Source organism: Heteronotia binoei, chromosome 6, assembly GCF_032191835.1.
Source record: "Heteronotia binoei isolate CCM8104 ecotype False Entrance Well chromosome 6, APGP_CSIRO_Hbin_v1, whole genome shotgun sequence".
NCBI classification, from domain to species: Eukaryota; Metazoa; Chordata; class Lepidosauria; order Squamata; family Gekkonidae; genus Heteronotia; species Heteronotia binoei.
Window position 1 is genome coordinate 14,190,914 of NC_083228.1, and position 72,089 is coordinate 14,263,002.

The 72,089-nt window shown below is 46.8% G+C and overlaps 1 protein-coding gene across 1 annotated transcript; it reads left to right on the top strand.

Annotated features, from left to right (window-relative positions):
• The first annotated feature begins 2,177 nt into the window (after positions 1–2,177).
• LOC132574265 (pro-neuregulin-3, membrane-bound isoform-like) lies at positions 2,178–23,095 on the top strand. Its single transcript, XM_060242613.1, has 2 exons — positions 2,178–2,239; positions 22,584–23,095. Exons 1-2 carry the CDS (start codon positions 2,178–2,180, stop codon positions 23,086–23,088), a joined length of 567 nt encoding a protein of 188 aa, XP_060098596.1. The 3' UTR covers positions 23,089–23,095.
• The last annotated feature ends 48,994 nt before the right edge of the window (positions 23,096–72,089 follow it).

Below are 72,089 nucleotides of genomic sequence, written 5' to 3' on the forward strand. Positions count from 1 at the left end.
TACACAGCTGCACTTTTGAAAGCAGCAGAAAAGCACAGAAATACCTTAGTGGAAGGTTATCTCTGCACTGCTGCTGTTACCTCCACCTCCTCTTTTTTTCTTGCCAGTGCAGAGCCTGCTGATGATGCCAACCAGATGCATACAAAAAGGGGCACTGCCTTACAGGACAGATAGGAGGAAAATGAGCTTCCTCACTAATACACTCCTGAATATTGTAACAGGGAAATGGGAAACTGGAAAGGAGAATGAATCTAGTGCTCAGCTCCAATGGGGGGTGGGGGGGAATTATATGTAGTTTACATCCTCAATCCAGCCACTGCCATTTATATTACCCCAAATTAAGTGTGTGGATGGGGGGGAGAGAGGCAAGGAAGAAGAGGTGAAGGAGAACGGACGATGTAGAGGCTTCTCTTTGAAAGGCAATCAGTAGAAAGGAACTGTGCACAAAGAGTGTGTCTTGCACAATAATTTCACATATAAAAATACCTCATGCAATGGCCTGACTAAACTGCTACAACAGTTGTCAATAGACTCAGGTAAGAAGAAACCCAAAGGAGGTCTTTTCAAGCCCCAGAGATTTAACCTTCTACCTAGAAGCCAGGCATTACCATGCACCCAGCCATGCATTATCATATCATGCTCCCCTTTATAGTTTCCCAAGCCAGACCCCTTCTCCATCACAGCGTATTTGCAACGTAATGTATGGAGACCTTTCACAGCAAATCAGACTACAGCCCAGCACTCTCAGGCAGAGAAAGGACTCTCCCAGATTTGTTAAACTAAATCTTTTAATCGGGCACAACGAGGGATTGAACCGGTGGCCTTCCGCACGCATACAGTGCGATATCAAGCACCAAAGACTGTCGGACAGCCGGCTCCCCACAGCCCATCAACATGCACCCCGTGGGAATTAGCCAGAGCAAAGCCCAGCGCCGTCCCTACCCGGCAGCGATTCTCTACCCAAGCTCACTTGGGACTAGGGTTGCCAAGTCCAATTAAAGAAAAATCTGGGACTTTGGGGGGCGGAGCCAGGAGACTTTGGGGGTGGAGCCAGGAGACATTGGGGTGGAGCCAGGAACAAGGATGTGACAAGTATAATTGAACTCCAAGGGAGTTCTGGCCATCACATTTAAAGGGACAGCACGCCTTTTTAAATGCCTTTCTTCCATAGGAAATAATGATAGGGGCACCATCTTTTGGGCTCATAGAATTGGACCTTCTGGTCCAATTGTTTTGAAACTTGGGGTGTATTTTAGGGAGAGGCACTAGATGCTAAACTAAAAATCTGGTGCCTCTACCTCAAAAAATAGCCCCCCCAGAGCCCCCAATACCCACGGATCAATTCCCTATTATTCCCTATGGGAATCGTTCTCCATAGGGAATAATAGAGTGCCTAGTAGATATTTCCCTCCCCTCCCCCCCGCTTTCTGATGACCCTGGGGATTGGCAACCCTAGGTCCACCAGCGGGGCCAGGATAACAGAGGCTGTGGAAGAGAGGGCCATCAGTAGCTGTGAGTTGACATGGGCAAATGGAACCTCTGTAGGTAGAGAGAGAGTACCCGCTGGAACACCAAACACCACGAAACCTAAGAAAACACACAGAACATTGCAGACTTATCGCATGGCCCTAGCTCAGTTTACTAAGTGGGACTTACTTGGGGAGGCGCTGGGTTGCCAGCTCCAGGTCAGGAAACCCCTGAAGCTTTGGAGGCGGAGCTTGTTAAGGACACGGACCGGGGGGGGGATGCAAGCCATGCCCTTGAGGGCGCCCACCCTCCTCCAAAGCTGCCGTCTTTTCCCGGTGGGGGCGGGGCTCCCTGCAGCCAGGAGCTCCGTGGCCATTCCGGGAGCTCTCCAGGCCCCACTTGGAGAAAGGTAGCTCTCCCGAGCGGGCCCCTGGCTGCGGGGAGGGTGTCTCTCAGGCCCAGAAGGAAAGGCCGGGGCGCTTTGCCTGTGGGCTCCCCGGAAAGGCAGGCACTTGCTGGAGGGCTGGCCGGGCTGCGGTCGGTGGCGCTGGGGCTGCCCGCCTCCTTCTCCTCGGGGCCGTGCGCAGGCAGGGCAGGGCGGAGAGGGCCATGGGGCAAGAGCAGCAGTGCAGGGCCCGCCTGGTGGGAGCCCCGCCGCTTTACCCTCCTTGACGCAGGGCAGCTTGGACTGGTCGATGCCGATTTCGGCCATGGCGGCGCCCGCAGCTCCTCGCCTGGCGTCGGGGCTCCTCTGGAGCAAGGAAGGCTGCAAGTGAGGCGGCCGCTTCCCGCGCCCCATCGCCCTCCTCGTGAGCAAGACGCCACTGCAGCCACGCCAGCTTCCCTCCCTCCCTCCGGGGACAGCCGGCGCTCCACCACCAGGACGCGGAAGAGCCCCCAGCCAGCCGGGCTGAGGTGGGAAGGAAGCTGCGCGGCCGCCACCCAAGAGAAAAGGACTCCGAGAGGGAGCGCGAGGTTGGTGGGTCGCTCCGTCCTCCCGCCTCGCCTTTCCCACCTTCAGAAAGAAAACAGCAGCAGCGGCGGCCCCACATGCGCAGAAGAACCACCCGGCTTCGTGAGTGACTGGAGAGCGCGGCCCCCTCCTCGGCTTCCGTACTTTGCTCCGCTTCCCTCCCCCGGTTCGTCATAGCCTGCCCCTCTCTTCCCGCTCGCTGCCCGAGATCAGCCTATGCATGACAGCAGTTGGGCGTAATCCCGCCGCCATCTCCTCACCATTGGATCCATTTTGGCGAACCCGGGATTTGAATGGTCCCGGGGACGCCAACCCGTGAGGTGGGAATTTGGGGGCAGGGGCGGGACTTTCCCGGGTGGTCGGGACGATCTGGCCACCCTATTACCATTAGATTCGACAAAAAATGTGTGACTTTTAAGCATTATCACAATATTCTACTGCTTCGGGCAAATGTTTAGCAATACAGTCCAAATTAGTATCTCTATTACACAGTCAGATCCATATATCCTTAATATCTATAAAACAAAAAAGAGAGAGGGAAGGGAAGGGAAAGAGAAGGAAGGGAAAGAACTGAAAAATCTTAGTCAGCAATACAGACTTGTTTACAACCAAATAAAATAAAAATAAAGGACTTCAGTATAATACAGACTCATCTAAATTCCCTTGTCCAAGTTGTCAGAAGAGGGTTTCACAATTACAAATAAAATGCAGGCATTTCAAGTTATAAAGTTCAAATCGAATGCATATACTCTGCAAATTGATAGGAGTTGATGTAAATAAAGTACATATTTTGAAGAAAGATCTCATAGATACAAGAATTTTAGGACCTACCTCTGTTACCTTTTGTATCCTCACCACTAACAAGAATGAGGGAAATAAATGTTCCTAACCCTCTTTCATAAGCAAAGGGAGAACTTTCTACCCAATAAAAACGTTACAGGATCTACATGATGGCTCTCCTAAAAGTTTTATGTTTAATATTATGAGTATTTTTGCCATTGAAACCAGTAAGCTTAAGCTCACCTAACTATGTTCTGGACCATGGCTAGTGTATACTGGATTTCATTTTATAACTAGTGATTCTTTGGATGTAAGTATTTAGAACAGTTGGCGTCAGGGGGAGCCAAACCCTCCTAAAACCAAGCGTAAGAGCATTTTCATTGCACAAATAACTCCTGTTTCTTGAAGAGGGACCAGAAAATGAAACAACGAACAACCAAAGGCTGCTTGTGAATGGTAATCACTCTGAATTCAATAGATACATTTAAATGGGCATTATAAACAGTCCCCGAATTAGGGTTGCCAAGTCCCAAGTTGGTAAACTTGGTGATTTGGGGGGAAGTGGGGAGGCTGGGATTGGCGGGATTTGATGAATGGAGAGACCCAGGGCTTTTTTTTTTTTAGCAGGAACTCCTTTGCATATTAGGCCACGCACCCCTGATGCAGCCCATCCTCCAAGAGCTTTCAGGGCTCTTCATACAGGACTTACTGTAAGCTCCAGGAGGATAGGCTACATCAGGGGTGTGTGGCCTAATATGCAAAGGAGTTCCTGCTACAAAAAAAAGAAGCCCTGGAAGGGCCTTATCGGGGCCTAGTATCATAGAGTCCACTGTTCAAAGCAGCCATTTTCTCTAGAGAAAAGGATTGTTTTTGCCTGGAGATTAATTGTAATTCTGGGAGAACTGGAGGTTTGCAACCTTAGCCCAGAACACTTTTTTTTTTTTTTTAGTCATCCTTTCTTCAGGAATTTAATGTACATTGCAATCTGAGAGCCAGTTTGGTGTAGTGGTTGTGTGTGGAGTCTTATCTGAGAGAACCGGGTTTGATTCCCCACTCTTGCACTTTTACTTGCTGAAATGGCCTTCGGTCAGCCATAGCTCTCGCAGAGTTGTCTTTGAAAGGGCAGCTGCTCTGAGCCCCACCTACCTCACAGGGTGTCTGTTGTGGGCAGGGAGGGGAGGTAAAGGAAATTGTAAACAGCTTCAGAGCATAGGGTGGAGTATAAATCCAATATCATAATCTTCTTTTTCATCATCATCTTCTTCTTCATCATCATCATCTTCTTCTCCTCCTCTTCCTCCTCCTCCTTCACCTGCAGCTGGTGGAATGGCCATGGAACAGCGATAGCTACCTCAGAGCTGTCCTTGAAAGGGCAGCTTCTGTGAAAGCTCTCTCAGCCTCACCCACCTCTCGAGGCGTCTCTTGTGGGGGAAGAAGGAGATTGTAAGCCGTTCTGGGACTCTGATTCAGAGAGAAAGATGGGGTATAAATCTATGGTCTTCTTCTTCTTCTTGTCCCCAGAAGTCTCTCTTCATGCTGCAGCCCAGGTCAGCGAACCGGGATGCTCCACAGGAATGCCTTTCGGAGGACTCCTCCCTTACCTCGGGGCAGGTTCAATGGAATTACGGGACCAGCATACCAACAGCTAGAAGAGTCTAGAATTACAGATCAGGACATGATACCTTGTCAAGGGTAAGTGCATGTTTGCAACAGAAGCCAGTAATTTTTTCTTCATTTTTAAGTTCCAAGCAAAATAAAATATGAAACGGTAAACGGATGAGCTGCGCTTTGTTCTCAGGCGCTTACAGGCGAGCCTGATCTTGTCAGATCTTGAAAAGTAAGCAGGGTCAGGCGCCTGGTTAGTATTTGGATGGGAGGCTGCCGGAGCTTTTTTTGTAACTGGAACTCCTTTGCATATTAGGCAGGGGTGGAATTCTAGCACGAGCTCCTTTGCATATTAGGCCACACACCCCTAATGTAGCCAATCCTCCAAGAGCTTACAAGGCTCTTTTTTGTAAGCTCTTGGAGGATTGGTTACATCAGGGAGGTGTGGCCTAATGTGCAAAGGAACTCCTGTTAGAATTCCACCGTGGATATTAGGCCACACCTTCCTGATGTAGCCACTCCTTCAAAAGCTTACAAGGCTTCTTTTTGTAATGCAAAGGAACTGCTGCTAGAATTCCATCCCTGATATTAAGCCACACCCCCTAATGTAGCCAATCCTCCAAGAGCTTACAAGGCTCTTTTTTATAAGCTCTTGGAGGATTGGTTACATCAGGGAGGTGTGGCCTAGTGTGCAAAGGAACTCCTGTTAGAATTCCACCGTGGATATTAGGCCACACCTCCCTGATGTAGCCACTCCTTCAAGAGCTTACAAGGCTTCTTTTTGTAATGCAAAGGAACTGCTGCTAGAATTCCATCCCTGATATTAAGCCACACCCCCTAATGTAGCCAGTCATCCAAGAGCTTACAAGGCTCTTTTTTGTAAGCTCTTGGAGGATTCGCTACATCAGGAAGGTGTGGCTTAATATGCAAAGCGGCTCCTGTTAGAATTTCACGCCTGATATTAGGCCACACCGCCTGGTGTAGCCAATCCTCCAAGAGCTTACGGGCCTCTTAGAACAGGGCCTATTGTAAACTCCAGGAGGACTAGTTACCTTGGGTGTGTGACCTGATATGCAAAGGAGTTCCTGCTACAAAAAAAAAGCCCTGGAAACCACCAAAGAAGTCCAGAGTTGCTGCAAAGAGGCAGGCAACGGCAAACCACCTCTGTTCCTCTGTGCTTTCCCCCCCCGCCCCCATTTACAAATATGGGTTATCTGCTTCAGCTAGGGTTTCTAATGTGTACAGAAACAGAAAGTCTATCAGTATGTTTCCATTGTGAATGGAATAGGCTTCCCAATCCCCAGGTCCCAGAGGGGGATCCCCCGGTTTTACAGGCTTCCCCCCTCCCCCAGCCAGCTGGCCGGCGGGGGAAGCCCCGCCCTCAGAGCCATCATACACCTCTATGAACGATTCCCATAGGGAATGATGGGGAAATGATCCGTGGATATCGGGGGCTCTGGGGGGGGCTGTTTTTTGAGATAGAGGCACCAAATTTTCAGTATCATCTAGTGCCTCTCCCCAAAATACCTCCCAAGTTTCAAAAAGATTGGACCAGGGGGTCCAATTCTATGAGCCCCAAAAGAAGGTGCCCCTATCCTTCATTATTTCCTATGGAAGGAAGGCATTTAAAAATTTGTGCAGTCCCTTTAAATGTGATGGCCAGAACTTCCTTGAAGTTCAATTATGCTTGTCACACCCTTGCTCTCGGCTCCGCCCCAAATGTCTCTTGGCTCCACCCCCAAAGACTCCTGGCTCCACCCCCAAAGTCCCCAGATATTTCTTAAATTGGACTTGGCAACCCTAGAACGGAACCTTCTCCAGATGGCCTGCGATGACAGATCGGTAACGCGGAAGAACTGGATTTCGTTCTTGTCAGATCAGCTGATGAGGGGGCTTACCGATTTTTGAAAGGATCTCCATGTGCATTGGCCTGTGCATCTGTGCTCATTTGGATTGGGACTAGCACCTTTTCTCGCAAACTATAAGGGAACATTTTGAAACAATCACAGTTGAACTCCCTTTTAAACTTACATGTGTAAAATTTATATGCCCTGGAGAGTTCCTTTAACTGTATCATTTCATGCTGTTAGAGTTTGGAGACAACAGTAGAAAAATGAATCTTCTCATAAAAATAGTGGAGCAAAACTTGGGAAGTAATATTTTGAAAGGTTGGTAGAACATGATCGTGGACTGATCGTTGGTTGAATTGATGTTACATATGTGCCTGCGTTCTACGCAAGCTGTTTGTAGGAGAGAAACCCCTTTGAAATTTTTATCAGTATCTTCCATAGCCTTCAAAGATGAACATAAATGTGCGAAAACTGATGATTAAGGGACAATTATTAAAAATATTATACACATAGTAGTTCAGTATCAAAACATAGGGCGTTTTCGCACTGACCTTCAAGTGGTGCGACCACCCTCCTCACGCCGGCGGATCTGCAGGGATTTCGCACCAGAAGCGCCGGCGCACCCAAAAGAGCCGGCGACTTCCGTCGTGAAACCAGCTCAAACGGAAACCGCCAAGAAGCAGGAAAACGTTTGAGCTGGTTTCGCGATGGAAGTCGCCGGCTCTTTTGGGTGCGCTGGAGCTTCTGGTGCGAAATCCCTGCAGATCCGCCGGCGTGAGGAGGGTGGTCGCACCACTTGAAGGTGAGTGCGAAAACGCCCATATATATTGAGGATAGAGCTCAGCAGAGGTTTTAAAACAAAGTTATGAATCACCCCAAATCCCAGCAAACATTATGTGAAATAACTCAGAACCCTGCTGGATCAAACCAGTGGTCCATCTAACCCAGCATCCTTTCTGACACCAGCTGACCAGCATCTGGGAGGCCAACAACAGGCATAGAGGCTGAGGCCTTCATAAGAACATCAGAAGAGCCCTGAGAGATCAGACCAATAGTCTATCTAGTACAGCATACTGTCTCACACACTGGCCAACCAGTTCTTTTGGACCAGGGGTGTCAAACTCATTTGTTATGAGGGCTGGATCTGACGTAAATGAGACCTTGTTGGGCTGGGCCACGTGTGTATTGCCAATTAGCGGAGATACAAACTTTATGGAGGACACAATCAAACACTATTAAAGATTTTGTATCTCTCCCTTGTGATTGAGGGAACTGGGCAAAGAAAGCTCTGGCTCTTTCCCACCCTTCCTTGGAGATGAGGAGGAGGCGGAGCCTCAGCCAGTACAAGGAAAACAGGCTTGGCTCAGTAGCTCTGAAATGCAACTGAGAGAGCCTGGCAAAGTAAGCTCTTCCTCCTCCCTTTCCTCCACAAGAGAGGAGCCTCAGCCAATGGAGAAAATAGAGGCTTTGCTCTGTAGCTCCTGTGTGATTGAGCAGGCCTGGCAAAGCAAGCTGTGACACAGAAGGCAGCAAGAGAGAGGTAGAAGAAAGCAGACTTGCTTGCGGTCCTAATAGGAACCCTCCAGGGGCCTGATTTGCCCCTGGGCTGCATGTTTGACACCCCTGTTCTGGACAGTCAACAACAGGGCATAGAGGCCAAGGCCTTCTTAGGAACATAAGAGCCCTGCTGGACCAGACCAGTAGTCGATCTAGTCCAGCAGCCTGTCTCACACACTGGCCAACGAGTTCCTCTGGATGACTAACAACAAGGCCCAGAGTCCTAGTGGTGGGGCGTGGGGGGGATGCTTGGCAAAAGCAGCCATGAGACGAGGGATTTGTTATTGAACTGTTTCCATCCCCGAGAAAACAAAGCTGCCTCAGATCTGGCCACCACATGACAACAGGGTTGTTTGACAACTCTCAGAGCACCCTAAGTCATATTTCCTCTTTTGTTTCTTAAAAAAAAGAGAGGAACAAATGCCTTAGTGGTGGTAGCAGCCCTTAAACTTAAAGCATTTATTTTCCCTGTGCTTACCAATTTCCAGCTGTTGGAGTGGATCAATTTGATCAGCTGAGTGGCCTTCTGATGGCTCATTTTAATGTGGAGCCTTCTGATCAGAAACTATTCTCTTCCTCCTGGCATAATTAATGGCTAGATGGCCAGCAAAAGAGTAGTCACTACTTGTTTCCAGGCTGTCTTTGTAAATCTGGAGGCTTCTGTGTTAATAAGACCATTGGTCTCAACCAGGGGTAGAATTCTAGCAAGAGCTCCTTTGCATATTAGGCCACACCCCCTGATGTGGTCAATCCTCCAAGAGCTTACAAGGCTCTTTTTTGTAAGCTCTTGGAGGACTGGCTTCATCAGGGGTGTGTGGCCTAATATGCAAAGGAGCTCCTGCTAGAATTCTACCCCAGTCTCAATATAGCAGAGCAGATAATTCATTCTCCTCAGTTTCAACAAGAAAGGGTTTCCCTTTAGCGTACCAGCCAGGGGTTCCCAACCTTGTGGAGCCTTGGAAACACCTTTGGAATTCTGACACTGCTTCAAAATGGCTGCCACAAAATGGCTGCTGGAGGTAAAGCTAGTCATAAAATGGCTGCCACAAATCTCCTTCAGCTGCACAGTGAAGATTGTGGTAGCGGCTGCAGCTGAAGCAATGCTTTAAAAAATCTGTACAACCATTCAAATATCCAGTGACCAATCGGAAGTCTCGCTGGGCAAACCAACCTGGCTTCAACCGTTTTCTAAAAACGTTTGGTGGGCACCAGGAAAGGCATTTGTCAACTCTCTCCACCCCATGCATAATTTTATGAACCTTTATTATGCCCCCCTTTAGTAGGGTCGCCAAGTCCCCCGCAGCCTCCGGGGGAGGAATTGTTGTGTGTGCGAGTGGCGTGCGCAGCATGATGATGTCACTCCCAAGTGACATCATCATGCCGGTGATGTCATGAGCCGGCCGCTCTAGGATCTTCTGGGAAAACTCTATGGTTTTCCCAGACGCTCTAGCAATTTGGGAGCGAGTTTCCACGATGTCATTGCACCGGCAATGTCAGGTGGGGATCCCCCTGCCAGCCCACTGTGGGCCGGTGGGTTGGGGACCTCCAGGGTGGGAGAACCTCCACCCAGCCCAGGAGCTTGGCAGCCCTACCCTTTAGTCATCTCTTTTCTAAACTAAAAACTCCCAGTATTCAGTACCAGGGAGTACCATCAGAAAAAGCCCTGTCTAAATCAGTAATTTTAAAAAAGAAAATGATGCACATTTTCCTGAATCTAAATAGGAAATGTCATGACCCCCACTGAGCTGTCTGGGCTCTGACTCAGAAGCCTCCGATGAGAAGCCTGAGGAACTAGAAACAAACATGGCCTGCAGGAGGACAGAAAACTCCTGGAGACACCTGAAGGCCCATCTGCTACAAAATGCGCCCCAAGGAACCTGCAGTTGAAGGTCCTCCAGGACTTGCCCCTGAAGAGCCTGAAGTTGGATCTAGGGTCGCCAAGTCCAATTCAAGAAATATCTGGGAACTTTGGGGTTGGAGCCAGGAGACTTATGGTGGGGCCAGGAGACACAAGGGGTGGAGCCAGGAGCAAGGTTGTGACAAGCACAATTGAACTCCAAAGGGAGTTCCAGCCATCACATTGAAAGGGCCTTTTAAATGCTTTCCCTCCATTGGAAATAATGAAGGATAGGGGCACTTTCTTTTGGGGCTCATAGAGTTGGACCCCCCTGGTCCAATCTTTTTGAAACTTGGAGGGCTCTTTCAGGAGAGGCATCAGATGCTATGCTGCAAATGCAGTGCCTCTACCGAAAACAACAGCCCCCACAGAGCCCCAGATACCCGCAGATCAATTCTCCATTATACCCTATGAGAATCAGTCTCCATAGAGAATAAGGGAGTGCCCAGCAGACATCCCGCCCCCTCACACACACACACACTTTCTGATGACCTTGAAGCAGAGGGAGGGCCTCCAAACCAGGGGTTCCCCTGCCCCCACCTGGGGCTTGGCAACCTTTGTTGGGTCTCTTCCACGAACCCCTCCCCTGGAATAACTGCCAGTCCAGGACCTGCTCCACGTGCCCACCGAAATCTGCCGCCACCCAGTAGGAGCGGCGGAGGCAGTGGGTTCGTGCCAAAGAGGCAATGCCAGGTTTGCGGTCCGTGCTCCCGTCTTCTGGGTCAGACCCTGGTCCTAGTGGATGGAATCCTTTGCAGAATCCTGGCTGCAGTTCAAGCCTTGACCAGCTGAGTGTCAGGTGCTGCTACCAGAGCAGGTGGAGCGGCTGTCCTCTCAGACTATTTAAGCCTTGGGAGGGAGGGGAAGTTTTGCTGGACCAGCTAGTCCCCTCGGTGTAAGCCTGCGTACCAGCACCTCGCTTCCAGTCTTGGCTCCCACTGATGCCCCGAGCCTTACGCTCGAGGCCTGAAGGCACTACTCCAAAGGAGACCTGACTGGGCCTGTCTGCAGAGTGCAGGACAGGAGTTTTCTTTTAAAAATAGTCCCTAAATCAGGGGTGTCAACCTCATTTGGTATGAGGGCGGAATCTAACATAAATGACACCTGGCCGTGCCATGTGTGTTGTAAAAATGTAATTCCAGGGAGTAGAGATATAAACTTTATAATGGACACATACAACTAAAGATTTTTTTTTAAAGCCCTTAAAATAAAACATGCTTAAAATATTAGCACTTTGGTCTTAAAGGGACCCAGGGAACCGGGCAAAGGAAGCTCTGGCTCTTTCTTTCTTTCTTTCCACAGGGGCAGGAGGGGGAGGAGCCTCAGCCAATAGAAGGAAGAGAGGCTTGGCTCAGTAGCTCTGCTGTGCGATTGAGAGAGCCTGCCAAAGCAAGGTTTCCCTCACCTCTCCCTTCCTCCCCATGGGAGGAGCCTCAACCCAGGAGGAAAATTAAGGTTTTGCTCTGCGGTTCCTGTGCCATTGAGCAACCCTGGCAAAGCAAGCTGTTTATGCAGAAGGAAGCAAGAGAGAGGGAGAAGGAAGCAGACAACAGGCAGTTGCACAGGGGTCTAATAGGAGCCCTCCAGGGGCCTGATTAAGCCCCCAGGCCGCATGTTTGATACCCTTGCCCTAAATAATTTTAGAGACAGCTGCCCAGAATATGAGCAAATGTATTATGGGGCATGCTTCAGATAGCTGATTAATCCTGGTATGACTTTGACCTAGGACTTCATCTTAAAAATGACTTGGTACTTAGGACATTACCCATGTCCTCTAATATCTCTGACTGTTATTGCATACACCTTTTTTTGTCTGTGGCATTGTTCGGAGAGGGTTTTCTTCTACCAACCTGGCATTCATTCATAACAATCGCAAATCAAACTCAGGTCCCAATTCTTGCAGCATTCCTTTGTATTTTACTTTTTTGGGGGGGAGGGGGAGGAAGCAGAGCCAGATTAACAATTAGGCCAAGAAGGCAATGGCCTATGGGCCCCCATGCCTTTAGGGTCCCAGGCCAGCTCCCCCCCCCCCCCCGCTTGCAGCCCTTCCAGCCTGCATGCACAGCCAGCAATGGAGCTGCTCTTTGCCCGACTTGCCTGGTGCGGCTGCTGCTGGCGTTGTCTCCAAGTTTGCCTCTCCCCTGCAGCTTAGTAAAAGGGGCTTTTAAGAAGGTGCCTGCAGGCTGCAGCGGGGCTGTGGGCAGTGGGTGGGCGCTCTGATATAATTTGCGAGGGGGCCCCCAAGATTTCGACCATCGGGGCCTCCATAGGGCTTAATCTGGCGCTGGGAGGAAGTTTAACTGGATCCTATTGGCTGGCTTAGTGTCACATGCCAATATGTGTTCAGCCAGCGTCCTGCAATCAGATGGGTAGTATCAGTCATTCCACCTGCATTCACATCATCTGTAAATGGGAGTCAACAGGACTTCCCTTCAGACGTAGCAGAAATGGTTGAGCCACTGAAGTCAGGAGAAGGTATTTACATTTGACAGACACTTCCTAAGAATCCCTTAACTGTTCAGACAGAAGGCAAGTCGGTAATTAATCTGAAATCTGCATACAGTGTGAAACTGAAGCTCAAAGACAATGCTAGATTCCATCATCCCCAATTATGTTTCAGGACATGGATCTTGTGTGACCTTCTTTATAATAATTCCTGATTGGCTTAGACTGTTGAGGAGATACGAATTCTAATGGGGATTCCTTTATGCGCAGATGTCCTCCTTCAATCCATCAATCTTTATTGCATTAGCAACGAAATGCCATAGCAACCAACAAACAGACTCAACATTTTTTTAAAAAAAAACTCCATAAAACATTCACTACAACAATAGACTTATATTAATCCAATGATAAAATTTAGGCTGAATTATCAATAAAATTTATCCAACGACTTCCTGTGGAAACAACCCACAGTGGTAAAAAGGAGAGTAGTTAATATAGCTCATTACTCATTTTTAAAATCTGTAATGGCAGCCGCAAATCTTGCCACTTGGAAACTAATATATTTATCTCCATCTGACAATAGGAATACTAATTTCCCTGGGTCCAACCTTCCAAAAAGGTGAGATAAAACGGTAATGCCCTCCTTAAACATTGTCTTCTAGATACTGGACTTTGATCGAGCAGCAAGTCATGTTTCTGTGATTGCCCTTTTCCTCTCAGGAGGGGTCCATGACTTGAGCGATCAGCTGTTGGAACTGAGTCCTCGCGGCTTGACAATCTGCCCTCTGCTTCCAACTGCTGGAATCTGTAATGGACACTTCTATCAATGTTCCGCATTCTGAAAAGACTTGCTGGTGGAGCACAGAGAATCTTTCTCATTAGGTTCTACATTATTTCTTGCATAAAATCCCTACAATGGAGCTGTTAACGTGGGGGGGGAGGGGGCAATGGTCCACCATTCCATTGCTTCACAGTGGCCTCAGAGCCAAGAAAGGAGGGCATTTACCTTATTTCCCTTATTATTATAGAGAGCCAGTTTGGTGTAGTGGTTCAGTGCGCGGACTCTTATCTGAGAGAACCGGGTTTGATTCCCCACGCCTCCACTTGCACCTGCTGGGATGGCCTTGGGTTAGCCATGTCTCTGGCAAGAGTTGTCCTTGAAAGGGCAGCTTTTGTGAGCACTATTTCAGCCCTACCCACCACACAGGGTGTCTGTTGTGGGGGAAGAAGATATAGGAGATTGTATGTTAGAGTATTTTGCACGCAGCAGAAGAGCTGAAGGAGAGGGACAGGCAAAACACAGGAATTAATAGACAAGAGAAACAGCTGTATTCAATGGTAGATATATTTACCAGGAAAGTATCCAATATTCAGAGTCGTTGCCAGGCCAAGGTCATACACAGTAATCAGTACACACTTCAGTAGATAACAGTATACAGCAGTAAGTATACACAGCACGATCCAAGCACAGTAGCCTAGGATCCAACACCAGCAGTGATCGCTGCCACCCAGATAGCGGGCCTCACAGAACCCACAATCCTTACAGGCAGACTGAGCAGGCTCACTGAGCTTCCCTAAGTACACGTACCAATCATCAGGGTTGCATCAGCTCTGTGAGTCAGCACAAAGCCTAATTACAGGTGAGGTCATCCCACCTTACCTCAGTAACAGGTAACAGCTGGATCATGATGCAGCATGACTCAGCATGACATTGCAGAAACAACATTACTATTACTAAGATGGAGTCAGTCAGCCATTTTAGGACTGAGTTCCAACATTCTCCTCTTAATAGTTCTGTTCGTTTCTCAATCCGAGCTTTTTACAGTGCTCATTATGCTTTTCCATAGTCTGGGGTTTCGTAAACATATCTGCTGTATTGTGGCCAGTATCACAATACCTTATGTTTATCAACCCTTCCATGATACATGATCTGACATTCTGGTACCTTATGTCAGTGTATCTATTCCTTGTCTTTACTCCTTCTGCTTTTGCAATCTCAATCACAGCTTGATTGTCTTCCAGAACTTCAACAGGCTTCTCTGCCTCTATATGCAGGTCCTTTAGTAGCTGTCTAAACCATTCTACCTCAGTACAAGCGGTAGAAAGGGCGCAGAACTCTGCTTCTGTGGTGGACAAGGCAACCACACGCTGCTTTTGTGTCTTCCAGCATACTAACACCTCTCCCAAATATATGGAAAGACCTGTTGTTGATTTTCTGGTTTCACAGTACTTGCAAAACTTGCATCTGTATAGGCTTTCAGTGCTAGCTCCCCCCTAGGTTCGATATAAAGACACCAGTCAGCAGTGTTCTTTAAATATCTCAACACTCGCTTAGCAGCAATCCAGTGATTCTGCTTAGGGTTCTGGGTAGCTCTTGCCAACAGATTACAGGCTACTGATATGTCTGGCCGTGTCCAATTACTGATATAGCTCAGACTACCAATTAACGACCTGTACATTTCAACATTACATGGTGGGCTATCTGTAACATCATTTACAAAGCCAGTCACCATAGGGGTTGAAACAGTTTTGCAATCAGTCATCTTGTACTTGTCCAACAAATCTATGATTTTAGGTTTTTGTGACAGTTTAAAACCTTGTGTAGTTTTTGCAATATCTACACCCACATAGGTCTGTACAGTACCAAGATTTCTCAGTTTAAACTTCTTACTTAAGGCTGAAACAATATCATCTGTTTGTTTCTTTGTCTTGGTCAGAATCCCCAAGTCATCCACAAAAGTAAGAACAATACATCTTGTTTCACCACTTCCCTTGGTAAACACACATGGATCAGCAATGCTCTGGGTAAACCCTAGCTGTTTAAGTGTACCCACTAGGCATTTTGACCATTGATGACCACTTTGCTTTAGACCATACAAGCTCTTATTAAGCAACCAGTATCCCTTTCCAGTACCAGGAATACCTTCTGGTCTCTTTAAATAAATTTGGTGCTCCAAATTAGCATTTAGGTATGCCACACAGACATCCAAATGGGTAAAATGGAGTTTTTCTCTAGCTGCCACAGTTAACGCAGTTAGAAGTGAACTGCTCTTTAACGTTGGAGCAAACACTTCGTCATAAGTCTCATTAGTCTGTCTGCAACCTTGTGCTACAAGCCTCGCCTTACACTTTCCCCCCAGACTGGTCTGTTTTCACCTTGTATACCCATCTACTGCCTATGGGTTTTACACCAGCAGGTACAGTATCAGTCTCAACATAAACATTTAAACGTTTCAGGGAAGAAAGTTCATCGTCCATAGCAGCCTTCCAGTTACACTGCTCTTCCTTGGACAAAGAGAAAATGTCAGTATATTTCTCAGGCTCATGTATAGCAGACATTACAGGACTAAATCTCTCAGGAGCTCTTCTTTCACGTGTAGATCTCCTCAATGCAGGCTCATCAGTTGGCACATTCCTCCCGGATGATTCCTCACGAGTAGGCTTCTCCTCCATCTCCTCCTCATCAGGCATCTCTTCTTTTGGGGTTAACTCAGCCGCCTCTCCCTCCTCTGGGTTGCTAGGCATTGAGCTGACTTGTAACCGGATTCCTTGGTCATCCTCAGGACAGAACGCTGGCGATTGGGTGCAACGATCCCAGTCCTCTGATCTCTCCAGAAACGTGGCTGAAGCACTAATCACCACCTCACGACTGTCGAGCGTGCCCAAACGATAACAGCTCCCGTTTCTCTCATACCCGAGAAACCTCATACGTCTAGCCTTCAGTTGGCCTTTACGTCTGAGCTGTTGAGGAATATGAACAAAAGCTGTAACTCCAAATACATGCAAATTTGCCAAGTTAGTTACCTTGTCATGCCATAGGCTTGCTGGTATTTTGCCAGTAGATGAACACCAAACTCTGTTCAGGTTGTAGTTGGCACAGCACATAGCCTCTGCCCAAAATCTCCAGGGCATATCTGCATCACGTAACATACACTGGCACATGTCTTGCAATGTACGGCCTCTCCTCTCACAAAAAGCATTATGGGTAGGTTTGTACGGAGCAGTCAATCTGTGCTCAATCCCAAGCTCTGCAAACAAACTTTGAAAACGTTTATTAACAAATTCCGAGCCTCTATCAGAAATAATGCATGCAGGCACATTTCCAGTTTTTCTCTTAACAAACCTTAGCCAATTCTGCATATTTTGAAAGGTTTCAGTTTTAGCTTTCAACAGGTAAACAAAACCATACCTTGAATAGTGATCTTCTATACTTAAGACATATTTGGCCCCGCCCACTGACTCCTTAAAGGGCCCTATCAGGTCTAAGAACACTAGGTCAAGAGGTTTCTTACTAGTAAATTTACTTGGAGTACGCACAGGAGCTTTTGTAGACTTCACAAGCTTGCAGATTTCACAGTCAAGAAATTCCTTGCAAGGTTTAAGACTAAGGCCTTCTGCCTGTTCAACAGTCTTCTTTAGAGCAGGAAAACCAGCATGGCCTAATTTCCTGTGTAAAAGATGACAGCAATTATCATGCACTGGTTTATTCACACAGACGTTATTACACGTTTGTACCTTGGTATGCAAGAAGTATAAATCTTCCTTCAGCATTGCCTTTACACACACACCGTCACTGGTCCTCAGCTCACAGCACGAGGTGTCAAATTGCAGTTTGAAACCTTCCCTGCACAGAGCAGACACAGACAGCAGATTCATCTTAAGTGAAGGAACAAAACCCATAAGCAGCTCCTTCCTTAGGCTTGGCAGGAACACTTTCCCTCTGCCAAAAACAGTTGCTTTAACTCCATCTGCCAAAACAACGGACTGGTTATCAACAGGTGTGTAAGTAGTAAACAAACTCCTCTCTCTACAGAGGTTCTCCGACGCTCCGCTGTCAATTAGGAAAGATTGAGTGTGATTAGTTGACTTACCAGTAGTAACGAGATGCACATTACCACTCTTATCAGCAGACCTCATTTCAGACCGTCTCTCTTTCCCTTTCTGGCCTTGACAATTCCTAAACAAATGTCTAGATGAGCCACACCGGAAACATTTCTTCCTTACAGCCATTACATTACCTGTTTGACAGTCAGGATCCTCCTTAACAGTAAATCCACTGCCCCTCTCTGGCTTACAGACAGGCTTTCTCTCCGCACGTAGAGAGGAATTGGACTGTCTCTTGCCATATTCATCAAGAAGCCGTCCAGTTACGACGTTCATGGTCAACCCTGTCTCAGGCAAACCCTCCAGGCTCGTTATCACAGCGTCATATGATGCATCTAAGGAACTTAAAAGTATGCACACCTCCTGTGATTCAGAAAACATTTGGTTATGCTCTCTTAGCTCTAGAAACATCCTACGCATAGACTCTATATGAGATAACATATCTGCATTAGCTGCCAGCCTGGTATGCAGAAGCTTCCTCACCAAACGAATCTGAGAACCGACAGTTCCTCGGACGTAAATTTCCTTCAAAGCATTCCAACAGTCATGAGCCTTCTCCAGTCCTGCTATATGCACCAGCTGGGAGTCGTCTAGAGAAAGACCTATTAAAGACAAAGCCTTAACATCCTTTTTACGCAAAAGGTCTACAGCTTTTCTGTCTTCAGCAGCTGCCAACAACCCCCGTAAAGGAGCAGCCACCACCTCCCACAGCTCTTGGTGCTTTAATAACAGACTGACCTTCTGGGACCACGTAGCATAGTTAGTCCCGTTCAGCTTAGTAATGCTGAGCCCAGAGAAGGAAACAACATTTGCAGCTTCCATCTCTGCTACATATCACTGGACACCTGGGCAACTTGGCAGTCTGCCTCCGTCTCTTCCAAAACACTGTGTTGCCTCCTCTGTCTTCAGAACAGCAGCACCTCTAGAAACACTGGGAGCACTGGGAGCTCTGGGCCCAGAACCAATGTTAGAGTATTTTGCACGCAGCAGAAGAGCTGAAGGAGAGGGACAGGCAAAACACAGGAATTAATAGACAAGAGAAACAGCTGTATTCAATGGTAGATATATTTACCAGGAAAGTATCCAATATTCAGAGTCGTTGCCAGGCCAAGGTCATACACAGTAATCAGTACACACTTCAGTAGATAACAGTATACAGCAGTAAGTATACACAGCACGATCCAAGCACAGTAGCCTAGGATCCAACACCAGCAGTGATCGCTGCCACCCAGATAGCGGGCCTCACAGAACCCACAATCCTTACAGGCAGACTGAGCAGGCTCACTGAGCTTCCCTAAGTACACGTACCAATCATCAGGGTTGCATCAGCTCTGTGAGTCAGCACAAAGCCTAATTACAGGTGAGGTCATCCCACCTTACCTCAGTAACAGGTAACAGCTGGATCATGATGCAGCATGACTCAGCATGACATTGCAGAAACAACATTACTATTACTAAGATGGAGTCAGTCAGCCATTTTAGGACTGAGTTCCAACATTGTAAGCCACTCTGAATCAAAGATTCAGAGAGAAGGGTGAGGTATAAATCTACAGTCTTCTTCTTCTTTCTCTTGCCAGCTCCCTTTCTCCCTTACAGCCAATGGAAAGAGACCAAGTCTCCTCACTGACCCTCCTCTTGACCTTTTTTGATGGCAGTACAGCCATGTGGGCACAGCAGGATATCATGGTATGGAGTCTAGCCTCCAAAGCAGCCATTTCCCTCCCCAGGGGAACTGATCTTTTATATCCTGGAGATCAACTATAATTCAGGGAGATTTCTAGGTCCCAGAAGTTTGACAGTCCTTGATGGTAGGCCCCCCAAGCTGATTCTGGGCTCTTTTCAGATGAGAGGCCCTCATGCAGGCCTGTGGCATGTCTGCTTTGGTAGGAGAGATAAAGAGGGGGAAAAACCCTTTTGTAGGTAAAAGCTGCTTTCATTTCCTGCTGTCAGCTTCTAGCTGGAGGTGTGAATTGACCATCATTGGCTGGCCAGGGAGGTCATTAGCATTTAGGCATTGTTGGGCTGAAAAGAATTGACTAGCTTTAGGTGTGAACTGACTATTTCATTGACTCTGGTCCAGGAAGTCACTAGCATGTCTAAAGGGTTGTTGGTTGAGACTGAGACTGTACTAAAAGAGAAAACTTTTTTTTTAATGAAGGCAACAGTTATGAACAATCCAAACCTCCAAAGTATTCCACAAGTAAAGTTAATGTGAAGTTTCTTATAAATGTTTGTTTGCAAGTGCTTCCCTGGAATAGATACATGTCAACTGCCCAGTTAAAACAAAACAAGAGAACATATTGAAGAAGAACTGCAGATTTATACCCCGCCCTTCTCCCTGAATCAGAGACTCAGAGTGGCTTACAATCTCCTATATCTTCTCCCCTCACAACAGACACCCTGTGAGATGGGTGGGGCTGAGAGGGCTCTCACAGCAGCTGCCCTTTCAAGGACAACCTCTGTCAGAGCTATGGCTAACCCAAGGCCATTCCAGCCGGTGCAAGTGAAGGAGTGGGGAATCAAACCCGGTTCTCCCAGATAAGAGTCCGCACACTTAACCACTACACCAAACTGGCTCATATGAACATATGAAGCTGCCTCATACTGAATCAGACCCTCAGTCCATCAAAGTCAATATTGTCTACTCAGACTGGCAGCAGCTCTCCAGGGTCTCAAGCTTCTCCATTCTTTTGCACAGCCTGATCCGTGTAGCAGGTTTCCTAGGAAGTAAGCTCCTCTGTTCTAAACTGTCCTCCCCCTGTCCCTCAAGAAAAAAAAAAACCTGGCTGCGGTGCTGTCCACACAAGAGATGGAAATTGGTTCCATCTGTTCTGTCCAAGGCTTTTTTGTAGCAGGAACTGCTTTGCATATTAGGGCACACCCCTCTTCTGTAGCCAATCCTCCGACAGCTTACAGGGCTCTTATTACAGAGCCTACTGTAAGCTCTTGGAGAACTGGCTACATCAGGGGTGTGTGGCCTAATATGCAAAGAAGTTCCTGGTACCAAAAACGCCCTGTCTGTTTCTATGGTTTTGCCCAGCCCCGTGTCTCCCAGAGCATCTCTGGGACACTCTAGTCAGCTGTTGTGTGATAACATTCATTGACAAGGATACAGCAATCTCTCCCTCCCAGAAACAGCTCCCTGACAACTCGCTCTCCCAGATGTGAAGCTCCTTCTTTTAATACCATTCATTCATTCGGGTGTCTTTTTTTCTCCTCCTCCTCCCTTTCCTCTCTCCTAACCAGCCAGCCAATGAGGACAAGGTGGGGAGGTGGTGTCGCTGTAGTCTATTGGGATTCTGTCCCCCTGGCTCGATGCCCCGTCCCGGACTCTGCCGCTTTTGAGAGTGTGTATCTAGTGTTGGCACTCCCTCCCAAGGGAGGTCTGTCTGTCTCCCTCTAATGTTGTCATCCACCGGAGGGTGTAGGCTTTTTTTGTTGCATTTGGCATACCCCCGGTAATTGTTCTTGCCCTCCTCATGGGTTCCCCCCCCCGTGTTGTTTGTTTATATGTTTTTATTGAAGTCTTGCATATATACAATATTTTAAAATGCTGTTTAAATGTTCCGATAGAATCATAGAGTTGGAAGGGACTTCCAGGGTAATCTGCTCGAATCCCACACACAGTGCAGGAAATTCGCAAATACCTTACCCTGTTTTCATAGAATCAGAGAGTTGGAAGGGACCTCCAGGGTCGTCTAGTCCAACCCCCTGCACAATGCAGGAAACTCACAAATACCTCCCCCTAAATTCACAGTATCTTCATTGCTGTCAGATGGCCATCTAGCCTATGTTTAGAATCCTCCAAGGAAGGAGAGCCCACCACCTCCCGAGGAAGCCTGTTCCACTGAGGAACTGCTCTAACAATCAGGAAGTTCCTCCTACTGTTGAGCCGGAAATTCTTTTGATTTAATTTCAACCCATTGGTTCTGGTCCTACCTTCTGGGGCCACAGAATACAATTCCCCACCATCCTCTATATGACAGCCCTTCAAGTACTTGAAGATGGTGCGCATATCACCTCTCAGCCGTCTCATCTCCTGGCTAAACACCCCCAGCTCCTTGAACCTTTCTTCATAGGACTTCATCTCCAGACCCTTCACCATCTTCGTCACCCTCCTCTGGGCCCATTTCAGCTTGTCTATATCCTTCTTAACATGTGGTGTTTGATGTCTACTGCCTTGGGGACCCTATTTGGTTGGAAAGGCAGCATAGGGATATAAGTAAGGTTGGGAGAAAATTGTGTGTTCTTTTTGGTTCCCCCACCACCACCCTTCAAAGCAACCAATGGGTAAGAGATGAGGAAAGAACCTCTCTTCCCAATCTCATATCTTCTTGGGTGCTTGGAAGGAATTTTCGTAATCTCACATGATTTCCCAGAATTCAAGAGGCACAGGAACTGCCTCAGACTCACCGGAGGGGAGGGACGCATTTGTGTTTCAATGTGAATGCAATGAATATAACAGTGAAAACAGAGATATTTAATAATGACCGAAAAAGTTCAACATTTATTATTATTATTTATTTATATTCCGCCCATTCCCCCATGGGGGCTCAGGGCGGAGTACATCATAAATAATAAAATCACAATGACATCACAATAAAAACCAATTATAAAATTCGATACCACAGGAAGGTCCCGCAAGACAGCAGAGTAAGATGGTATAGCAGGATGATATAGCAAATCAGAAGAGTAGGAGAGTACAGTAGGGGAGGTCATCTGACATCTGATCTAATGGATAGCTATCTGCCGCCTCATCTGAAAGCCTGGTGGAAGAGCTCCATTTTACCTATTTTACAGGCCCTATGGAAGGCTAACAAGCCAGGCTTGTTAAAAATGCCACAAAAACTGAAGGGAAAATGCCCTGTGGAAAGAGACTCCCCCCATCAGTTTCACGGTCCTCTTGGGTATTATCACTCTAAGGGAAATGGGAAGCCAGTTTGGAGGTGAAACAGCTGAAGAAATGTGGGGGAAAGCAAAAAGAGGCTCAGTCAAGATGGTAGGTAGGATGTTCCACACCCTTGTGTCACCCTACGTTTCCACATCAGCCTTCTAGCCTGTTGTTTCAGTGTGTCTTCCAGGAACGCTAACTTCTTCCTTGTTCCCCCCCCCCCCCCCCGCTTAGGTTATCTTCTGATTTCGAAACACCACAGAATACTTCAATAAATATGCAACTGCCTTCAAGAGAGACAAGCTCTTATTTTAATGGCATGGCCCAAAAGGACACAGTTGGCTACTCGTCTCCAAGAGCCAGCTCCGTTCCCATCATCCCCTCCGTGGGCTTGGACGAAGCCTGCATGCAGACACAGAACGTTTCGGACACAACGGGCCTCACGTGGCGCAAGAACTCCTATTCCACTGAACTGGTCCACGTGAGTGCCCCTGCCAGAAGTTGTCTTATTGCAGAGCAGCAAGAAGTAAAAATATTATTAGAAACTGTCCAAGAGCAGATCCGGATTCTGACCGACGCCAGGAGGTCGGAGGACTTTGAACTGGCGAGTGCCGACACGGAGAACGGCACCAGCGAAAACACAGCTTTTCTGCCTATGAGTCCCGTGGCGAAATTGGAGCGAGAGGCACAGTTTGTCTTAAAAAGTGAAAGGCAAAGAGACTCAGCCTTGATTAAGTGACTTTGTCCTGAGGGGAGGGGGAGGGGAGGGGTGGGGTGGGGGTCAGGGGGGGGGAATGTACGGATCTGTGCATTTGAAGCTTTGCTAAAACAGGAAAGAGAGGAAATTAAATACAAATTATTTATATGCATTAATTTAAGAGCATCTACTTAGAAGAAACCAAATAGTCTATCGCCCTCATATCAGTGTTTTTTAACAAAATATTTTTTTAAAGGGAAAGAGAGGCAACCCAGAGGGATAATACTTAAGCAGAAGTTCTGGATTCCTTTTTGTTTCTTTCTCCTCCTCGCCCTCCCTTTTTTCTGTTGTTTCCTCCAGGCCCACATGTCCAATTTCGCAATTCATTTTTTTACAAATGGCGTGTTTAAATATTGGAAGGTTATGTCTTGGTGCCAACCTTAGATTTATGGATTTCAAGAACCGTGCTACTCACCACCATTGTCTGGGAAGGTGCAAATTCCATGGAAACAGACAAGAATATAGTTATTGCCTGCACAGAACTCCCATTTATAGCAATGGAGCTGGCATTTTCCTGCTCTCGGGCCCATCGGCAATGATGATCTGTCCCTTCTAAACAGACATGCAAAGCTTTTCTTTAAAAGCCTGGGTCAGGGTCTCCAACCTTTTAAGCTCTGTGAACACCTTTGGAAATCTGATATCGGGGCGCAGGCACAACCAGAAAATGGCTGCCAAAGGAGGCAGAACCAGCCACAAAATGTCAGTTCTGCATTACACTAGTAATAATTTGGCAACCTTTCGGACACAGTTCTGCATTGCACTAATAACGAGTTGGCAACATTTTGGGCACAAGCTCTGTCACAGGAAGCCATTTTAAATGATTGTATGTTTTCGAAGGTCTTGGTGCTGTGGTTGCAGCTGCTGCCAAAGCGACATTTTAAAAATAAAATCTGCACAGCCTATCAGATCTCTATTGGCCAAGTGAAGCCCTGCTAGGCAAAAGCCCTATCTGGATCCCATTCTCTTTCTAGAATGCTCGGAGGTCTTTGGGAAAGGTGTTGTGGGTGCCATCGTGTCCACAGGCACCGTATGGGGGAACCCTGGTCTAGATCTCCACATCCATTAGGCCTTTTCAGTTCTGGCTTTCAGAAACTGCCCTACACCTAGACCTCCCATTTTATGTGAAAAGGGTAATTCATGAAACATGATGAAATCAGGAAAACCTATAGGATACAGTCATTCCTGGGCATAAGTTCTATAGGTAGGGCACAATGGGATGGGTCGTTGGTGATGGTGTTTTGTACATCAAAGAGGGCATGGAATCAAACAAGTTAGAAAACCTCAAGAAAATTAACTACCCAACAGAAGCGATATGAGTAGAAATACTGGACCCTGAGGGCTACTAAAACATGGTGTGGCATTGCCCACCTGATCAAATCCTTGAGGCTGATCTTGAGAAGGAGAAGGGAGTAAGGAAGGCGACTAAAGCAGATGATGTTACTATACTGGGAGACTTCAACTGCCCTTGCATTGACTGGGGAAACATGTGCTCAAGTCATGCTGTAGAAATGGGATTCCTAGACATCATAAATGACTGTGCCCTGGAGCAGTTGGTCACAGAGCCAACCAGAGGGGTAGTGATCTGGGACTTGATTCTGAGCGGATTTACTCTCAAGACCTGGTCAGAGATTTAGAGGCTGTTACACTAACTGGAAAGAGTGACCTCAATACTATTAAGTTCAGCATTCAGCTCAATAGAAAGTTACCCCTGAAGCCTAAAACTATAATATTTGATTTCAAAGATGGGAACCTTACAAAAATTAGGGGAATCATTAACAAGGAAGGGGAAACACAAAAGAGTCAAATCCCTAGAAAACAGTTGGAAGGAAGCTATTTAAAACCACACTCATGAAGCCCAAATAGCATGCATTCCACAGGTTAGGAGAGGCACTCCCAAGTCCAAAAGAAGGCCTGCATGGTTAACACAAGTCAAGGAAACTTATTTGGATGGCAAAGGAATAAAGATATTGCTAAAGGAAGATGGGGAGATGGCAGAGAAGCTCAGTGACATTTTTTGCTTCTGCATTCACTGTGGTACCCATGCCACAGCCCCTGTTTTCGGGAAGGATGTCTAAATAACTAAGTTGAGGTGACCAGAAATGAAGTTCTAGACCTATTGAGAAAATTAAAAACCAATAAGTCTCCAGGTCCTGATGGCATACACCTGAGAGTTCTTAAGGAATTCAGGTGTGAGACAGTTGATTTACTAACCTATATATATATCCTATCACTAAATTCTGCCACTGTACTAGAAAACTAGGGAGTAGCAAATGTAGCACCAGTTTTTAAAAAGGGATCTAGAGGAAAGCCAGGAAAGTACAGGTCAGTCAGCCTAACATCTGTCCCAGACAAATCAGTAGAAACTGTATAGCATTGTTAGGCACATAGAGGGACAAGCCTGCTGAGGAGGAATCAGCATGGCTTCTGCAAAGGGAAGTCTTGCCTCACCAACCTTTTGGAGTTCTGTGAGAGTGAACAAACACATAGACAATAGACTTTCAAAAGGCTTTTAACAAGGTACCTAATGAAAGACTCAGAGTCCTGAGTAACCTTAGCAGTCATAGGATAATGAGGATGGGTTATCTTAAGGATTAAAAACTGGTTAAATGACAAGAAGCAACGAGTAAGAATAAATGGACAGTTCTCACAATGTAGGGAAGAAAGCAGTGGGGTCCCACAAGGATTGCTATTGGGGCCAATACTATTTAATTTCCCTAATAAATGCTTTGGAACTGATGAAACCGATGGGCAGTAGGTTCGAGACAGAAAAGGAAATAGGACTTTACACTGCCAGAGGATGTAGTGACGGCCGCAGGAATAAATAGCTTTCAAAGGGGACTAGATAGATTCATGGAGGATACATCTATCAATGGCTACTAGCCATCATGCCTGAGGGAAGCCTCCACATTCAGAGACGCTAAGCCTTTGAATCCCAGAGCCGGGAGGCAACATAAGGGGGAGGCTTCATCCTCTGTTGGCCATCCAGAGGAATTGGTTACCCCCTGTGTGAGACAGGATGTTGGACTAGATGGACTATTGGCCTGATCCAGTGGCGTTCTTCCTACGTTCGTATAATTTTCCAGGTTAGGTACACGAGAATGAACACTTGCAACAAACCTAGGTTTCCAGTCACGTATATTAAAGTTGCAAAATAGGCATGCTTCCCCAGTCGAACAAAATGAGAACCAGGTACGTCGGAACGATCTACGTTAACACAGATTTTCCTACAGCTTGGCCACCAAATTGGTAACCACCAAAAAGGGTGTTTGTTCCAGTCTTAATCTAGCGTTCTAGTTGACTGCTAGAATTCGGAAACCAAGTGCTATGACCTGGCCCTGAAGTATCACTCAAAGTGAAATCTGAAGCCAGTTTGAGGATTTTTCCACCAGTGGGGGGAAAAGGGGGGGGGGCGGCAAAAGATTCCCGAGGCCATTGGCAACTTTCAGGGCAAGGTTTTGAAGCCGGCAACCCATGGAAAATTAAAGGAGACCCAAAAGCAGGTTGATAAAAATGAGCAGTTTGTCACGGTGGGGTTGTACGTCCCTAACACAACTCTTGCATGGATATCTTTTCAGGGCAGAGAACAATACTCCCTCTAAGCTGTGGAGACTTGTGAGCAAAGATTCTACTTTGTGAGCTACTGGCATTACGCTTGCGAGTTACTGCACAAATTAGTGCGCTCTGGGGCCATCCTTCCGGAATTGAGACAAAAATGTGTGAGCCCGAGGCTAAGAAGCTGTGAGCTAGCTCACACTAACTCAGCTTAGAGGGTAGGGAACATTGTAGCCACCCATCAGTTTGATTCAGCCTAGCGCTACTCAGATATGTAAATCTAGGAATGCTCTTTTCTAACTCGATTCGGCCCGTTAAACAGAAATAGTCCCCATCGCTTAAGTTTGAACTGTACTCTTAGGTATTGAGAGGAAGGTCACCTATGACACACGTGAAGAGAACTTGTGAATGTGATGTATTCTTTAAAAAAAATTCCAGCAATCCACCCTTAAAACGCCTGTGGTTCTTTGGCCAGGGAATTTTCAGCATTGTCAATGTTATTTTGGAAAGTCTTTGTATGGATTGCTCCAAAGGACTGCTCGAGTGATGTGCATGTTTTCATTTTATTAGCTCTGTCTTTAAAGGCCTGGAGGGTCCAGTGTGTTTCTGTATTCGCTATAGAGTTGCGCCGACCTCTTTGATTTGCTTCCATTTCTCTTATCCCCCGTTCCCTTTCGGTCTGATCCACCACCAAATGAAGGATCTTCATTGAACATGATCCAAAGCTCCTTTGGCCCTTTGGGGAGGGGGGGATGCTCTAACTGCCTTTGTTAATCTCCCTGTTGTCCATTTGGGGTGTTCCCCAACACTGAAGAGATGTGCACACTAGGTGTGCCCATCTGAACCCCTTGCGTACACTCCAGAGTCTCTTGAGCTGTGACTGTTGACTTGAATAGGCTGTAGATACAGAGTTTCAGACTCAACGTAGAACAGTTTTGGATGGCTGAAAACAAGAGGAGCAAACATCTGGCCCTTACTATTCTCCCTACTTCTCGGTAAGAAGAGAAGTCAAATATCTCACTATAGATTCCTCGTCAAAGGATAGGAAGTACAGAGAAAGAACTGAGCCAAGTGATCCTCCCCCACCCCACCCCCCAAAAAGATGTCTAGTCCAGAGCTCTCTTTAGGTTTTCAGCCTTCGAGGCCTGAATATGGAAGTGATATGTGTATGTCAGGGATGCCAACCTCCAGGTGGGACCTGGAGATCCCCTGGAATTACAGCTCTCCAGGCTACAGAGATCAGTTCCCCTGTAGACAATGGATGCTTTCAAGAGTGGGCAGGATGGCACTGGGCTTCACTGAGGTCTCCATCCTCCCCAGGCTCCATCTCCAAATCTCCAGGAGTTTTGCAACCTGGATATGGCAACCCTATGCGGCCTGACCCATTCCAGCCGGGGGGAGCTGGCACCCCTAATGTTTGTAGACCTCTGACCCTGGATGGATTCGTGAGCTGCTTCTGGGCATTCCATGATGCCAGGGCGGTTTTAGAACAATGCGAATTGGTTTGAAGAACATTCTCGGCAGGCGGAGAATCCGGCCCTTAAGAGATTTGTGTCCTTAAAACAAGAAAAAAAACAAAACACTCGCCAGTTGGGGTTTTCCTAAGCACTTGAAATTTCTTCTTTTTTTGTATCATTTTTATTTAACCACAAACTACAATATGGCATCAGAATAAAGAACTTGTGTTCAGTAACGACGTATGTATTAGTACTATTTTTTTTTAAAGGAATGGTCTTCTCTGCTTTAACCGTTTGTACCGAATGAACGTCGGAAGTATGTTAAGGAAGACCAAACAGCCTTCCCTCATTACTGGCAGAAAGCTTGCCTTCTAAAATACATCCACAGTATAAATGAAACACACAAAGACCTTGATCTACTGCTAGGAAATAGTTCAAAGCAGGGCCGTAGCCAGGATTTCAGGTTTGGTGAGGCCCACAGTAGGATTTGCTGTTTTGGGAGGGCCAGGGGGCCACCTGGTTTGACAGCCCTCAGCTCTTGGCATTGTAAATTGCCTCGAGTTCCACACGCTAACCTGGGCAGTTTCAGCAGCTCCACTCCCCCCACCCCTTTCTTATAGGGTTGACAAGTCCTCTTCATCCCCCGGCGGGGGACATTCGTATGCACGATGCATGCACACACATGACGAAATGATGTCATCAAAATGGCAGCTCCCGTGTGGGGCTGCTCTAGGCGTTCCTGGGAAAACGCCATGGTTTTCCCGGATGCTCTAGCCATTTGGGAGGTTAAAACTCTATGGTACCTATTGTACCATAGAGTTTTACTTCCCAAATGGCTAGAGCGTTCGGGAAACCCATAGAGTTTTCCTGGAAACACCTAGAGTGGCCCCACACGGACACCGCCATTTTGATGATGTCACTTCCGGGTGACGTCATTGCGCCAGCAACGCAGTGGGAGGTTCCCCCCACTGGCCCAATGTGGGCCAGCGGGTTGAGAACCTCTCAGGTGGGAGATTCCCCACCCGGACTGGGGGTTTGGTAGCCCTACCTTTTTATGTGCCCCTCTTGCGGCAGAAAGACCAGTCTCAATGCTACTACTTGTTCATAGTGGCAGTGAGCAAAGGGGGCAGATTGGAGACCTCCAATGGAGGGGCCATGCAGTTGGGGGGGGGGTTGAAAGCTTGGGCCTGTCTCCCCACGGGACCCACTGTAGCTACAGGCCTGGTTCAAAGTTCATGGCATTATCATATTTCTTAGATTGTCATGAAAGGTTAAGTTCCAAAAGAGCCCCATTCATTTTTCCTCCTGCCAAATCGTAAGAATGCAATATTTCTGCTTCTGTCAAAGGAATTGGAACAAAATATGCTGAAAAATATCTCCTGTTTATTATACTTCCCACTGACTACCACTGATCCCCTGGTGAGGGCATCATAGAATTAATGTACACAGTGGTCCCTTATGTATTTTTTTTTCTAAAGTCGATGGAATTGTCTCATTCCCACAACTTTCTATGGCAGTAATCATTGCTTTGTGTTTTCAGCACACTGGCATTTGAGGGCAAACTCTGATCTGAAAACCCCTCCCAGAATGAATGGGACTGGCTCTCTTTGACCAAAGAGAGGACTGCACGTAATGGTACGTATGGCATAGGTGCCCTCCAAGGTGCAGCTTGGAAATCTAGAAGGGAAGAGCGAACCCTTTATCTGGGAGAAGAACCTACCCTCCTCTTCCAAAGAGCTGTTTTGGTGCAGTGGTTAAGAGTGGCGAACTCTAATCTGGAGAACCAGGTTTGATTCCCCACTCCACGTAAAACCAGCTGAGAGACCATGGGTCAGCCACAGTTCTGTCTATGGCGTAACCCACCCTGAGCCTGTTCTATGGGAAGGGTGGGCTATAAATTCAACAAAATAAAAATAAAATAAAATAACTCATCCCCACCTACTTCATAGGATGTCTGTTGTGGGGAGAGGCAGGAAAGGTGACTATAAGCCACTACAAGACTCCTTCAGATAGCAAAGGGTGGGATATAAAACCTTCTTCTTCTTCCTCTTCAGCCAGTTTGGTGTAGTGGTTAAGTGTGTGGACTCTTATCTGGGAGAACCGGGTTTGATTCCCCACTCCTCCACTTGCACCTGCTGGAATGGCCTTGGGTCAGCCATAGCTCTGGCAGAGGTTGTCCTTGAAAGGGCAGCTGCTGTGAGAGCCCTCTCCAGCCCCACCCACCTCACAGGGTGTCTGTTGTGGGGGAGGAAGGTAAAGGAGATTGTGAGCCGCTCTGAGACTCTTCGGAGTGGAGGGCGGGATATAAATCCAATATCTTCTTCTTCTTCTTCCTCTTCTTCTCCTCCTCCCTTCTTCTTCCTTTTTCCTTCTTTCTTCTTCCTCTTCTTATCAGTCTCCAAGTCTGGTGGAAAAAAAAATGGCAGGGGTTCTGTCAGAGAAAGAGTTTGGTCATTTAGGCAATGCCTTTCATAAAACAGAATTTCAGTTTGTCATCCTGAAAAAAAAGAAAAGAAAAGGGAAGAGCGGAAACGCATGGTCAATTAATGTGTGTGGTTTTTTTTATTGACTGGCGAGACAAAGATCTGAAATGGTGGGAAATCTTCCATTTGTGTTAGCGATGCTCTCTGTACCCAGCAAAGGATGTGCGACTGTTATATGTTACCTGTTCTATTCAGTTTTCAGCATGTTTGAATAGAGAGACGTTGATATTAACCATATGACAGACTAATGTACTTATTTGCAAAGGCCATCACTACGGACGGGAGGTGGGGTCAAGACGCAGAGATAGAGGGTCATCCTTCATGCAGATTATACTCTTGTTTCATAGTTTGTTCCTCCATGGAAGTCTGCCATATGCGTTGGGGGAGAGCTATACGATGTATTGTGTTGGTGCACTTTCCCTCAAAATATACGTGGTTCAATCCGGCTTTGTGAACAGGATGATCTGGAATCCAGAGCAGTGTAAGCAATGTCGTCAGCTAATCAATCGAGCAGCGTTGTAAGACCTGCCAAAGCCAATGATTGTTCTAGTAAAAACTTGAAGGGTTGGATCTTGCTCACTTTTCCACTCAGTCTCATCCAATTCCTATCCTCGCATAGGGTTTCCAGGCCAAGCCTAACAACCAGCAGGAGGTTCGGGGGGGGGGGGGGGTAGGGACATGGGGAGGGAGCACATGAAATGTCGGCAGAAACTTAAAATTTCCATCAATTCCTAGAGATTACTTATTGTCTCTACCCAGAAGTGACATAGCGGCACAGAGGCCGGCAACATCTTTTAACTTTTGTTTGTCTCCTTCCGGAGATAGGAATGGCAGGGGAAAACAGCAGCTATCAAGTTGGAAGGCCTGGCAACCCTATCCTCACTGCATTCAAGGTCCTTCATGGCTTTTGCCTTTGTCCACAATCCCCCACATAGCCATTTCAGTGGTCAAAACTGGCCCCTCTTCCCTCTTTGTTGTGTTGATCATTAAAAAGGGAGAGCCAGTGTGATGTAGTGGTTAAGTGTGCGGACTCTTATCTGAGACAACCGAGTTTGTTTCCCTGCTCCTTCACTTGCACCTGCTGGAATGGCCTTGGGTCACCCATAGCTCTCATAGGAGTTGTCCTTGAAAGGGCAGCTTCTGTGAGAGCCCTCTCAGCTCCACCCACCTCACAGGGTGTCTGTTGTGGGGGGGAAGATAAAGGCGATTGTGAGCCACTCTGAGACTCTGAAATTCAAAATGGAGGGCAGGATATAAATCCAGTATCATCTTCTTCTTCTTCTTTTTTCACCAGTGGAAAAGCTGACAGGATCCAGCTCTTCAAATCCAGGGCCTTGATACAAGATGATGCCCTCCCTAGAGACCAAGATAGACAATCTAATGGGGATGATAGTATATTTTGTGGTGTGTTGGATTCCACAGACTTCTTCCACTAATGACTGTGCCGTCCCCCAGACAAGGTGCCTTCTTCTGACGCAAGCAGAAAAACCTACAGTATTGGGGAAGCCGCCGCCATTAGCAGAATGCAGCCAGTGGACTCAATTCACCATTTTGAGAATATCGTGTTGAATTGTCTTGCAGAGGAAACCCCCCGTTTTAGAAGTGTGTTGCTCATAAAGTTTGTCCTGCATGTTTCCTGTGGTTCATGGTGGTGAACAGGCCTTTGTGTGGCCATGCACATGAGTATGTGCATAAGCTGTAATTCATGTTATTGACAGCATTGCCCACAACCTAACGTGGAAAAGTTGATTCTATGCTTTCCGGAGAGGTGGAAAAGCGAATTGAAAATGCGTCTCATTTTGAAACCTAGTCTGTGGTCTCTTTACTTACGCGCTACATTTGCACGAGCACCTTATTTATTAAATGTCACTGAACACCATCTAAAGGTGCACTCAAACATGTGCGCATGTACCACAACCATGTGGACACTGGGGTTATTTTTTAAAAAATATTCTCTGTTAACAATGGACCCCACCAAAATGGAAACTACTCTATAAGTAAACCCGCCCATGTTCCCAAACTAGTGTGGTTCAAAGGATGCTGAAAGACACTGCCTCTAATACGCTTTTATGGGAATTTTCACCACTTCTGAACCTTGCTCCGACTGCAAAGCAATTTGGTAGGCAGGACTACAGATAGGGGAAACGTGCAAAATAACGCCCAGTAGACAGCTGTGTTGGTCTGAAGCAACAGAACAAAGCAGTAGACAAGTAGCACCTTTAAGACCAAGTAAGTTTTATTCAGAATGTAAGCTTTCGTATGCTCTTAAGCAGACTTCATCCGACAAAATGGGAATGGCAAGCAACAGTTCTTAATATAAGTGGGTAGTGAATTGGTACGTAGAATAATAATAATAATAACAATAACAATAACAATAATAATAATAATAATAATAATAATAATAATAATAATAATAATAATAATAATAAATTTTTATTTATATCCCGCCCTCCCCGCCAAGGCAGGCTCAGGGTGGCTCACAGGACATGGTACATACCATGATTACAATAAAATACAGCGAATACAATAAAATACCGTTAAAATACAATTAAATTACAGATTCATAAACTAAGTTAAATAAATAAATTAAAACCAGTATAAATTGAAGGTGCTACAGTTCAATACATATATATATATATATATATATATATATAGATGGCTAGATGTCATTATTACAAGGATTCCACCTTAGAAGGCAAGTTGGAAGAGGGCGGTTTTACAAGCCCTGCGGAACTAATTGAGGTCCCGCAGGGCTCGCACCTCCTCTGGCAGCTGATTCCACCATTGGGGAGCCCTTATCGAGAAGGCCTGCTCCCTTGTTGTTTTTAGCTTGGCCTCCCTTGGTCCAGGGATTTTCAGAAGATTTTGAGAACTAGATCTCAGTGCTCTCTGGGGAACATGTGGAATATTAAAAGAATCACAAAGAGCCCTGCTTTGTTCTAACACTAACAAACACAGATCCCTATTTGTGATTCTTTTAATCTGCTAAAAACATTCCCATGATTCTACACTGCCCACTTATATTAAGAATTGCTGCTTGCCATTCCCATTTTGTCTGATGAAGTCTGCTTGAGAGCATACGAAAGCTTGCATTCTGAATAAAACTTAGTTGGTCTTAAAGGTGCACTTGTCTATTGCTTTGTTCTATTGCAAAATAACTGTTAACTGTGATGTGTACCCCCATTCCTGAATCAACGGATACAGCTCCTCCCTCCCACAACCGAAGAGTATACCTGAGGATCCACTGTACAGTGGTACATATATATGGAAGATGGGGCAGAAAAGAGTTGTCAATAAACATATTTGTGTTGCCTTTCTGAAGTGTGGACTGTTTCTCATGATCATCCCCATCGGTAAAGTGGTGCACTGAAGAATTTCTGAGCATGCAAATCGCCGAAGGAGTCTCACCTTGAGATCTAGTGAGGTTGTTCCAGGAAATGTACCAGAGAGTGCTCACAATTAGGAAGATCACCAAGGAAGCCCAGAATTGCCAACCACCTCTATTCATCTCTTGCTATGAAAACCCTATGAGGTTGCCATAAGTTGGTTGTGTGACCTGATGGCACTTTCCACCCTTCCGCCCAGTGAGACAGATATTTGGCTCATGGAAGTTGTCTCGGGTCACTGGCTCAGAGAGCCAGTTTAGTGTAGCGGCTAAGTGTGCAGACTCTTATCTGGGAGAACCGGGTTTGATTCTCCAGTCCTCCTCTTGCAGCTGCGGGAATGGCCTTGGGTTAACCATAGCCATTGCAGGAGTTGTCCTTGACAGGGCAGCTGCTGTGAGAGCAGCCTCCCCCACCTCACAGGGTGTCTGTTGTGAGGGTAGAAGATATAGGAGAATGTAAACTGCTTTGAGTCTCTGATTCAGAGAGAAGGACGGGGTATAAATCTGCAGTCTTCTTCTTCTTCTGATGAACCAGTGAGATACTACAGCAAAACTGATTTGCTCGGCAACATTGTCTGAAGGATCAAGGTAAATTGTTCTCTTCTGATTCATAACACTCTGGTATTTTTTAATTTTTTATGTGAAAAAAACATTTCGGACTCGGTAGGGCTCACGCAGACAACAGTGGTAGAAAATACTGTGTGTTTGATTGTAAGCGACAACAATCCCGGACATCAATAGACGGATTTATTTTTCAGTGTTGTGCTAACCACCATCTTGGCCAGAATTGAATTATTTCTATTCGAGTGTCGATTTGAAGAATCTTTTTTTCAATTTGCATATACCATAATTAAGCATACTAATACATTCCCTACCGTTCGAAATTAAACATGTAACCTGAACGTTGAAGTTAATTAGATTTGGAAGCGGACTTCAAAATGGGTGCATGCAGAAATGTTTGCCTAATGCAAGATTCCCACGAAGCTGTAACAGATAGCCAAATCCAATGCCACAAAATTGTAGCTTGGACCAAACAGCTCCCTCCCCCTGTTTTTCCCTTGGCGGACACACTGTTTATGTTGGAGGAAAAGCTTTTTCTTCCAGTGGAAGGAGATCTTCCTCCAGGATAAAAATTTTCACTTAGTGGGAAAAAAAAAACACCTTTGGATCCAACCCATAAAGAGCTGTGAGATGACTCCCTGAAAGGGTTACCATCTTGTAGCACAGCAAGGCTCTGGGAGGTACAGAGAGGCTGCGGCCACTCAGACCAGACCAACAAGCACTAATGTTTTAAGCATGTTCTAAGGGTTTTTTTTTTAAATCTTTAGTCGTGTTTGTGTCCTTTAAGAAGTTTATATCTCTGCTACCTATTCTTAAATGGGTACACAAAGCCTGGCCCAACATGGCCCAGGCCGGCCTGACAAGGTCTCATTTATGTTAGATCTGGCCCTCATAACAAATGAGTTTGACACCCCTGGTCTAGGGTGTGAGCTGGAGGGGAAGGGTGCTGAATTGGGCCCTCCCCTGCCTCCTGGGTAATTGATATCACCCAGGAGGAGAGACCTTCTGGACCCAGGAAGAGGCTGCATTCTGCCTGGCCTCCTCCCCGGTGCCCATCCCACCCTGCCGCCTGCACCCTTCCGCCTGCCCCGTGGAGGGCGGAAGGGTGCATGCGGTAGCACAGCAAGGCTCTGGGAGGTGCAGAGAGGCTGCGGCCACCCAGATCCCATCAGCCTGCTTCCACTTCCAGAAGGCCTAGGGTGGCAGATGCCCTAAGGCCGCCCCTGTCTGTATGCTATTTGCCAGAAGAAGCTGTACCAGCCTTAGAATTCTGTGAAGCTTGGTCGATTTCATTTTGAACAAGTGCTTTGGATCAAAGTAACTGTGTTAAATTCAGGGACGTGAAGCCTCAAGCTGAAGAACATCTTCTGATTGAAGCCGTATTTGCTATGTCCCAGCACGCTCATCGGAGGGCTTCTGTGAATGAATCTTCCGCCAACTGGTAAGCTTACATTATTGGGCTATCATGTAGACTCCATCTTATTTAGCCCATGGATTAGTTCAGTGTTACATCAGGTACTTTGATTATGTAAATGGACATTGTTAAATATTTTGTATGAGAATTTCTCATCTGAGAACTTATTGGAATCGTTTCCCCATAAATTATACTTTGTTTAATTGTATGGACTAATTTTAAAACGATATCACAGTGCTACACGGTTCTGGTTATACAGGTTAACCATGGGCTCTTAGTTCAGATTTAATGTAGTGGGAATACCCAGACATCCACATGAACATCTGACATTTGCACGGGAGGCTTACTCCTTTAGGGCGCTCCCGGCCCCAAAGATTGAGGGCATTGAATGTGCCGGGCTGGCGTGGGGGGATGAAGAGGGGTTGGCGATTTGGCTGGTGTACCGTACGCCTAACGCACCGGCCAACGCCTTACCGTCCCTGCTTGAGGCGGCGACAGGCTGGGCGCTGGAGCACCCAAGGCTGATAATCCTGGGTGACTTCAACGTCCATGCCGATGACCCGTCCTCCAGTCAGGCGACGGACCTAGTGTCTTCCATGGCGACACTGGGACTCTCTCAATTCGTTGTGACCCCCACCCACCAGGCCGGGCACATGTTAGACCTGATCTTTGCGGCCGGGATTGTAGTGAGCGATATAACCACAGAGGTTGTGCCATGGTCGGATCACTTCGCCCTCAAGGCCCGTGTGAATATGCCCCCCCGAACCTGTTTAGGCGAGGAGCCGATTATGGCTCGCCCGCGGAGTCAAATGGACCCGGAACGGTTCCAGATGGCTCTGCGGGACTCCTGGCCCTCTGGCGGCTCCCTTGATGGCCTGATTGAGACCTGGAATAGCCGGCTCTCTAGGGCCATCGAGGAGATCGCACCTCGGCGCCCTCTGCGACCTCGGATTAAGCTGGCTCCGTGGTATACCCCGGAATTACGCCAGCTGAAACAAGGCCTTAGACGGCTAGAGAGGCAATGGCGACGCACTCGTGACGAGGCGACTAGAACATCTTATAGGAAGTTTATGAAGTCCTATGAGATGGCAATCAAGGCCGCAAAGAAAACATACTTTGCGGCTAGGATTGCATCCGCAAATTCGCGCCCAGCCCAATTATTTAGAATAATTCGGAATCTGACTACATTGCCTCAGGGCAATTCTAAAGCTATGGAATTGGAAATCGGCTGCGAGGCCTTCGCGAAATTCTTTGCGGATAAGGTCCAATCGCTCCGCCAGGACTGCCCCGCCAACTTGGAGGCAGTAAGTGGACTCGAAGCCCAATGCGTGTCTTCTGATTCAACTCTGGATTGCTTCGACCCGCTCAGCTTGGAGGAAGTCGACAGAATTCTTGCCACTGCACGTTCCACGACTTGCGATCTGGACCCCTGCCCCTCCTGGCTAATTAAGGCCTGCCAGGAGGAATTAAGATATCCTATACGGGATATTATAAATCGATCCCTTTCAGAAGGTGTTTTTCCAACACCTCTGAAAGAGGCACTGGTCCGCCCTCTCCTGAAAAAACCGTCATCAGATCCGGCCGAATTGGCACATTACCGGCCGGTCTCAAACTTGCCCTTTTTAGGCAAAATAATCGAGAGGGCCGTGGCGGTGCAGTTACAGGAATTCCTGGAGGACGCTTCCGTCCTAGACCCATGCCAGTCCGGCTTTCGCCCGGGCCATGGGACAGAAACAGTCCTGGTCGCCCTCATGGATGACCTCCGACGGCAACTGGATCGAGGCGGCTCGGCAGTATTGCTGTTGTTAGACCTATCGGCGGCGTTCGATATGGTTGATCATCGGCTGCTGACCCGCCGCCTCGCCGACGCAGGAATTCGGGGGCTAGCCTTACAGTGGCTCTCCTCCTTTCTTGAGGGTCGGGGACAAAGGGTGGCGATCGGGGGGGAACTGTCTCAGAGGTATCCACTCCATTGCGGAGTGCCTCAGGGGGCAGTCCTCTCCCCGATGCTGTTTAACATCTTTATGCGCCCCCTTGCCCAGATTGCACGGAGGTATGGGCTGGGTTGCCATCAATATGCAGATGACACCCAGCTCTATCTATTGATGGACGGCCGGGCTGGTGATGTCCCAGCAAATTTGGACCGGGCACTACAAGCCGTGGCTGACTGGCTCAGGCTGAGCGGGCTGAAGTTGAATCCGGCGAAGACTGAGGTCCTTTGCGTGGGCCGCGGCGGACCGGGAGGGGAGACTACTTTACCGGCCTTTGACGGTGTGCCACTGGTACCGGTGCGCAAAGTCAAGAGCCTGGGGGTGCTACTGGAGTCCTCCCTATCAATGGAGGCCCAAGTAGCTGCCACTGCTAGATCCGCCTTCTTCTATCTCAAGAGGGCGAGGCAGTTGGCCCCCTTCCTGGAACGCACCGACCTGGCAACTGTGATCCACGCAACGGTCACTTCGAGGTTAGACTACTGCAATGCCCTCTACATGGGGCTGCCCTTGTACCGAACACGGAGACTCCAGGTAGTCCAGAACGCGGCGGCCAGGCTGCTGGAGGGACTACCACGGTGGGAGCCTGCACGGCCTGGGCTGCGCAATCTGCACTGGCTGCCGGTTGTCTACCGTGTTCGCTATAAGGTGCTGGTCATTACCTTTAAAGCCCTATATGGCCGAGGACCTGCCTACCTAAAGGACCGCCTCTCCCCATATGTACCCCGGAGAGCACTGAGGTCTGGTTCTCAGAACTTATTAACAATCCCTGGGCCAAGAGAAGTTAGGTTGAAGGCCACTAGGGAGCAGGCCTTCTCGGTGATAGCCCCTCGCTGGTGGAACGATCTCCCAGAGATGGTGCGAGCCCTGCGGGACCTGAACCAATTCCGCAGGGCTTGCAAAACATTTCTTTTTCAGTTAGCATTTGAGTCACCATGTGGCAACTAAGACGGAACCTGATTAATGAATGAATAGACACTCAGCCATCTTAAATACATCATTTTAGCACCTATTTTTATATCTTATATGTTTATATGTTTTTATGTATTTTAAATAATTTATTGTAATTAATGTTTAAGTTGTTATGTTTTATGAATCACGGGACTCCCATGTCTATTATTGTTTAATGTGAATCATGAGACTCCCGTGTCTGTTAGCCGCCCTGAGCCCGCCTAGCGGGGAGGGCGGGATATAAAAATAAAATATTATTATTATTATTATTATTATACTGAATACCTTTGGCCCATTGTAGTCAGTACTGTCTACTCAGACTGGTAGTGGCTCTTACCAGGTTACAGGTAAGTCTTTCACATTACCTACACCTGATCCTTTTAAACTGTGTACTCCAGAGATTGAACCTGGGACCTTCTGCATGCCAAGCAGAGGCTCTACCACTGAGCCAGATCAAGACCTTCCACATCACCTACTGCCTGGTCCTTTTTGCTGGAGATGCCAGGACTGAACCTGGGACCTTCTGCATGCCAAGCTGACTCTCCACCATTGAATAACAGCTTATCCTCTACCCGTTATGATGCCTACATGCTCAAAAAGCAGTTCTAGTGGAGAGGGAGATAAGGCCAGCAAACTGTTGAAAAGGGAAAAGGCAAAAACCACTTAATTCTGAGCCTCAATCCCTCACTGTTATTAAGCCTATTTTTAAAAACGTTTGGATCTCCTGATGTCAGGTTTAGTCCAGCTCTTGGTCAGACACATTTGGTATGTTTGCACAAACTAAATAATGTGCTTTGAAATGGACTGTTACTGTGTAAGACTAGCAAAATCCACTCGGCAACCAATCGCCGTGTGAACATACCCATGGTTTTCCTATAAGAAAAAGTCAAGTTGCCTCCATTATTAGGACGATTGTGAGTAGTCATCAGGGGTGGAATTCTAGCAGGAGCTCCTTTGCATATTAGGCTACACACCCCTGAAGTAGCCAATCCTCCAAGGGCTTACAGGGCTCTTTTTTGTAAGCTCTTGGAGGATTGGCTACATCAGGGATGTGTGGCCTAATATGCAAAGGAGCTCCCACTAGAATTCCACCCCTGGTAGTTGTCATAACCTTTATCTTCCTTGTCACACCAAAACAGGGAAAATATAGGGAAATGACAAGTTAATCTTCTTAAACTGTACCAGGGGATGAATAGAACTAAACAGGGGACTGCTGGTTCGGGGTATCAGCCGCGAGTTAAGAACATAAGAGAAGCCATGTTAGATCAGGCCAATGGCCCATCCAGTCCAACATTCTGTATCACCCTTTGGGTGAAGAAGTACTTCCTTTTATCCGTTTTAACCTGTCTGCTCAGCAATTTCATCGAATGCCCATGAGTTCTTGTATTGTGAGAAAGGGAGAAAAGTACTTCTTTCTCTACTTTCTCCATTCCATGCATTATCTTGTAAATCTCTATCATGTCACCCCTCAGTCGACGTTTCTCCAAGCTAAAGAGCCCTAAGCGTTTCAACCTTTCTTCATAGGGAAGGTGTTCCAGCCCTTTAATCATTCTAGTTGCCCTTTTCTGAACTTTCTCCAATGCTATAATATCCTTTTTGAGGTGCGGTGACCAGAACTGCACACAGTACTCCAAATGAGACCGCACCATCGATTTATACAGGGGCATTATGATACTGGCTGATTTGTTTTCAATTCCCTTCCTAATAATTCCCAGCATGGCGTTGGCCTTTTTTATTGCAAACGCACACTGTCCTGACATTTTCAGTGAATTATCTACCACAACCCCAAGATCTCTCTCATGGTCAGTCTCTGCCAGTTCACACCCCATCAACTTGTATTTGTAGCTGGGATTCTTGGCCCCAATGTGCATTACTTTGCACTCGTCCACATTGAACCGCATCTGCCACGTTGACGCCCACTCACCCAGCCTCAACAGATCCCTTTGGAGTTCCTCACAATCCACTCTGGTTCTCACCACCCTGAACAATTTAGTGTGATCCGCAAATTTGGCCACTTCACTGCTCACACCCAACTCTAAATCATTTATGAACAAGTTAAAGAGCATGGGACCCAGTACCGAGCCCTGCGGCACCCCACTGCTTACCATCCTCCACTGCGAAGACTGCCCATTTATACTCACTCTCTGCTTCCTATTACTCAGCCAGTTTTTGATCCACAAGAGGACCTGTCCTTTTACTCCATGACTCTCAAGCTTTCTAAGGAGCCTTTGATGAGGAACTTTATCAAAAGCTTTCTGGAAGTCAAGGTAAACAACATCTATCGGGTCTCCTTTGTCCACATGTTTGTTCACCCCCTCAAAGAAATGTAACAGGTTAGTGAGGCAAGATCTTCCCCTACAGTTGTTCCAGTTGTAAACCGTACCAGGGGATGAATAGAACTAAACAGGGGACTGCTGGTTCGGGGTATTAGCCGCGAGTTGTTCCAGTTGTAAACCGTACCAGGGGATGAATAGAACTAAACAGGGGACTGCTGGTTCGGGATATCAGCCGCGAGTTGTTCCAGTTGTTGGCACATATATGGTGAATCTTCTTTATCTCTCTGTCATGAAAAGTCCTGTGGCCTTGGCCTTTTCCTCATTTCCAAGCCCTGAATCAGGTACTGTGGCCTGGTGGACAAGCATCAAGAACACCAGCAGGTGGAAAGGGCTGTTTTAAGATCTAGGCTAGAGGGTAGAACAGCCTTGATTTCCGCCACCTGAGAGAGATGCCTCATCAGGCCTAACGTGGAGCTAGGCCAGGAACTGCAGTTGACAGCCGTTAGTTTGACAGCTGTCAAAACCAATTAAGCTGTCAAACTCAATTAAAGATCTGCTGAGTCCTCTGCGTATTGGGAGCCTCTTCTCATTGGCAGTCTGGAATGCCTGTGGGAATTGGGTTTCCTATAATTATTCACCAATCAGATAGACAGACATAACCTTTATTGGCATAACAGAAAAGAAAAACAAGGTCCAAAGGGATTTCAAAATGGGACATACAAACCACAGTAATTTGCAACCAGCATGGGAATACAAGGTTACATGCAAAACTTAACTAAGACCGTTTTCGCACACAGCTAACCTTGCAGTCACAATCCTGTTCCCTCCGTAACGTCTGTTGGATTTCCCACCATCTGCGCCGGAGTTACAGGAAGTGCCGCGGCTTTTGCGTAGCAAACGTAAACTGGGTTTTAGTGGTTTACGTTTGCTACGCAGAAGCCACGGAACTTCCTGTAACTTCGGCGCAGATGGTGGGAAATCCGCAAATGGTGGGACTGCGAGGCAAGCTGTGTGCGAAAACAGTATAAGAAAAGTGGAGCAAGACATTCCCCTACCCAATTCCATTTTTAATTTCTTTCTCATTCACTGCTAGGACCAGAAATTCTGCAATCTGCTCAGTAATTGAGGGACATTTGTCAGCCAACAAAAACTCTATCCTTTTGCTTGTCACCAAGTTGAGGGTTAAGAGGAAAGGTTTGATCAGGCACCCTCGGTACTGGGAAAGTGACGGGCAGTCTAGTAGAATGTGCGGTATAGAGTAAGGTTCTCTACCACATCTGCACTGTCTCTGTTCGTAAGGGATATCCTTATATCTACCAGAGACCGCGGACGATGGAAATATGTTGAGTCTGGCCAACATAAAAGCTTGGCATGGATGTGGGATTATTAGATTTCAGAGGTACTGAGCCATCCAAATTTGGGAAGGGAGAAGGTCCAAGAAGCAGGGTGAGCATGTAATCCTTGCTTCAGCAATTGTTAATTGGGAGTCAATATCCAGTATTCTTCTGCGGATCAAGTGAAATATGTAAGTTTCACTGCAGTTTGTCAATGAATCTAGATCGATAACCAGTCAGAAGGTATGATTGCGGAAGGCATAGGTTATGCTGCCCTGCTGGCCACACTTTTCTAGATGATGAGGTGTTCTCTGACTAAGGACTGAAGCTTTTGAACCACATGGTAAAACCCCTGTCCAATGTCTGTATTAAGAACATAAGAGAAGTCATGTTGGATCAAGCCAATGGCCCATCCAATCCAACACTCTGCGTTGCACAGTGGCCAAAACAACAACAACAGGCGCCATCAGTAGGTCCAAGACACTAGAAGCCCCCCCACTGCCCCCCCCCACAAAGCACCAAGAATACAGAGCATCACTGCCCCAGACAGAGTTCAAACAATATGCTGTGGCTAAGTCACTGATGGACCTCTGCTATTATTAGCTAGTTTGTTTATGTTAGCATTTTTATTTTCTTTCGCACTGTCTTAATGATCTTTTGGTGAGCCAGTTTGGTGTAGTGGTTAAGTGTGCGGATTCTTATCCAGGAGAACCGGGTTTGATTCTCCAGTCCTCCACTTGCAGCTGCTGGAATGGCCTTGGGTCACCCATAGCTCTCATAGGAGTTATCCTTGAAAGGGCAGCTACTGTGAGAGCACTCTCTGCCCCACCCACCCCACAGGGTGTCTGTTGTGAGGGGAGAAGATATAGGAGATTGTAAGCTGCTCTGAGTCTCTGATTCAGGGAGAAGGGCGGGGTATAAATCTGCAGTCACCTTCTTCTTCTGAGAGCCAGTTTGGTGTAGTGGTTAAGTGTGCGGACTCTTATCTGGGAGGGTTTGATTTCCCCACTCCTCCACTTGCAGCTGCTGGAATGGCCTCGGGTCAGCCATGGCTCTGGCAGAGGTTGTCCTTGAAAGGGCAGCTGCTGTGAGAGCCCTCTCCAGCCCCACCCACCTCACAGGGTGTCTGTTGTGAGGGAGGAAGATAAACAAGATTGTGAGCCGCTCTGAGACTCTGAAATTCAGAGGGGTGAGCAGGCTACAAATCCAATATCTTCATCTTCTTGACTTGCTTCATAATAAAAGCTTTCCTGTTATGAAAGTACCTGTCTGAGCTTGCCTATTAGAGCTCTCCAAGAGTCCAGTCACAATACAAGAACTCATGGAGCCAGGCCACAAGAATTCTGAGTAGACAATAATGATTACAATGGGCCAAAGGTATTCAGTACAAGAATTCAATGAAATTTCTGAGCAGTCTGGTTAGAACAGATAAAAAGAAGTACTTCTTCACCCAAAGGGTGATTAACATGTGGAACTCACTGCCACAGGAGGTGGTGGTGAGGTGACTACAAGCATAGCTTCAAGAGGGGATTGGATAAACATATGGAGCAGAGGTCCATCAGTGGCTATTAGCCACAGCGTATTGTTGGAACTCTCTGTCTGAGGCAGTGATGCTCTGTATTCTTAGTGCTGGGGGGGGGGGGCAAAGTGGAAGGACTTCTAGCCCCACTTGTGAACCTCCTGCCAGCACGTGGGGGGTTTTTTTTGGGGGGGGGCGGTGGCATTGTGTGACACAGAGTGTTGGACTGGATGGGCCATTGGCCTGATCCAACATGGCTTCTCTTATGTTCTTATGTGACTCAGAGTGTTGGACTGGATGGGCCATTGGCCTGATCCAACATGGCTTCTCTTATGTTCTTATGTGACTCAGAGTGTTGGACTGGATGGGCCATTGGCCTGATCCAACATGGCTTCTCTTATGTTCTTATGTGACACAGAGTGTTGGACTGGATGGGCCATTGGCCTGATCCAACATGGCTTCTCTTATGTTCTTATATGACTCAGAGTGTTGGACTGGATGGGCCATTGGCCTGATCCAGCATGGCTTCTCTTATGTTCTTATGTCTTAGACATTGGGTTACACTCTGCCTAGCTAAATTGGGCGTGGCTGCTGACTGCTGTTAGGCTATCCTTTAGGGCTGCAAGCCTTTAATCCCGGTAAGGGCGAGGGGGTTTCTCCTTTTCTCCTCCTGGGTCTTAGTCTTAAAAAGGGAGTGGTGGCAGAACTACCAGGAAGGCTGAGAATTCTTCCAGCCTGGGTTTCCCCAATGGCTCCCTAGCTGGGTTGGGTTCTGGCTAGAGGGAGTTGGAAACAAGGTACCCTACATGGTCCTCAATACTGTGGTAGCAAGGGGGAGGGCAGTGTTGGGGAAAGAATTTGTGATACTTATACTGCCCCACACAGGGCAGTGAAGTAGAAACAATAGTTTTGTACCTTTAAATGCCAGAGAATCATGGGATTTGTAGTTCTAGGATGCTCCTAGGTAGATGGTCCCTAGAACAGGCCTTTATTGTCTACTGGAGGAGGCTTCTCTGGTTTAACTGATCCCGCAAAATATGTTGATTGCTCCTTTGATTGCCCCTCTTCTCCCTTTGTTAGTCATCTGAGTAGCTAGCGTGATAGGCCGGAGGAATTCATCTCTTTTCCACCGCGCATCCGACATCTGTAAGAACAGTATTTCTGCACACCTTTCCCTTCTGATGTAACAGGTCGCAGTGAGTAAACACCTTTGGGATTTCAATGAAGTCTGAAAAAGTTCTGAAAGTGTCCGACCGATTTCGCACTCGCACTTCCTTCCGATTTCCCACTATCTGTGCCGGGGCTGCAGCAAGCATCGGCGCTTTTGTGCAGCAAACGGAAACCACGAAAAACCGGTTTCCGTTGGCTGCATAAAAACACCGACGCTTGCTGCAGCCCCTGTGCAGATCGTGGGAAATCGGAAGGAAGCCACGCCGAGAAGACGAACGTGAGAGCCGGCGTAAGGTGAGCGTGAAATCGGTCTCTGGGTCTGAAAGTGTCTCTGTGTTGGCCACTACCCTAAAGGAATTTAAGCTTTGTGAATAGGCGTATAGTAATTTGGCAAACATAGGCTGCATTGTTGAAAAGAAAGAAGGTGTTCTTGAGAAGACATACTGATAGACAGGGCCGGATTATGTGTTCTGAGGTGAGGCAGCTGCCAGGGCTCAGACTTCTGGTGGGGCCTGCTATTGTGGGGCGTCCACCCACGCTCTTCCCCTGCCCCCGGTCTGCACCCAAGCTTCCAATGGTTAGGTCACCTCTGGCCACCGGTGGGGGATATGGAGGTAGGGTTGCCGGATCCAAGTTGAGAAACTCCTAGAGATTTGGGGGCCGAGCCTGGGGAGGACAGCAATCTCAGTGGGGTACGGGGCCCTAGACAGGGGCCATTTTTTAGAAAAAGAGGCGCTGGAGTTCATTAGTACAACTCATTTGCATATGCCACACACCCCTGACATCACCGGAAGGTGTACTAAACTATAGGTGTACTAAACTATACCTTCCGGGGGGCCCCAGAAGGTAGGAGTAGAACCAATGGGTTGAAATTAAATTGAAAGAGTTTCTGGCTCAACATTAGGAAGAACTTCCTGACCGTTAGAGCGATTCCTCAGTGGAACAGGCTTCCTCTGGAGGTGGTGAGCTCTCCTTCCTTGGAGGTTTTTAAACAGAGGTTAGATGGCCATCTGACAGCAATGAAGATCTTGTGAATTTGGGGTAGGCATTTGTGGGTTTCCTGCATTGTGCAGGGGGTTGGACTAGATAAGAACATAAGAACATAAGAGAAGCCATGTTGGATCAGGCCAACGGCCCATCCAGTCCAACGCTCTGTGTCACACAGTGGCAAAAAAAATTATATATACACACACAGTGTGGCTAATAGCCACTGATGGACCTGTGCTCCATATTTTTATCTAAACCCCTCTTGAAGCTGGCTATACTTGTGGCTGCCACCACCTCTTGTGGCAGTGAATTCCACATGTTAATCACCCTTTGGGTGAAGAAGTACTTCCTTTTATCCGTTTTAACCTGTCTGCTCAGCAATTTAATTGAATGCCCACGAGTTCTTGTATTGTGAGAAAGGGAGAAAAGTACTTCTTTCTCTACTTTCTCCATCCCATGCATTATCTTGTAAACCTCTATCATGTCACCCCGCAGTCAACGTTTCTCCAAGCTAAAGAGCCCCAAGCGTTTCAACCTTTCTTCATAGGGAAAGTGCTCCAGCCCTTTAATCATTCTAGTTGCCCTTTGCTGGACTTTCTCCAATGCTATAATATCCTTTTTGAGGTGCGGCAACCAGAACTGCACACAGTACTCCAAATGAGACCGCACCATCGATTTATACAGGGGCATTATGATACTGGCTGATTTGTTTTCAATTCCCTTCCTAATAATTCCCAGCATGGCGTTGGCCTTTTTTATTGCAAACGCACACTGTCTTGACATTTTCAGTGAGTTATCTACCATGACCCCAAGATCTCTCTCTTGGTCAGTCTCTGCCAGTTCACACCCCATCAACTTGTATTTGTAGCTGGGATGTAGCTGTAGATGACCCTGGAGGTCCCTTCCAACTCTAGGATTCTATAACATCAGCTCAGCACGTACCTTAAAATGCTTCTTGAATTAGAATTGTCCTAATAAAACCTTACTCCCATCGTGCTTTTTAAATCACTTTCTCCTATGTGGCTACAGTGGCATGAGGGAGGGACGGTGGCTCAGTGGTAGAGCATCTGTTTGGGAAGCAGAAGGTCCCAGGTTCATTCCCTGGCATCTCCAAAAAAAGGGTCCAGGCAAATAGATGTGAAAAACCTCACCTTGAGACCCTGGAGAGCTGCTGCCAGTCGGAGAAGACAATACTGACTTCGATGGACCAAGGGTCTGATTCAGTATAAGGCAGCTTCATATGTTCATATGTTCTTCATATGAGGGAGATTTCCATCTGCCTGCTTCATATTTTTTGGTTATTCTCCCCTTTTTTGTGGGGGAAGATATTAGAAAGTTTGTCAAATCTTAGTGTTCAGCAACATTCTCACACAAGGTTAGAACAATGGAGATCAGAAGCAAGTAAAAATTTTAGGGGGGTAAGAAAGGAAGGACATAATGAAATCCAGAGGTTCCGGAGCTCCACTCTTGTGAGCTCCTGCCCCAAATGAGGTTTGACCACAGAGTATACCCTCCAAAGCATCCAGTTCCCCAGAGGATTTTTTCTCTGTAGCTTGCTGTAATTCTGGGGGCATCCGTAACTCAGAGTCATCAAGGCAGGGCGCGTGGGTGATGCACAGTGGTGGTACTCCTGCTGGTAAAACAACACAGCCAGTTTGGTGTAGTGGCTAAGTGTGCAGACTCTTATCTGGGAGAACTGGGTTTGATTCCCCTCTCCTCCGCTTGCAGCTGCTGGAATGGCCTTGGGTCAGCCATGGCTCTCATAGGAGTTGTCCCTGAAAGGGCAGCTTCTGGGAGAGCTCTCTCAGCCCCACCTACCACACAGGGTGTCTGTTGTGGGGGGAAGGTAAAGGAGATTGTAAACTCATTAGGGTTTGTAGAATCTTTCGGGCTCAAGTGCCGTGTTCTACTGGAGAAAGTTTTCCTTCCAGACGTTTCGTTCTCAGCTGCGGAGAACATCCTCAGTGGCGTTGCAGCCGGAGCAGGCGCTCTGACCTTCTTGGCTTATCTTCGCACCCCTTCCAACCCTCCCAGCAATTAACACAGAACAATGGTCACATTCAGTTTCCTTATCACTACCCTTCCAGGAATCCCCACCAAACAATGGGCACATCCACAAACCAATTGCCCTTTCATCACACCCTCTCCAGCCTAGAAATAGCAGCTCTCCAGCAGCCCTGGCCCCACTCAATGCACAGCAGCCAAGAAGGTCAGAGCGCCTGCTCCAGCTGCAACGCCACTGAGGATGTTCTCCGCAGCTGAGAACGAAACGTCTGGAAGGAAAACTTTCTCCAGTAGAACACGGCACTTGAGCCCGAAAGATTCTACACGGCACTTGAGCCCGAAAGATTCTACAAACCCTAATATGGCCTGGGACCTGCCTACCTGAAGGACCGTCTCTCCCCACACGTCCCCCAGAGAGTACTGAGGTCTGGGACGCAAAACCTTCTCACCATCCCCGGGCCCAAAGAAGTCCGTCTCAAGACAACCAGAGACAGGGCCTTCTCTACAATGGCCCCCACATGGTGGAACCAGCTGCCGGAAGAGGTGAGGGCCCTGCGGGATCTTACTCAGTTCCGCAGGGCCTGTAAGACAAGCCTCTTCCGGCTAGCCTACGCCTGACTAGATTAATGTGGCTTATCAGACTTTAGTGAAATATACGGTATAGTTTTAATGTTGAGATTTTAAGGTTTTTAAATGTTTTGACTTTTTAACTGTAACAATTTTGCACTTTGTGTATTGTTTTATCGTTTGTTGTGAGCCGCCCTGAGCCATTTTATGGGAAGGGCGGGATATAAGTCATAGAATAAATAAATAAATAAATAAATAAATAATGATGTTACCAGCCGTGAAAACCTGAAATCTTTGAGATTGTAAACTGTTCTGAGACTCTGAGATTCAGAGTATAGGGTGGGGTATAAATCCAATATCTTCTTCTTCTTCAACAGCACTTCCAGCTGCAAGCACTGCCCAGTGCTGTTAGGGGAAAGCGTGCCGGCAATTCGAGGAACCGAGTGTGGATGGTGGGAGAGCTTGCAAGCAGGAAAAAGATGACTAGGGGAGGCATGCAGGTGTGGGAGCAGAAAAGAGGACATGGAGGGGACTCTGGTGATGGGCAGTTGGGAACCCCTGGGCACTCTCTACCTCCCCCCCCCCCCAGAAGCTGGAACCAGCTCTGCTGACAAAGATAAATTACAGAGAGCCATGAAGTATAGCTGAGCACAGAGAGGTTGTTCAAGTGTTTTCCGCATTCGGATAGAGTTCTACGTTGTTTAGATGTTTTCCTGTTAAAGTGCGGATGAGAAGGAAAACTTGAGGTATTTTGATCAGAAAAATGTATATTGTCGCATTGAGCACCCACATCATGTCAGCGCTCCAGAGGCCTGGAGAGACAGATTGTCAACAGGTTCGGCTCAGCAAAACAGCCTCCTCTTCCCAGTGTGTCAGAAATCAGGCTCGAAAAAATGCAATCCCTTCATTATATGGAAATTCGTACTTGAGATGCAGAAAATGATTATGAGTCGTGCTTGTGTGAGATCTTCACAAACCTGGGAGAGCCCAAAAAGCTGAAGGCATTGAAATGGCCCAAACAAACTTGGTATGTGCATAATGTTAACTGCGACAATACTTTCTTTAAAAATATATATATATATATATCAGGGGAGAGAATACACCAGGGAAGTTTTCCTCATTGCATTCGAAGTACGAACTGATTTATGCAGTTCGGAATTAGCTCTGTCAAAAATTGGCCTGTTTGAATTTCAGCTTTATTGCACTTGGTTCGTTCGCGTTAATTTAATATTAATGCTTGCAAATACGAATGAGTCGATTTAGCCTGCTCCTTTCATGTGTTGCTCCAGAAGTTCCACGACTCCTTGATTCCAGTTTAATTAGGATAATTCTTAAAATCAATACGGAACTGCCTGGCGGAGCTCTTTGAGTTCCTTTCCGAGGGGGAAGCTCTGACAGATGTCTGGTACCCTGAAGACTACGTTTCCCAGGATGCAACAAAGCACAATGTCTCAGCCCAAAACTATAAGATGCCACAGGAGTAGGGTTGCCAACTCTGGGTTAGGGAACTGGAGGGATGGAGCATGGGGAGGGCCCTCAGTGAGGTATAATGCCATAGAACCCATCTTCCAAGGCCACCATTTTCTCTGGGGAAAACTGATCTCTGTATTTTGAAGGTCGGTGTTCACCAGTCTGGTCAATGGCAAAGAAAGAGCCCCAAAACTAGAGTCTGCACATTTAACCACTACACCAAACTGGCTCTCTGAAAGCGAGTCCAGCTCTTGTCACAGACAGAGGAAGAGAAGAGAGACGGAAGGAAAGTGACTGGAAGGAAGGTAATCCTAAAACTGGCATTCTGGGGGAATATTTCTCCCTTTCCCAAAATATTAGAACTCCAATGAAGCTGATGGGAAATAGATGCAGGACAGACAAAATGAAATGCTTCTGTAACACAGAGACCGATTTCACACTAGGCTTGTTCCGGGTGGAGATCCCTTTTGCTCCCGGCGCTTCTCTCGGTTTTTGCACAAGCTGCCCCAGAGCTGCGAGTTGGTGTGCTGCTTTTCCACAGCAAGTGAGATCCTCTTACAAGTGGTTTCTGCTTGCTGCAGAAAAGCGGTGCTCCGACTCGCAGCTCTGGGGCAGCTTGTGCAAAAACCGAGAGAAGTGCCAGGGGCAAAGGGCCTCTCCACCTGGAACAGGCCCTAATGCAAAATTGGTCAGAAAGTGGTTAGAATGTGGAATTTACTGCCAGAGGATGTAGTGAGAGTCACAGGCACAGACAGCTTTAGAAGTGAATTAGACAGTTTTATGGATGATATGTCCATCGCTGACTGCTAGCCATGGTGATTAAAGGGAATCTCCACATTCAGAGGGAGTAAATGTCTGAATACCGCTGGCAGGAAGCAAAATCAGGGGAAGGCCTCAGCCTTTATTCCCTGCTTACTGGAACTCCAGAGGAACTGGTTGGCCACTGTGTGATATAATAAGAAACAACAACACCTGGAAAGGAAAGGAAAGGAAAGGAAAGGTCCCCTGTGCAAGCACCAGTCGTTTCCGACTCTGGGGTGACGTTGCTTTCACAACGTTTTCATGGCAGACTTTTTACGGGGTGGTTTGCCATTGCCTTCCCCGTCATCTACACTTTACCCCCAGCAAGCTGGGGACTCATTTTACCTACCTCAGAAGGATGGAAGGCTGAGTCAACCTCGAGCCGGCTATCTGAACCCAGCTTCCGCCAGGGATCGGACTCAGGTTGTGAGCAGAGTTTAGGACTGCAGTACTGCAGCTTTAACACTCTGCACCACGGGGCTCTGTAACAACACCTGACACTAGGCAATATACAAATTAATAAGCCCCATGCTGCGATGTGTTCTGCCCAAGTGGTCCCAAATGGAGACCCTGGGTTTGATTACTCCGTTTCAATATTTTTTTTTTAGTGGTACAAACTATGAACAAAACAAATGAACAAAAACTTCATGTTTCTCACTATGCCAATGCATAATCGAAATTAATTCCGAAATTAATTTGTATTTACAGGCTGACTTTCAATCAATCAATCCGGATGCCAAGAAAATTGTTAGTTTGTGCTATCGAGCCTTTTTCCTAAACACACACACACACACACAAAAAGAATGTATATGTTATTAAATCTTCATCCTCACCAATTATTTATTATTTATAAATTCATTATTACCATATGATGCCTGGCCGCTGTGTGAGACAGGATGCTGGACTAGATGAACTACCCCACTAATCCAAGAGGGCTCTTCTTATGTTTGGTGTAGTGGTTAAGTGTGCGGACTCTTATCGGGGAGAACCGGGTTTGATTCCCCACTCCTCCACTTGCACCTGCTAGCATGGCCTTGGACCAGCCATAGCTCTGGCAGAAGTTGTCCTTGAAAGGGCAGCTGCTGTGAGAGCCCTCTCCAGCCCCACCCACCTCACAGGGAGTCTGTTGTGGGGGAGGAAAGGAAAGGAGATTGTGAGCCGCTCTGAGACTCTGTCCTTGAAAGGGCAGCTGCTGTGGAAGCCCTCTCCAGCCCCACCCACCTCACAGGGTGTCTGTTGTGGGGGAGGAAGGTAAAGGAGATTGTGAGCCACTCTGAGACTCTGTCCTTGAAAGGGCAGCTGCTGTGGGAGCCCTCTCCAGCCCCACCCGCCTCACAGGGTGTCTGTTGTGGGGGAGGAAGGTAAAGGAGATTGTGAGCCGCTCTGAGACTCTGTCCTTGAAAGGGCAGCTGCTGTGAGAGCCCTCTCCAGCCCCACCCACCTCACAGGGAGTCTGTTGTGGGGGAGGAAAGGAAAGGAGATTGTGAGCCGCTCTGAGACTCTGTCCTTGAAAGGGCAGCTGCTGTGGAAGCCCTCTCCAGCCCCACCCACCTCACAGGGTGTCTGTTGTGGGGGAGGAAGGTAAAGGAGATTGTGAGCCACTCTGAGACTCTGTCCTTGAAAGGGCAGCTGCTGTGGGAGCCCTCTCCAGCCCCACCCGCCTCACAGGGTGTCTGTTGTGGGGGAGGAAGGTAAAGGAGATTGTGAGCCGCTCTGAGACTCTGTCCTTGAAAGGGCAGCTGCTGTGAGAGCCCTCTCCAGCCCCACCCACCTCACAGGGTGTCTGTTATGGGGGAGGAAGGTAAAGGAGATTGTGAGCCACTCTGAGACTCTGTCCTTGAAAGGGCAGCTGCTGTGGGAGCCCTCTCCAGCCCCACCCGCCTCACAGGGTGTCTGTTGTGGGGGAGGAAGGTAAAGGAGATTGTGAGCCACTCTGAGACTCTGTCCTTGAAAGGGCAGTTGCTGTGAGAGCCCTCTCCAGCCCCACCCACCTCACAGGGTGTCTGTTGTGGGGGAGGAAGGTAAAGGAGATTGTGAGACTCTTCAGAGTGGAGGGCGGGATATAAATCCAGTATCTTCTTCTTCTTCTTAAAGGGACAGCTGAAGGAATGGACAGAGGAAAGATCTGGAGATCCCCTATCTATCCATTTCCTGAATGTCTTTTGCCCTCCCTGATACACCGATGTCCAAGCTAGGGTTCAGTGGCATTGCACAGTCTATTGCACAGTAGCCGCCCTTAGCCTGCCCAGGCGGGGAGGGCGGGATACAAATAAAAATTAATAATAATAATAATAATAATAATAATAATAATAATAATAATAATAATAATAATAATAATAATATTCCTTCCAATGGTTCTTCAATGAATAAACAAAGGAACGTAATAGTAGGGCTTTTATTCACCACTGTGAAGTAATGAGGGGTTACATCCAGGAGAAAGAGCTCATGGAGATGAGGTTTCCTAAGGCTCTTGTCAATTGTGTTAGACTTGAATGATCATAGAGAAAGCTCTTTAATGCTGGGCTAATTTCTCAATGAGTGCATGCATTGCAGAGGGAGTCCCAAGGGTTTAACAATTAACATTCAACCAGTATACAATCTGACAAGTCCCCCTTCTCCCACATGTAAATTTACTAAACTGTGGACTGCTGAAAATTATCTATGGAGAGACCAGCCATGTCAAGGAAATATTTCCACAGGTGAGGATAGCACAAGTTGGAGCAACGGCATATCACATTCTGGGATTCAACTCAGGCCATGAGCAGAGAGCTTGGACTGCAGTACTGCAGCTTTACCACTCTGTGCCAGGGGGCTTCTGGGTTTACTTCATCCCATTTAGGAGAAGCACATTCATAGGGTAAGCTCAAGAGGTGACCAGGATTTGCTCTCAAAATTCTTGGCAATTTCTGACAGCAGATATTCCGCAGATACTTAGTATCTTCAACTAATACAACTGATATGGCCATTCTGATTTCTGTTGGATTTTTATCTGTTGTTACTGTCAGTTGGGTTTTTTGTTTGTTTTTTCTTTACTTCATTTTTATTGTTTTTTGTGGGGGGGGGTTATGCCATTTTATGGAGGGACTGCTTTGCTTCATTTTAATTGCTATTTGTGATAGTTTGGTGCAGTGGTTTGGTATAGTGGTGAAGTGTGTGGACTCATATCTGGGAGAACCAGGTTTGAGTCCCCATTCCTCCACTTGCAGCTGCTGGAATGGCCTTGGGTCAGCCATAGCTCTTGAAGGAGTTGTCCTTGAAAGGGCAGTTTCTGCGAGAGCTCTCTCTCAACCCCACCCACTTCACAGGGTGTTTGTTGTGGGGGAGGAAGATAAAGGCAATTGTGAGCCACTCTGAGATTCAGAGTGGAGGGCAGGATATAAATCCAATATCATCATCTTCTTCTTCTTCGTCATTTGATGGACTTTTGGTTTGCTTCATTTTCATTGCTGGTTGTTATAGATCTTCAGTTTATATACCACTATTTACCTTATATGTAACACCCCATTTCAAAGCTACTTATATACAATTGCTACAAAAAAAATCCCCCACTGAAAATGCAAGAAAAATTCAGCATGAGGCATCACTGTGAGGCACAAGAACTCACTGTGAAAGTTGTGATAGATGTTTAGTTGAGGTTACTGCTAACCCTCGAGGTATTTGTTCCTTTATCCCAAAAGTGACTTCAAATATACCTTGGGGGATGATAATATAGGGGATTAACACAACTGAGTGCCAGACTGGTGAAAAACGGATAGATTACAATTTAAGTAACAAAATAAATTACAACTCAAGATGTGCGAACCAAGAAAAATAATATAAGACAAAAATAAGACACAACGTAACACTATTTCTGTTACAGTTGCACCTGCCACATACCTTTCCTTTGGCTGTCCTGGCAATAAAACCCTTCCAGGACTAATCTTCTACTCAGTTTTCTCTTCGACCCTCTTCATGCCTAATGGTCCCAAAGTGACTTTAACTGTCTCTCCCAACATTAGAATTTTTAAATATCCACCAATCAGGCACCCAGCTTCCCAAGGTAACAAATCACAGGATGGCCAAGCAGTACCCAATCGTCTTTCAGTTCCAACCTCCTCCTTCTGAATTCTCTTACAACTGTTTTTTTCACTTTTCTCTTTCTTTGCTGTTGTTCAGTTGCGCAGTCGAGTCTGACTCTTTGGGACCCCTTGGACAAAGTCACGCCAGGCCCACTTGTCTTCCGCCATCCTCTGAAGTCTGCTCAAATTCGTGTTTGTTACATCAGTAATGCTGTCCAGCCATCTCATCTTTTGCCGTCCCCTTCTTCTTTTGTCTTCTCTCTTTCCCAGCATCAGGGTCTTCTCCAGGGAGCGCTCCCTTCTCATTGGGTGGCCAAAGTCTTTCAGCTTCAGCATCTGACCTTCCAGGGAACAATTGTGTTTCTCTTTCTAACTTCTTGTTAAACCAAAGTCCTCATTTTGTCACAAAAGTAAAGTCTCACGGGAGACTTGTAAGGGAGAAACAAAATTGAAATCGGACTATTTGCTTCAAACTAGACAGCTTTAGAAATTTGGACTGATGGGTAGGTCTTTTTTGACATCCATCGTTGTTGATTTTCAGTATTTGATCTCTGACCATTCATATTTGCAGAGAATGACAGTTGACGGGCAGTGTCATTATTTGATAGTTTAAGCTTCTCTAACGCTATGGTATAGTACTGTAATTTCCCAGTTGTCTGTCTTCAGGGGATGTTTCATATATCCATCATTGCTCAAGGAACCTCTGTGTGCCTGGTAGAGAATCTCTAGACATGAATTCTGGGGAGCACTCCATTCATAAGCAGTGGGGTCTAGACATCCTAGAACTTCTTCAGGGTTCCCTGTGGTTGTACATTTTAGAAGAGGATGGTGGGTAGTTGTCAAATTAGCTTTCAGCTCTCCTTATTCTTTGAACAATCCCTGGTGGGCTTCCAGAGAATGTGGAGTTTTGTAGAAGACACTTCTCAAACCACAGGCATATCGTATTCAACAGCACTTTCTCTACGAAAACTGCAGGGATTTCAATGGAAAGTATGAAGAACGTTAAGGTGGGAGCTAAGAGTAGAAGCCTAAAACAAACCAAACTAGTGCCAGCTTCATATGTCTGCTGCAAAATAGCCATGCAGTGGAAAAGTTCAACATGCCCGCTTAGTCAGCATTGGTACAAAAATTATGGAGCCCATATATAATAGCTATGATAATGGACAATCTTTCTATTATGTTTTCCTGTCCTTTTAGGACAAACTTTGAACCTATCTGGCTTTCTATAGTAGAATTTCTAATTGCACAGGAAAAAGCTCCTGACATAAGAGATAAACCAGAGGTTTTTTTGTAGCAAGAACTCCTTTGCATATTAGGCCACACACCCCTGATATAGTCCATCCTCCAAGAATTTATGGGGCTCTTAGTACAGGTCCTACTGTAAGCTCTTGGAGGATTGGCTACATCAGGGGGTGTGGCCTAATATGCAAAGGAATTCCTGCTACAAAAAAGTCCTGAGAAAAACTATGCTTATGGTAAACTGGTATATTATGTACAGTGTATATTCACTTATTTAGGAACCCCATGGCGTAGATTAGTAAACTGCAGTACTGCAGTCCAAGCTCTGCTCACAATCTGAGTTTAATCTCGGTGGAAGCTGGGTTCAGGTAGCTGACTCAAGGTTGACTCAGCCTTCCATCCTTCCGAGGTCGGTCAAATGAGCACCCAGCTTGCTGGGGGGGGGGCGGAGTGTAGATGACTGGGGAAGGCAATGGCAAACCACCCCATAAAATGTCTGTCATGAAAACATGATATGATGTCACCCCAGAGTCAGAAACGACTGGTGCTTGCATAGGGGACTACCTTTACCTTTATATTTGCAAACTTTTATAGTAATATTTTATTATAATCTGTAATGTTTTCCACTAAAGTTTCTATATTTGGGGGGGGGATACATCCCACATTAAGCTTCCACTGGTGGAAAAGAGCGTGCCTATTCTGCAGGGCTGAATTTTACAGGCAAACGTAAGTGCTGTCAAGCCACAACTGAGTCTTCCTTAGCGGTGTCCTATCCAAGTACCGTTTAACTTTCAAGTTCAAGTTCAAGTGTTTAACTTTCAAGTTCTGGTGAGATCAAGATATAGCATACCACCTTTCCTCCCAGGGAGAATTGCACTTACATGTAAATAAGAACCCACAGGGCTTTTTTGTAGAAAAAGCCCAGCAAGGACTCATTTGCATATTAGGCCACACCCCTTGATGCCAAGCCAGCCGGAACTGCATTCCTGTGCATTCCTACTCAAAAAAAGCCCTGGGAACCCATAGCTTCTTAGTTGGATGAGGGTGCAATCCCTGATTATTTCATCCCAACTGGGGGGGGGGGGCTTCTAGTGTTCTGGTCCCACTAGTGAACTTCCTGATGGCACCTGGTTTTTTTGACCGATGTGTGACAGAGTGTTGGACTGGATGGCCCATTGGCCTGATCCATCATGGCTTCTCTAATGTTCTTATGTTCCAGGTGAAAATATGTTTCTCATTGAAAGTGAGGTTAACGGCAATTTGTGCACAACTTCCCGTGGACACGTGACCCAACATTGGTAAAGAATACCAACGTATTATCTGCTAAAACAAGATGAACTGGAAGCTGAGTAAACGTCTGTTCCCATCCGCAGTACAAACTCAAACTGGCCCAACTTCCTTGTCTGTAAATAGGATCCCTGTACGGTGAAAGGGTGTAGTATGAAAGCAGAGCCCATATCTTGAATTGACACCATGTATTTGACCTGCTGCGGCTATGGCTGCCACCTAATTTCTTTTATCACTACAGGAGAAGGTTGGAACTAGGAGGAAAATTGTTTGCTAAACTGATTTAGCTCCAGGCTGCCTGTTTGTCAGACAGCTCCTGCCTTGATCCTAGAGCAGAATCCCCTCTTATGCCCTCACATTGACATATTCCACACAATTGGTGCACAGATGGTTCTTTATACGAGAGAGGCTGCACTTCTGAACAATTACGTTTATGGAAAATATAAAGGTTATCTTTGTTTCTGCAAATTCACGGCATCTTATATGGGGGCCGCATGTCAAGAGCATCGGAAAGTTTAACTCACAGAGGGAACCTGGGATATAACACAGGTCATAAGGAGGATGGGGATCCTCAGATTCCCAAAAATCTAAGCCTTGTCTCTATAAGGTTGCCAGCTCTGGGTTGTGAAAGAAGAAGAAGATATTGGATTTATAGCCCACCCTCCACTCCAAATCTCAGAGTCTCAGAGCGGCTCACAATCTCCTTTATCTTCCTCCCCCACAACAGACACCCTGTGAGGTGGGTGGGGCTGAGAGGGCTCTCCCAGCAGCTGCCCTTTCAAGGACAACCTCTGCCAGGGCTAGGGCTGACCCAAGGCCATGCTAGCAGGTGCAAGTGGAGGAGTGGGGAATCAAACCCGGTTCTCCCAGATAAGAGTCCGCACACAACCACTACACCAAACTGGAATATCTGAATATTTTGGGGGGGTGGAGCCTGGGAGGGAACAGGACCTCATTTGAATATAGCACCATAAAGTCCACCCTCCAAAGCAGCCATTTTGCTCTACAGGAAATGATCTCTGTCCTAATTCTTGGAGATCTTCAGGCCCCACCTGGAGGCTGGCAACCCTATCTCAGATCTGTGTCAAATCTGTCCTAGACCCTACCAATCCAATTGCGGGGTGGGTTGATGCTTCCCTAAACGAGTGGAGAGACCATGCCCCAGTGGCTCAACATCTGCTTTGCAGGCAGAAAATCCAGGGGTGGAATTCTAGCAGGAGCTCCTTTGCATATCAGGCCACACTCCCCTGATGTAGCCAATCCTCCAAGAGCTCACAAGACTCTTTTTTTGTAAACTCTTGGAGGATTGGCTACATCAGGGGGTGCGGCCTAATATGCAAAGGAGCTCCTGCTAGAATTCCACCCCTGAGAAAATCTAACATTCAGTCCCTTGCATCTACACTTCAAAGGCAGGCAAGACCATCCTCAGTAGACAAATGGACTCCATCGAAGGCGGCTTCATGAGTGCATGTATCAAATAAGCTTGCCTATTGAAAACCAGATAGCCTAGCCCTTTCCCTTGTATGTCAATTTCACTCTGTATAAGAAGGTTCCTTTGTAGCAGAGTATGCAGGCATGGAGCCACCAGCTTTCACTCTCAAGCAGGCCTTGAATTCATCAGGAGCTCACAGGAGCACAGCTCCTAAACCTTTCTGAGGGTCCCCCCTCTTACTCCCCACCTACATTGAATAGTAGGTGCAGTTGCATAACAATCACTGGATTAGGAGAGCGGGCAGCCAGCTAAACACCAGGGAGTTTGCCACGCCCCTAGCAGCCCTCATTTACCCCTGGAGAAACCCTTTCTCCACTTCTGATGTGATTTGGGGCAGCAGGTGGCTTGCTGGCCTTTTGACTGGGAGGGAGGGAGAGCCCAAGGCGAGCGAGGCCTGCTTGGGCTGGCTGGATCTCTAGCCAACCCAAGCATGTCTCACTCACTTGGGGCTCTCCTTTCTTGCGTCAGGTTGCTTTTGGCTGGTGGGGGGAGGTGGCATATGCTAATGAGTTATGCTAATGAGCTCCACCACCTATTTCTCTACAAAACGACCCCTGGTCTCAGCCAAGGATGGTTTTACCAGCTGTTTTTGTGTAAGCTAGCTGTTAAAGAAAAGAGCAAGAGCTCAGTAGCGCCTTAAAGACTAACAAAAGTTGAGGTTCAGATTAGGCTTCCCAATCCCCAGGTCCCAGAGGGGGATCCCCCAGTTTTACAGGCTTCCCCCCTCCCCCAGCCAGCTGGCCGGCAGGGGAAGCCCCGCCCCCACAACCATCATGCACCTCCATGAACAATTCCCATAGCGAATGATGGGGAATTGATTCGCGGGTATCGGAGGCTCTGGGGGGGCTGTTTTTTTGAGATAGAGGCACCAAATTTTCAGTATAGCATCTAGTGCCTCTCCCCAAAATACCTCCCAAGTTTCAAAAAGATTGGACCAGGGGGTCCAATTCTATGAACCCCAAAAGAAGGTGCCCCTTATCCTTCATTATTTCCTATGGAAGGAAGGCATTTAAAAAGATGTGCAGTCCCTTTAAATGTGATGGCCAGAACTCCCTTGGAGTTCAATTATGCTTGTCACACCCTTGCTTTTTGCTCCACCCCCAATGTCTCCTGGCTCCACCCCCAAAGTCCCCAGATATTTCTTGAATTAGACTTGGCAACCCTAGTTCAGATGCAGCTAGGATGTGAGCAGGGCTGGCCCCAGACAGCCTGGCACCCTTGGCAAGGCTAACTTCTGGTACACACATACACACCCTGCACTGATAACGTCACAAGTCAATTCGGTGCCCTCAGAAAGCCAGTGCTCTAGGCAATCACCTAGTTTACCTAGTGGCAGGGCCGGCCATGGATGTGAATCCATCCATCCTTATATCTTGGAGAGTGGGGGGATTCAGATGCCGAATGACAATGGCAGGCCAATGACGACTGCAGGTGAATGACAAGGCAGGCATGATTGGATTCAGTGTGATGCGCATAGAAGTAGTAAAAAAAAAGGTAAAGGTGGACCCCTGTGCAAGCACCAGCCGTTTCCGAATCTGGGGTGGCATTGCATCACAATGTTTTCATGGCAGACTTTTTTATGGGGTGGTTTGCCATTGCCTTCCCCAGTCATCTACACTTCCCCCGCAGCAAGCTGGGTACTCATTTTACCGACTTTGGAAGGATGGAAGGCTGAGTCAACCTTCAGCTGGCTACTTGAACCTGTCAAGTTTGCTTTAAACTCTGGTCAAGTCTATATCTAACAGTGGCTCAGGAGAGAAGCATCCTGGGTGAGGCCAAACTGTATTCCATTGCTGCTAGCTTGAACTCTCCTCACCCCCCTCCTTTCCTTTGTTATGTAGTGTTGCTTTGAAATGGGAATATGTGAACGCTTTATCTGAGCCTTCTCAGGCCTGGCATCGGGGGAGGTTGGAGCCAGGGACGCTCAAGGCCAAAACGGGCCTGAGAACGAAGTAGTAACATCAAGGTGTGAATGTGCCCTGCATAGTGCCCGTCCCTCAAGAATCCCTTTGACGTGTACCTTATATGATTGCATTCTACTGTATGATCTTTAGTCTTTCAATCTCAACGTAGTCGAGAACAACAGTATCAATAAACTAGTTATTTTGTTTCAACAAAGACTCGTTATTGAATCTGCCGACTTGACAGAACCCAGCTTCCGCCGGGATCGAACTCAGGTTTGAGCAGAGAACTTGGGCTGCAGTACTGCAGCTTTACCACTTGGCACCACGAGGTTGCTTCTACTGAGGTAGTAGGCATAAGAACATAAGAAAAGCCATGTTGGATCAGGCCAATGGCCCATCCAGTCTAACACTCTGTGTCACTCAGTGGCCAAAAACCCCCCAAGTGCCATCAAGAGATCCACCATTGGGGCCAGGATACTAGAAGCCCTCCCACTGTGCCCCCCAAGCACCCAGAATACAGAGCATTACTGCCCTAGACAGAGAGTTCCAATGATAAGCTGTGGCTAATAGCCACTGATGGACCTCTGCTTCATATGCTTATTCAATCCCCTCTTGAAGCTGTCTATGCTTGTAGCTGCCACCACCTCCTGTGGCAGTGAATTCCATGTATTAATCACTCTTTGGGTGAAGAAATACTTCCTTTTATCTGTTTTAACCCGACTGCTCAGCAATTTCATTGAATGTTCACAAGTTCTTGTATTGTGAGAAAGGGAGAAAAGTACTTCTTTCTCTACTTTCTCCATCCCATGCATAATCTTGTAAACCTCTATCATGTCACCCCGCAGTCGACATTTCTCCAAGCTAAAGGGCCCCAAGCATTTTAACTCTTTGAGTGCGACCTATCAACCAGTTACAGATCCACCTAACGGTAACAGGATCCAAATCACATTTTACCAACTTGTCAACAAGGACAGTATGTGGAACCTTATCAAAAGCCTTACTGAAATCAAGATAGACGATGTTTACAGCATTCCCCTGATCCAGCAAGGTAGTCACTTTCTCAAAAAAAAGAGATCAGGTTAGTCTGTGCTTTCCTGCTCAAAGAAAGCCCTGGTAAGAACTGAGAAGAACCTGCAGCTACATCTGACTGTTACACAGGGTGGGAGATGCCCAGACTCAGTTTGCATACTCATAAGAACATAAGAGAAGCCATGTTGGATCAGGCCAATGGCCCATCCAGTCCAACACTGCATCACACAGTGGCCAAAAAACCCCCCAAGTGCCAGCAGGAGATTCACCAGTGGGGCCAGGACACTAGAAGCCCTCCCACTGTGCCCCCCAAGCACCCAGAACACAGAGCATCCCTGCCCTAGACAAAGAGTTCCAATGATAAGCTGTGGCTAATAGCCTCTGATGGACCTCTGCTCCATATGCTTATTCAATCCCCTCTTGAAGCTGTCTACACTTGTAGCCACCACCACCAGGCATGGAGAAACCAGCACTGGTAAGGAGCAGTTAAAGGCTGAACCATAAGTTGGATTCCTACAATTTGATCGCTCAGTTTAGGAAATCCTTAATGCACTGCCGAAATCTGAAGAAGTGAGCAGTGACTCATGAAAGCTGCCACAAATGTTAGTCTTTCAGGTGTTCCTGCTACAAACACGGCTACCCATCTTAGTCTATTGCCGCGATCAAACCTATCAAGAGGAGCCGTTACATTGAAAGCACTCCAAATGGAAATTTTATGAGGGAATGGTATCTTCACATTTACGTGTCCCTATGATCTACTCTTAATGATGATGATGATATTGGATTTATATCCCACCCTCCACTCTGAATTTCAGAGTCTCAGAGTGGCTCACAATCTCCTTTATCTTCCTCCCCCACAACAGATACCCTGTGAGGTGGGTGGGGCTGAGAGTGCTCTCACAGCAGCTGCCCTTTCAAGGGCAACCTCTGCCAGAGCTATGGCTGACCCAAGGCCACGCTAGCAGGTGCAAGTGGCGGAGTGGGGAATCAAACCCGGTTCTCCCAGATAAGAGTCCGCACACTTAACCACTGCGCCAAACTGGCTCTCGTATGTGCCTCGTATAACTGCATTGATAGGTATGTGCATTCAGATATTTCCGTTCTGCATACATATCTGTAAAACGCCTTATTGGTATTTTGGGGGGGATAAACGCAGGTTTCAGGAGCAATATTTGGATGTTTCTGAATACTGACAAACAGGTTCTAAAGAAGTCTGGAAATGTTTGGTATATTCAGGGTCAGAAGTGTAAGGCTCCCAAACCTGGGGCTTTGCTTTTTGTTTTCTATAATATAGTGGGTTCGATGCATAGAAGAGACGCGGTTACGGTGATCATAGCTCTTCACTGCATTACAACGTCGTAACGGCTGAACTAGAAGACTGACTCAAAGGGGCCAGCGGGGCTGACTTTATACAGTCCCGGATTCCCGCGCTAGCACACCACGGGATTGTTTGAGCCAGCAGGGGGTTTCTGATTGGACCAAGGCAGCAGGGATTTGGATCCTACTGTCCATTGTTCCTGAGTCCCTGGGCTCAGTCCTCAAGGCTTCAAGGAGTCCAGCAGGATCACTGGTAAAAGAACATAAACCGAAGTCCACAATACGCTACATTTTCAATTTTATAAAGTTTTCGTCTGGGGACGCCTTTAAGACCCACAAAGTTTAATTCTGGATATAAGCTTTTGTGTGCCTGCACACTTCTTCGGATACATTGAAACAAATTTCCTCAAGCCTTACATATAGGTAAAGAGAGGGTGGGGAGATTAGTTCCCAAGAAGGGATAGTTAGAGTCAAGATGCATAAATAACTGGGCAATCAGTATAGCAGAGACTGGATTAAAGAGCCAGTTTGGTGTAGTGGTTAAGTGTGTGGACTCTTATCTGGGAGAACCGGGTTTGATTCCCCACTCCTCCACTTGCAGCTGCTGGAATGGCCTTGGGTTAGCCATAGCCTTGGCAGAGGTTGCCCTTGAAAGGGCAGCTGCTGTAAGAGCTCTCTTAGCCCCACCCACCTCACAGGGTGTCTGTTGTGGGGGAGGAAGGGAAAGGAGATTGTGAGCCGCTCTGAGACTCTTCGGAGTGGAGGGCGGGATATAAATCCAATATCTTCTTCATCTTCTAAAGTAGTCGGTAAGACCTGTGAATGGCAGCAAATTAGCACACAAATGCAAGAGTTAACCAACGGGTGTGGGAACTAAGTTTGAGACCAGTGATGGAATTTGTTTTAAAGTATCTGAAGAAGAGTGCAGGTACACAAAGCCTTATACCCAGAATCAAACTTAATTTGTCTTCAAGTGGCCACTGGACTCCAATTTTGTTCTGCTGCTTCAGGCCAACATGGCTCCCCATCTGAACCTCTCTTCAATTTGACAGTGAGCCAGCGTCAGCTTCTTACCAGGCTTGGCTGTGCGCCTTGGTACTCTCTTGCAAGGCTGGTTTGCTTGGATTTTCTGGTTCGACATTGGTTCTGTTGGGTTTGTCCCAATGTGCCCTTGGCTTCCGTCGTTTCTCATTGCTCCTGTCTGGCTTGCAACAGTTTCCCTTGCTTAACTTGGTTTGGCTTGGATACTCTCGTTGGACTTTGGTTGTGTTGGGCTTGCCACACTGACACTGGTTAAGAACATAAGAGAAGCCAGGTTGGATCAGGCCAACGTCATACAATGGCCAAAAAACCAAGTACCATCAGGAGGTCCACCAGTCAGCCAGGACACTACAAGCCCTCCCACTGTGCCCCCACCTAAGCACTAAGAATACAGACCAACACTGCCCCAGACAGAGTTCCAATGATAAGCTGGTTCTACTGGGGTCCCCTGCTTTGATATTCTATTGCAGTTGTTGCTTTTTGGCCAGCAATTGCTCTCGCATGTTTGGCGATTGGCCTCTTTTCCTTGCTGAACAAATAGATTTTTTTTTCTCTCTCTCTAGGAAACAATGGCGAGAGAAGTAGACCGGCTGGGGTCATCTTGTTCAGGGGGCTGTAGAATTGAACCCCTCGATGCAATTCTGCTGAAAATTTGGAATCTATACTGGACAGATAGGACTAGGTCCCTGCAATTTTGGTTTCACTTGAAAAATGGTGCCTGCAACCTTTGGGAGAAAATCCCCCTTAGGGAATAATGGACCCCAAAAAAATGGAATTCCAATCTCCAACAGTCTAATTCATATGAACATATGAAGCTGCCTTATACTGAATCAGACCCTTGGTCCATCAAAGTCAGTATTGTCTTCTCAGACTGGCAGCGGCTCTCCAGGGTCTCACGCTGAGGTTTTTCACACCTATTTGCCTGGACCCTTTTTTGGAGATGCCGGGGATTGAACCGGGGACCTTCTGCTTCCCAAGCAGATGCTCTACCACTGAGCCACCGTCCCTCCACCATTCCTCTAATTCCTTTAATTTCTCTGCTAAGTGGTTTCCTTTTGTTGAGCATGTCACTTCTCAAGCATCTCCTCCTTACAAACCCTCAAAAATGTCACTGCTCTGCTTTGAAATCTTCCTGCTGCCTCTCATCTCTTTTTTTCATTTCCTTGACACAGGAGTGGTTGTCCTTTTGTTACTCTGTGTTAGCTTCTGCCTTTTGCCTGTTGAATGTAAGTTTGCTTCATTTTCTCACACATTTACATTCATTCATAATTCTATTTTGCCTTCTCTTCCTTCTTAATCGATATGTGGGTCCCTCCATTGAGGACCCAAATAATCCAGAATATAATTCTCTTCCAAAATACAAATACCATTCCAGATCCTAACCCTAGCCCAAACCCATAAAAAATTACTTTTTTATGTTCATTTATATACTAATGTATTTATAATGTTTTTATCTTGCAACATTCAACCACATTGGCTCGCGAGCCGCCATGCAACGGAATCCGACAAAAATAACACACGAAAAAATACAAATGCTTACAAAACAGTCAACAATTTAAACAGAAAAGAAAGGACAGAACGCATAAGCAATAAGACAAGTCTGAATGAGGTTGCCAGACAAAAATGGAAAGCATAACATGTTTCCTATCGACAATATAACTGAAAGATATGAAACTAAATTGAGATATGAAAATCTGCCAAGTTAAGCCTCATTCAACAGGGGTGAAGTTGGGAAGAGGGGAAGACCTCCATGTAGCTGAACGTATTCCACTTTTTAAAACTAGCTCCAAGTTTTCTTACTTGAGAACGGACAGAAGTGTTCGTTTCCCTCTCTCCCTCCCCGGGGGCAAGCGTCATTGCTTGTCCCTTTCCTCGCTTAGAAAAATGATACATTTGGTGAATGATTGATTATCGTGACAGGCGTCTCTTGGAGTTGAGCCATCCATGAAAATGGTTGGCCTCTGGCACGGCAAGCCACTGCACTGACTTCCTAAAGGGCTATTTAAGTGGGAAGAAATAAGAATGTGGCGTAAGCGGTTCATAAAATCCCAATTAAGAACCAGACCTGACACTTGGTTAAAATTTAGCTGGCTCGTGGAATTCTATTTGCCGTTGTTAAAAACACATTAATTATCGACACCCTCTCAAGCAAGACTCCCGGCGCGTGTTATATGGCTTCCCCAGCTTCCTGCGACAATAACTCTGAGCACTTTTCTTGCCCGCTTAGCCGTGGAGAGCTGGCAATTTTGCTCAGGCGCTGCAAGCAATTTTGGGCCCTGTAATGCACCCAGCTCAAATGAAAACTTACAACCTCCTCCTGCGGCTGGGACAAAATGGCGGCCACTGGAGTCTATGCTGGGACCGGAACAAGTTTGCCAGCGTTGCCGTCATTGAATGTTGCTCATGGAGCATGAATCCTGTGTCCCTTTCTGATCTCTACCATAGTATGTCAACTTGCAAATGCACAATATTTGGCATTTGGGACAGTGTAGCATGTGGGTGGCTTCTGGGTGAGTTGGTGCAACATTGTGATCAGGGGTCGTTTTGTAGAAGAATAGGTGGTGGAGCTCATTAGCATAACTCATTAGCATATGCCAATCCCACCCCAGCCCAAAGCAACCCGATGCAAGGAAGGAGAGCCCCAGGCGAGCGATGTCTGCTTGGGCTGGCTAGAGATCCAGCCAGCCCAAGCAAGCCTCGCTTTCCTGGGGCTCTCCTGGGCTGCCTCCCCCCAGTCAAAAGGCCAGCAAGCCACCAGCTGTCCAAAATCATATAAGAAGTGGAGAAAGGGTGGTGCAGACTTTTCCAGAGATTAATGAGGGCTGCTGGGGACATGGCAAAGCCTCTGGTGGCTGGCTGGCTGCCCACTCTTTTAATCCAGGGATTGTTATGCAGCTGCACCTAGTATTCAATGGACAAGGTAGGTGGGGGGGAGGGGGAACCCTCAGGAAGGTTCAGGAGCTGTGCTCCTGTGAGCTCCTGCTGAATCTGAGGTCTGATTGTGACTAATAACAATTGCATGTGTGCAAGAGCTCTGGATCAATTCTCTCCCCTCCTTAGGATAGAATCAAGCTCATACAGCTTACCACTATTTATGTTCAAACAGAAGTTAATTACTGCTCCGAGTGCAGAAGAATAGATGCTTTTGAGATATGGTGCTGGAGAAGAATCTTGAGAGTCCCTTGGACTGCAAGAAGATCAGATCAGTCCTAAGGGAAATCAACTCAAACTGTTCCCTGGAAGGACAGATGCTGAAGCTGAAGCTCAAATACATTGGCCACCAAATGAGAAGGGAGCACTCGCTGGAGAAGACTCTCATGCTGGGAAAGACAGAAGGCAAAAGAAGAAGGGGACGGCAAAAGATGAGATGGCCGGACAGCGTTACTGATGTAACAAACATGAATTTGAGCAGACTTCGGAAGATGGTGGAAGACAGGAGGGCCTGGCGTGACTTTTATCCATGGGGTCGCAAAGAGTCGGACTCAACTGCGCGACTGAACAACCGCAACAATTACTACTCAGTCTTGACCTGGATTGCTCAGGCTAGCCCAATCTCATCCGTTATCAGAAGCTAAGCTAGGTCAACCGTGGTTTGAGAGCCAGTTTGGTATAGGGGTTAAGAGTGGTAGACTAAACTTGAGAACTGGGTTTGATTCTCCGCTCTTCTACATGCAACTGCTGAAGTGACCTCGGGTCAGTCACTTGGGTCAGTTCTCTCAAGAGCAATGCTCATAAGAGCTTTCTCAGCCCCACCTCCCTCACAGGGTGACTGTTGTGGGGAGAGGAAGGGAAAGGAGATTGTAAGCCACTCTGAGACTCCTAGTGAAGGGCAGGGTATAAATCCCATCTTCGCCTCCTCCTCCTCCTCCTCCTCCTCCTCCTCTTCTTCTTCTTCTTCTTCTTCTTCTTCTTCTTCTTCTTCTTCTTCTTCTTCTTCTTCTTCCTTGGATGGGTCACACAATTATGGACCTTGCCCTATGCTTCACCAGTACTCCTGCAGTTGTACTTCATAAAGGCTCTGACCCTTTTCTTACCAACTTAGCATGTAGAGATCTAGAACTTCCATACTATAGTTTAACATTTGATACAGCATCTATAGAGAGAGGGACAGAGGAATTTCTTTTTACCCATTTCTTTTGGATCTCTTGCTCAGTCTCGCACAGCGCTGTTAAGTGTGCTTGTGAACATTTTCTTTTTAATAAATACTTTATATTTAAAAAAAAAAAACCTAGACGTTTCCTTTATGACAAAATGAAAGTGTAAGTATGAAACAGAATTAGAAAGGGGACAAAATAACTAGAACATGGAACCAAGAAAATAATGGAATGGTTTATTTATTAGACACAGGTAGTGCTTTGAAAATCTAATTTCCTCTCTTGAATTCCAGAATTCACCGTTAAATACAAAAGACACAGCTAACACTTGATGGAATGAAAAGGTGAATTTTCATTTGATTTAACAGGCGTTACCTCAAGAGCTATTTGGAAAAATATAGTTTTACTATGACAGCATCCCAGTGAATGAGAATAACATAGGTAAACAGTATTGTCTTGTGGGATCTCATTTCTGAAAACAGTTCCTAAATACATCGGTGAAATGCATAAGTGAAACCCCTCATCTCCCTGATTGTTGCATCTTTTTCCCAAGCTGACAAAAATCTACCTCATGCCACGCTTCAGGAGAGCAACACAGAGAGAGGTGATGTGAAAATTTGTCATTTCTTCTTTAAAAAAAAATATTCCTCTGATGGAATCTCAAGACGGATAGAATCATCAACGCAGCAGAGGGAACCCTTAATATAATTTTAATCAGGACGAGGTCTTAAGGAGCCAATTTAATCATTGGCATCGTCAACATCATCCCCCAGAGTGATTGAAACCACCGTCACTTTTGCCAGTTGATTATCTGGAGGTAGGGCTACATGCCCCAGAGAAGTTGCGCATTAACCAAGTATTGGAGGGAGCTGGAGAAGGCAGCTTCCACAAGCATAACCGCACACAGCTGGCTTCAAAGTTTTTGCCAGTACAAGTTTCAGAAATTGTTGGAGATTTGGGGAGGGGAGGATGGAGTTCAGGCATGGGAGGGAGTCCAGGGGGGTATGAAGTCATGGAGGCTGCCCTCCAGAGCTGCCATTTCCATAAGGGGGACTGACCTCTGTGGTCTGGAGATTGGTTGTAATTCCAAGATACCTCCAGCTCACAAAACTGGAAGTGACATCACACATCACCAGGATTCTCTAGCAGTTCTCAAAGACTCTGTGGTAAAACATATGGACAACCTACAGGAAAACTCCATGGGTACATGCCTGGAGCCCCGTGGCACAGAGTGGTAAGCTGTAGTACTGCAGTCCAAGCTCTGCTCATGACCTGAGTTCAATCTCGGTGGAAGCTGGGTTCAGGTAGCCGGCTCAAAGTTGACTCGGCCTTCCATCCTTCTTAGGTCAGTCAAATGAGTACCCAGCTTGCTGGGGGGGGGAGTATAGATGACTGGGGAAGGCAATGGCAAACCACCCTGTAAAAAGTCTACCATGAAAATGTCATGATATGATGTCACCCCAGAGTTGGAAATGACTGGTGCTTGCACAGGGGACTACTTTTGCCTTTTACATGACTGGAAGTGGAGTTGTGTGGTGTTATGTGATGAAACACAATGCCAGCCCAACCCTAGAATTTTCTAGGGGTTGCTCGCCCTCCGTTGGAAACCTTGGGTTCTCAACCCAAGCTGTCTCCTGCACAATGGAAGAGAGTAAGGCAGTTGCAGCAGGCATTATAGTTCATGAGCCATTAAAGGGAGTCAGATTTATTGGTATAATATTTTAGGGGTGCCATAGGATTCTTTTGCTTAAAGCCCAACATCTATCTATCTTCCTTCCTTCCTTCCTCTCCTGAATCTGCTTGAGGAGACAAACACAAGAAAGAGGAAAAGAAAAGAAGCAATTTAAAAAAAGGCTATACCATTGAAATACTTTAATGAAAGTATTAACAGTAAAGCCACCCACATCTATGTGTTATAATCAGGGCTTTTTTTTTGTAGCAGGAATTCCTTTGCATATTAGGCCATGCACCCCTGATGTAGCCAATTCTCCAAGATAGGCTTGCCAATCCCCAGATCCCAGTGGGGGTTCTTCCACTTTCCCAGGCTCCTTCCCGCCTCCAGTCAGCTGGCCGGCAGGGGGGGAGCCCCACCCCCAAAACCACCATGTGACTTTCCACCTCCAGAGGCTTCAGTCTCAGATTGGAAAGGCTTCCTCTTGGGATGGTGTGTCTGTGTTACTTTGAAGAAGCTGGCTGCAACTTGTGAGTAGAGATGCCAATCCCTCGCTTCAGAGTCGCCAGAAATGGGGGGGAGGGAAATGTCTGCTGGGCACTTCATTATTCCCTATGTGGAGATCGATTCTCTTAGGGTATAATGGGGAATTGATCCGGAGGTATCGGGGACTCGGTGGGGGGGGGGCTGTTTTTCGAGATAGAGGCACCAAATTTTCAGTATAGCATCTAGTGCCTCTCCCCAAAATACCTCCCAAGTTTCAAAATGATTGGACCAGAGGGTCCAATTCTATGAGCCCTATCCTTCATTGTTTCCTATGGAAGGAAAGCGTTTAAAAAGGTGTGCTGTCCCTTTAAATGTGATGGCCAGAACTCCCTTGGAGTTCAGTTATGCTTGTCACAGCCTTGCTCCTGGCTCTGCCCCAATGTCTCCTGGTTCCACCCCCAAAGGCCTAATATGCAAAGGAATTCTTACTATTAAAAAAAAAGCCCTGGTTATAACAGAGACCCATAAAACTGGTACAGTAAAATAATCACACACACACACCCCCCCCATGCAACAGGCTGTAAAAGCATAAACAGCAGGGAAGGGTCATCAGAAAGCGGGGGAAGGGGAGGGAAATGTCTGCTGGGAACTCTATTATTCCTTATGGAGATTTATTCCCATAGAAAATCATGGAGACTTGATCCATGGGTATCTGGGGCTCTGGTGGGGCTGGTTTTTGGAGTAGAGGTGCCAAATTTTCAGTATAGCATCTAGTGCCTCTCCCCAAAATACTTCCCAAGTTTCAAAAAGATTGGACAAGGGGGTCCAATTCTATGAGCCCCAAAAGAAGGTGCCCCTATCCTTCATTATTTGCTATGGAAGGAAAGAATTGAAAAGGCGTGCCATCCCTTTAGATGTGATGGCCAGAACTCCCTTTGGAGTTCAATTATGCTTGTCACAGCCTTGATCTTGGCTCCACCCCTAACGTCTCCTGGCTCCACCCCCAAAGTCTCCTGGCTCCACCCCCAAAGTCCCCAGATATTTCTTGAATTGGACTTGGCAACCCTAAACCAGTGGCCATCTTGAACTTCTATACAATCCTTTCCAGTCATAATAACGTAATATATGAAAGGAGGCAAAATTGTTGCTGAGGCATGGAGTGGCAAAGAGAAGTGCACATTTAACAGACCAGAAAATAACCTCCTATCTTGATATCTTAGGATAAAGGGAGAAAGAAGGCAGGGTGAAGGGGATGGGGGGGGGGTGGAGGATGTGCCTTTGGCGCATAAAATAAAACTTTCATTTTGAGCCCTGTGCAGGATTTCACTTGCGAAATGAAATTCGTGGGGACTCAGTGTGGGAGGTAAAGGTTCAATAATATGTTGGCAAGCGAGATCCATGCACAGGTCACCGCCCACACTTACTGAGCCACTCGTCTGTATCTA

Bases quoted from the DNA above. Each gene is read 5' to 3' on its own strand.
- LOC132574265 (XM_060242613.1), top strand. From the start codon at position 2,178: ATGGCGGCGCCCGCAGCTCCTCGCCTGGCGTCGGGGCTCCTCTGGAGC. The intron at 2,240-22,583 runs GTGAGGCGGCCG...CCCCCCGCTTAG, and splicing joins TGGAGCAAGGAAGGCTGCAA to GTTATCTTCTGATTTCGAAA.